Below are 70,250 nucleotides of genomic sequence, written 5' to 3' on the forward strand. Positions count from 1 at the left end.
CAAAATCTTATCAATCTTATCCAGAATCACCACTTGAAATTTAATAACCGACTTTTCAAAATGTTCTCAAAGATTTTGGAAGGTTTGGTATACCACACTGCAGAGCTTTGCGGTGAATTTGATGTGTCACTTCTTGAAAAACCTTAATGGAACTGGGCAACCAGGATCAGCCCCTTCCAGATTCACATGAGCTGCTGTTTGCAAGAATCATATCTTCAATATTATTCCTAAAAACCTGCTTGACTACTTTATCTGGCATTGACTTTAGCCAATGAGCTTGTAATTGCCTGTCTATTTTGTCAATCACCTTGAAATTGGAAGCCATGCTGTTTTATTTCCAATGTTCTGAAGCCTCCAATGCATCATTGCCTCTCTCATGATGAGCCTCACAAATCTTACCCTTTGTCCCTGTTACAACCTGAGGATAAGAAAATGATGTTTATTACAGACAAGCCTAAAGCACGGCACATATCAAGTAAAAACAGATGACAAGAGCTTTGTGAAGGTTGAAAAGGCTAGGTAAAGTTGAAACATCTGCATATTTTAGCACGCTTATCTGTCAACATGTTCAATCAGTGTGAAGCAGCAACCATCAAAAACTGAGTGGTGAATGATATGGACAAAGCAGATCTGCACAAACTGTACAGTTCTCACACCTTGAATACTGAGTTCAGTTCTCATCTCTAAGGCACAAATCTCTTGGAGGAAGGACAGAGAATTAAGGAGAATGGGATCAACTGGAAGACTGGAGTTACGAGGAAAAACTGGAGAAACTTGGGCTCTTTAATCTTGAAAGAAGCTGATTTTATAAAGGTGCAGGAAACAGTCACTAATACAGAAAAGATAAATCAGAACACCATTTGAGTAAACTTGAGACCCTAAAACAAGGGAACACAACTTCAAACCAGTGAAGCAAATTTAGTACTGATGTTAGTAGGTGTTTCCTCACACAAGGAAAAGATTTCTAAGTAGGAAAGTGAATGCAGTAACTGGAACCATTTAAAAAACAGCTGGATTCTATGAAGGGGTGACCATTTATAGGATCGTTCTGGATGAAGGAAGTAGGAATGGCCTCCTTTCATCTTTTGATTTTGAGTTGTACAGGTTGACAGAACTCTCTTCTTGACTGGAGAGAAAACTATCTGATGGCTGAGGGAGAGTTTATCCCTCTCTCGAACATACAGCAGACAGTTTTGGATGAGATTCCTCAGAAGATATTAAAAATATGAGAGCGAAAACCCAGGGGATCAAAGAGGAAGTTGTCAACTGGACAATGAATTGACTGAATGATAGGAAACAGAGAGTAGTTAGCATTGGTAAGAGTTCTAATTGAGCAGCTGTGACCGGTACAATTCCCAAGGGATCAGACCTCAGACCCCTGCTGTTCATAATATTTATTAATAATCTTGATGAGAGTTATTGTAAATAGCATTTCTGAGTTTGTGAATGTCACGTAATTGTGTGGTAAAGCATGATGTTCCGAAAAGAGGGATCTAGTTCAAAGAGATCTACAGATACTCGACAGATGTGTCCCTGGGTGATTTACATAAATTGGAAATATTTGAAGGCAAGGAATCTGTTTTAAAACATGACCAATTTGCTGAAATGAATGTAGCCTGTATTCTCTGAACAAATATTCCCTTATCAAAAAGAGACACCACTAAACAAGTGCTGAATGAGATTAGACCGCCATAAGTGTAAGAGGATGATGATTTTTGTATTCTGTTATTTTTGCGTATTTAAACTAAAAGTAAATGTGATTCAAAAATTGGATTCAGTTATTTTGTTATCTCTAAAGAAAGCTAATTATTTCTGTAAGCAAAAAGACCGTAGCCAGGTTGTCTGGGTCAAAGTCATGTAGCCTTTGAATTCACGCTAAATCAAATTATCGGTTCTTTGAAGGATAACCGGGTAGTTTACATTATCTCCAGCTAATGTTGATCAGATGAACCATTGTCATTTCAACTGCTGTAAGGTTTCAAAAGCAAACACACCATTAACCAGCAGGCTACAGTTCACATCTGACAACAGGTTTCTCTGCTCCACCCACCTCCTCCCGTTCAATGTCAGATAGGAGTAGTGCACCCAAAGGCCCAAAACCGTTAGGATTTCCTGACCTGAACCGTTTGTCTGTGATAGGGGCAGGCCCAGTGCAGAGCTGCTGATTAGGCCCCACCTTATCCTGCGTTCTACAGCAGGGAGAACTGAAGCTTGGGACAAAAGGCCGAAGCCAAGGCTTTGAACTGATCAAGGAAGGATGGAAGTTTCAAGAAGGAATATTTTCAGGCAGCGTGGACTATACTCCTGTAAATAAATGCCCTCAAAGTGTGGAGGTCAGCTGGAGTAAGGGGTGCACCACCATAGCAAGTAGAGGTCCTGGACCCTCTGGAAATGTGCATGATGCAACCTAACTTGAGAACCCAACTGTTTAAATTGCCAGTTAGTGTAGAGCAGCATTCCACTCAAAGCATTGCACTGGGTTGTGAAGTTAGTGTTTGTAAGGTTATAAAAAAAACTTATAAAATGCTAAGAGCAGAAAGCATTACATGGTCTGTTTAAAAAAGGTAGGTTTGTTCTGCTATTCTTAGAGAGTGAAACGAGATGAAGGTGTGCAGTACACAGAGAGCATCAACTGAAACATTGTATCGAAGGGCAAAAACAGCAGAGTTCCCTCGGTAACAGGCTTTAGGCATTTGAATCAGAACAAGTTTTTGTAGTTTAACTAATCAGTTTAAACTAGGCATTTGAATAGCAGCAGCCTATCAGATTTGAATTTGATGTTTTGATAACCTGTAAACCAATCCTATTGAGGAGGTATTGGTATGTCATCAAGGGCATAGAAGCCACAACTCCCAGCTCCAAGTTGCCAGAAGACTGCCTGCCGGCCATTGCCACACTTCACAGCTCTCAGAGAGTGAGACAGAGATAGACAGAGAGACAGACAGACAGCAACTTGCTGCCAGTGTACTAGCCACATTTATTTTTTTATTTTTTTATTTTAGAATCGCTACACTGCAGAAGGAGGCCATTTGGCCCATCGAGTCTGCACCGACCACAATCCCACCCAGGGCCTATCCCCATAGCCCCATGTATTTACCCTAGGACAATTTAGCATGGCCAATCAACCTAACCCGCACGTCCTAGGACTGTGGGAGGAAACTGGAGCACCTGGAGGAAACCCACGCAGACACGGGGAGAATGTGCAAACGCCATACAGACAGTAACCCGAGCCGGGAATCGAACCCAGGTCCCTGGCGCTATGAGATGGGAGTGCTAACCACTGTGCCACCGTGCCATCCAATTTATGTCTTAAAAGAGAGCCTCATCTCAATCGTAAAGGTAACAACAGAAAACAGAAGGAATCAGCAAAGAAGACAGAAAGATCCCGGAAACCTGACTGAAATTTGAGAGTAACTAAAAATTATATATTTTTTGTGAATAAGTGGGAATTGTATCGATCTAAGAAGCATTCCATTAGAATAGTATTTTATTCAGTTTGTTAATAGTTTAGTTAACCCGTTCACTGTTAGTTAGATAAATAAAGTGCTACTTGTTGCTTTACAGAGAGAGACTCAGGTAGTTATTTTGATTTAATCACTAATAGTTGTTGAAGTGCAGATAATCCCCCTTCTCACACACTTTTTACCAGATTATAAAGGGAAGTTCTTCTCTTTGAGTGATTGCATGTTAGTTCTCAGAATTAACATGCTAGTTTTAGCATGTTAAAGGTGCTATTTAAATGCAAATTAATGTTGTTAACAAAGTTAAACGGGAGGTGAAGATGAACTCAGAGATAGTTGGCTGGATTTCACGGAGGGGAGGGGGGTCGTGTGTGTGGACTGCTCACCCATCCAGAAGGAAAGTCAGTACAAAATGACCTTTAAAAAGCCTGCCCCCTATTGGCAACATGCTGCCCGTGGGGTAAACAGGACGAGGGTCAGATTCCCCACTACCCACTCCCCAGTGGGAGGAACCAATCTGATTGGCTGGCAACTCTAGCAATCCCAGCAGCACCAGAGGTCAGAAGTAGGCACTGTTGGAATTTTAATGAGTACCATGAAAAAAGATCATCGTGTCCGCACGGGCAGCACGGTGGCACAATGGTTAGCACTGCCATCTCACAGCGCCAGGGACCCGGGTTCAATTCCAGCCTCGGGTGTCTGTCTGTGTGGAGTTTGCATGTTCTCTCCGTGTCTGTGTGGGTTTCCTCCAGGTATTCCAGTTTCCTCCCACAGTCCAAAGATGTGCAGGTTATGTTGATTGGTCAAATTAAATTGCCTCTTAGTGTCAGGTGTATTAGCAGGGTAAATACATGGGGTTACAGGTATAGGGCCTAGGTGGGATGTTGTCAGTGCAGGTTCGATGAGCCAAATGGCCTCCTTCTATACTGTAGGGACTCTTTGACCACCCCCTCCCCAAAATCGCAACTGGTTACTGGCCCATGATTGGAAACGCACAATGATCTATATTGCAATCCCTCCCACCCCACACCCACACTCTACCTATCTGCTCTCCTTGGCTGTAGTCTTGTGCTGTTGGCCTCCCCATACTTCAGCGGTCACGGGCATTCGGCCTCTGATATTCGGGTAAGCGTTCTCCAAGGCGGCCTTCGCGACACACGACGGCGCAGAGTCGCTGAGCAGAAACTGATAGCCAAGTTCCGCACACACGAGGACGGCCTCAACCGGGATATTGGGTTCATGGCACACTATTTGTAACCCCCACAGAGTTTCACTGGCTGTCTTGTCTGGAGACAATACACATCTTTTTAGCCTGTCTTGATGCTCTCTCCACTCATGCTGTTTTGTTTCTTAAAGACTTGATTAGTTGTAAGTATTCGCATTCCAACCATTATTCATGTAAATTGAGTTTGTGTCTTTATAAGCTCTGTTTGTGAACAGAATTCCCACTCACCTGAAGAAGGGGCTTGCAGCTCCGAAAGCTTGTGTGGCTTTTGCTACCAAATAAACCTGTTGGACTTTAACCTGGGGTTGTTAAACCTCTTACTGGGCCTCCCCATGTGACAGACCTAGCCTCCCAATCTGTTAGAAACTGTAAGGCATTTGCGAGACCCATTCTTTTGGGTTTCCTGATCCAAAACCTGCGTCCCCACTGAATGGAAGCTGCCTCCGCGCTAAGATCCAGGCCACTACATCACTTCTGATGGAGCCATCTTCAACAGCATGTCATGTCAAATTATATTTTTTTATCTTTTGCCTTTTTTACCTTCCTTTTAAATCATTCTGTGACAAACAATTTGGCATATGATTCATTTTTGATGTCTCTAATGCACATTAATCCCTACTGAGAAAGTTACCAAAGCACCAAATGCTTCACATTAAGATTTGGCCATCAGGAAACAAGGCTTTACTCCATTTCTCTAACCCTCTTCCTTCCCTGTCCCCTCCTCCCAGTTCCTCGTTGATCACTGACAACCCATATGGAGAGATTGAGCCTGGAATAGAGGCGAATCACTCTCAGCTAGAGAAATATTTCTTCCTGGAAGTGAGTGGGTGAGGGTTTATTCAAATGGAAGTTGTTATGTTTCATCCATCAAATGAGCAAGTGACAGCCAAGATCATTCAATATTGGAGTAAATTAGTGTCCTATTTTTAGCTGGTCGTATTGATTTCCGCAGTCGAGTGTTAACAGGGAAAAAGAAGCATATCTCATTCTGGTTTCAAAAGGAAATCCACTCACCCGAAGAAATCTAAACCAGAATCTAGTGATATGGAGGCTTTTCTGAAGTTAAATACCGGCACCGCTAACCCTTTCAAAACAATTACACTGGTGTTGAATCCAATCTCCTACTCCACTCCATGGCATTTTCTTAGTGGTGTAAAATATTGTTGAAGTAATATAAAACTTGCTGCTTTCAATTCCCCAGTGGTACTGGGGGTCAATGAGAACATTAGGTGGGCAGCTGATTTGCCATGGCCCATTTTACATGGCTGACCAAGGCCAATTTAACTCCGTCCAGGCTGAGGATCCAGTCCCAGACCGGATGGGCCGCTGCATTATTAGAAGTGTCAGCCTTTCGGAAAGGACGTTAAAGTGCGGTGTATCTTCAGCTGGCTAAATCCCAGGACACAATTAAAAGAAAACCAGGAGTTGCCCTTGTCAACATCTCAAAACTGACTAAATAGTCAATAGAATCTACGATTCTATCTCACTTGTTTTCTGTGAGGTCTTGCTGTGCACAATTTAATTGTTGCTCTGCCTGTTGAAAAGCAATGATTGATTGAAGTTTTATATTTACGACCTGTATGGGTCCTTGCTTCACATGAATGACCGAAGGTAGAATGTTCCAGTCCCCACAGTGGGTGAGTGCACTTCATTTGGCAGGTGGCAAAAGAATCAGCTTCCCGACAGCGCAGTGAACAGTTGGAATTTTTTTTGCTCTGACTTTCAAGGCAGGTTAAAGGTAGGTGAAGCTTCCCAAAGAACAATGGCGGAAATTCCATTTGCATGCATTAGCACCTTATGCATGTTCATTAAAAGGTCAGCTCACCAGAATTAAGTTCAGCTCCAAATTAACATCTCTGCCAGTGAGAATTTAGAACATTCAGTTTTACAACTGTGTGTAAGTGGCATACACCTGGTGAATTCACCTCTTCCATGATTTTTGAGGTCCATATATGTTGCTTTCCCTGTCTTGGGGACCTTGGATTGCTTTACTCAAGCGCCGTTAGCAAGCACTTGCATCAAGACTGTATAAACGGAGCAGGCAAAGGTTGCAGAGGGGAATGGTGAGGGGAGGGTGGGATGGGGCCGGCAGAGGATGGAATGAAGGCTAGCCTGGGGAGGCAGGCTTACGGGAGAAGGAGGTCTTAGAGGGCGGGGTCAGTGGTGTCAATGGTGGGGTCCTGAGGGGAGGACTCAGAGTATGGGTGATAGGAGGGAACAGTCACAGTCAGGAGGGGGAGTGAGATGTGAGAGGGTGGACATGGGGAGGGTAATGGGTGTGGGCTCTGAGGAGAGAAAGTGGAGGCGGATAGTGACAGGGTCCAGGGTAACGGGGTGGGGAGGGAGTTTCAAGAGTGGCAAAGGGGAGAGGAGTGGTAATATTGGGTTGGTCTGCGGTGATGGGGAAAGTTGGTGGGTGACAGTGAGAGGGTAGAAGATAGTGGAGTGAGTTTAAAAGAAGATGGCACCATTTTTCCAAACTGACCTTGACCACACAGTGCAATCCCTCAATGTGAGAGGAGGGTCTGTTCGGGAGGGTGGAGCTCGGGTTCAGCACATGTGGCCGACTAAAGAGACACTAATATCTATGAGGCAACTGGATGTCAAAGATGCTCACTTGTCTTCTCCTCTTCATAGTTAAGCCCACATTGCAACAGGTTTGTTTCCAACACGATGGTTTTCATAGCATCAAGATCCCAATAAGGGATGGAGCTGCTGTTCATTCTGTGCCGTAGGTTGCAGTCAAAGGCCGGGGGGAGGGTGGAATGCCTCCAAGGGGCACGGCTGGTGAGGGCAGCCATCTCATGACTCCAAAGCTCCATCCTCCTGGGTAAATAGTTATGCCTAACAAGCGATCCTGTGGTTAGTCTTTCTATGCTGCTAAGCAATGGTTTCTCCATAGAGTTTCAAGGGTTATGGAGACAAGCTGAAAAGTGCCCGGGTGAGGTTTCTTGCACATGGTTCTCACCATCCTGGTCAAGGAGCAATGTCTCCATATGCATTCGTGCGTGAATGGGAGGAACACCCATCTCTGCTCCTCCAGGACATCCTTTACCAGGAAGGGGCAGGGTCAGGACGCCATGTCTAAATGGAGGCCAGATGAAGAGGCTGGCACTGGCCTGCTGGCTTTGAGATGGAGAGAAACCTGTAAATGACATGCTCACTAAATGTATCATTTCAATTTGTTCACACATTCACTGAGGCGTCAATGATGCAGGCTATAGGTAACCCTGCCTTCGTAATGGCTCTCATCCAGGTGAGAAGGGGGAGGATCTGTCGCAGGTTAGCTCAGGGCCTTGAGGAGCTAGGGCCTGAACAATGAGAGGCAGAGGAGCCTCTATAAGATCACCACCAGCATGGAACACAGCAAAGGTGAGAATTGGCCCCACCGTGGATGTTTACTGCCAGTGATGCGCTAATCTAGAGATGAGCGAAAAACAATTCCAGATGTGCCCCTGTATGTCCCGGGACATGGTTGCTTACGTCTGTAAGTTTCTTCAGTATGAACTGCAGCCGCTAGAATGCTGGAGGAGTAGTGTGGAGCTCCTGGCCTGCAATGAGTTAATGTGTGTCCGGGTGCCCTTTAAATATGGCGCTAGGACCTTCGATCCAATGAAGTAACAGTAGGGTAGGAGATTCACCGAGCTCCGCACTGCTGCATAATTAATGAGCTGAAAACTGAAGATCAAACATGTTCACTGCCCCACCACCCAGTGAGAAGTACATCGACTTTCCCACTCACCACCGGACTTCTCCAGAATGGAAAATCCTGCCCCTAATCTCTGTCGTATATGTCTTCCCCAAAGGATTGATCTTCCTGGCTCTAGAGAAGGCTATATATCAGCCTGGCACAGGTCACAGGTCATGGACAAGCTACCCTTATAGAAAGAGGACACAGTTTAAATGTCAGAGCGCTGTTAGAACACTGTTAGATCTAACTCAGAATGTTTGTGATGGTTACATTGAATTACAAAGAATATGCAGCACAGGAACAGGCCATTCGACCCAGCTGCTGTTTCTGCTCTTCATGAGCTTCCTCCTACCTGAATTCATCTCACCCTATCAGTATAAGGTTCATAAACCTCATGGGTGGGATCTTCTGCCCACGCTCGCCCCAAGACCGGAAAATACCACCCAAGGTCAACTGACCTTTGCATGGTCCATGTTCCAGATGCTTCAATTCCCGTGGTGGGCAGGACAGTAAAATTCCGCCCCATGTGTTTATCGAGCATCCCTTGATATCCATCTGTGCTTTTCATCTCAACTCCTCCTTGTGGTAAGATTCTCACATTCTTCCCACTCCGGGTAGAGACAATGCTCCTGAATTCCCAAATGGATTTTTTGGTAAGGCAAGGGATTTGATGTAGGGACTCTGCATCACTTTTTAAACAATCATTCGCTCGTGATTATTTAGTCTGCTATTAGTGCTGTTGGCAGAACATCACTACTGTATGCAGAATGGGGGTGTTCTTAAGGATTCCGCTGTACATGGGCATTCTGGAGGAACAGGCTCATTGCTGGGGGAGAGCAGCCTTAAGGATGAACGTCTTGCTGGGAATCTCAAAGGAGCAGTGTTTAAGGAAGCTGCAGTTTTGTAGGGGACTAACCTGCTGCAAGTGGACTCTAGGCCCCAATGCCAAGCCTCCTGCGCTCTTTCAGCACAAAGCCACTCAATAACATTTCCACTGAAGGGTTTTGATGACCAATGATGAAAAGTCAATCAGTGATACATAGCTGCATGCACCGGGTCATTGCTACCCTATTTGACAAGGCAAATAACTGCACCATTTTTCTAATAGATGCCAGTGAGCAGCAAGCTCTCATCTTTGGTTTTTATTGATGGTTTGCCCAGGCCGCAGGGTATAATTGAGAGCTCTGGCATGGCTCTGCAGGCTCCAATTGATAGAAAGACCCCTTACATAAGGAGTACAATTAAATCAGTGTGTGAACACCAGATTCCTTAGTGGATCACACAATGCTTTTATTCTTTACCAATCCAGCATTCCATCAATGTTTGAAGGGCGAAGATACAAAGGCTTACTATTCGGAAACCGTGACTACCCACTGTTAAGCCCTGTGGCTTACAGCTCCTTCGCATTCACCAATTACAGCAACAAAGCCATGATACAACAACTTTCCTGCTTCTACCACAGCCACCAGACAAAACACCATTGGACCATTGGGCTCAATTTTCAATCAGGACTTGGGAACCGGACATGGTAACTAGTTCCAGGTCCCAACACTGCATGGTGTGCATTAGGCACACCCATTAGCATTATCAAAGCTGCAGCCAATTAAAAGCCAGGAAGTGGGTTCATCCAATCAGGGCCAGTGGATGGGAAACCAATGGAGGGCCAATGGGAGGCCCTCCACCATTCAGTGATTGGCAACCCAATTGGCTGACCTGAACATGAAGAGAGACGGAGGGAGGAAGAAGGCCAGGTACATTTTTCTTGCTGTCTATAAAAGCCACATCTGCCAGGGCATGATCAAAGCGGGGTAATTTCTCCAGGGGACAGCAAAAGGCTGGCAGCCATTGTGGTTCTGGGAGGGACCCCCTCATGTGATCCAATTCCAATGCCTACACCCCACCCCCCCTCCCAATATGAACCTTTCTTCCCACTCTGAGCTCACCACATTGGCATGGGCATGGTCCAGGCTGCCATGGGCCACCTGCATTGTGGACTGAAAATCCCAATTGGCATGGGAATGGATTTTTAATAGGCCTGGGAATTATCAATGATTGCCCTCGATTGGCTTCCCACCAGGAAACAGCTAGCTGCCAATCCAACTCTCAGCTGCCTTCATTGGAAATGGCTTGAATCAAGATAATGGCAGCAAACTAGCACAGACACAGCGACACAAAATTGCATCCGTATCTACTTGCAGTCCAGACCCCACATTCATTTACAACTCTCAGTCCGTGTGTTAGCTGCAACTCAGTTAGTTGTAACTTTCTGAATCAAAAGATTGTGGGTTCAAGTTTCATTCCAGGTCTTGAGTCCAGAAACTTAGGTTGGCACCTACAGTGCCACCGTGAGGAAATGCTGCTTGAGGTGAGATATTAAAGCAAGGTCCTGCATGCCCTTCAGCTGAGTGTTTAAGTCCTCGGCACTATCTCAGAGAAGAGTAAGTGTGTTATCCTCAGTATCCTGGCCAATATTTATCCTCAATCAACATCATAAAAATAGATCATCTGGCCATCATCACACATCTGTTTGAGGAGTTGTGCACAAATTGGCTGCTGTGTTTCCTACATAACATTACAATTCCTTACATTACATTAGAATTTCCTACACCACAATATTACAATTCCTCCCAAAGCAACATTACAATTCCTTACATAACAACATTACAATTCCTTACATAACAACATTACAATTCCTTACATTACATTAGAATTTCCTACACCATAACATTACAATTCCTCCCAAAGCAACATTACAATTCCTTACATAACAACATTACAATTCCCTACACTGCAACATTATAATTTCCTACATAAAATTACAACCCCCTACACTACAACATTACAATTCCCCAAATAACAACATTATAATTCCCTACATTGCAACATTACAAATCCTTACACTGCAACTGGCTGCTATGTTTCCTGCATTACAACACTATAAAAGTGCCTCATTGGCTATAAAGCACTTTGGGATGTCCTGTGCTCATGAAATGTGCTATATAACTGCAAGTCTCTTTTTTCACTGAAGTAGTGGTTCCACAGGGAGAGTGCTGCAGTACAATCCTGCAAAAATCTTCATGATTACCTCGTGGTCTGGATAGCAACAAGGACATCCACCTGGAGGAGCTGGAACTGGAATTGTCAGAGGACATGCTTTGTCCAAATGGCAGAATAGGGACAGCAGAATAGCAGCTGTTGTGTTGGTATGAGGGACTGCGTAGCAGATGTCCTTGGGACTATCATTCACTCCAAGGATGTCCGGCTGCATTAATACCATACATCAGCACCTCACACATACAGGATGTGGATGCCTGAAGACTTGTCTACATGGTACAGAAGATGCTAGGCACATGACTCAATTACAGCAACTATCATCCTCAGACTGCTAAACCACAGAGACCTGGATCCAGTGTGTGTGCAGCTGCTGGAGAAGGCACTTATCCGCCAACAGCTGGCCACATCTTCCACCTCCTGCTCTTCCTGTTCCTGCTCTCTCGTGGTCAGTGACTCCACCTCAGTGCTCTCTTTGTAACCTCTGTCTATATCCCCCCAGAGTGGGTGTATGTGGGCTGCTGCATGCCAGGACTTGGAACTGATCTTCCTTTAAGAACATAAAGATCAACAAACATAAAGACAAACTCATTGTTTGATGAATGTAAAGTTGTGAACCTTGCCATCATTCATATCAATGTGGCAACATCCTGAAGGTGGACATTTGGAGGCACATTGAGCAGGACTGAGAAGAAAGCGATGAATCGATATGGAAAGATGCAGACATGCTGATCCACAGCACTATTTCCTGCTGCCTCTCTGATGATGCATTGCTGGAGCTCCATTCCCCTTTCCTCAATGGTCACAACTTCTTAACCGGAAGAGAAACTTTTGCAAGTTCCTCTCAAGCAGCTGTGGCCTGCTTTCAGTTAAATGCTGCCTTCTCTTGCAGGCTTACTGCAGCATCCTAACTCCCTCCAACTTTCTCGGTGCCATTTCCATTTCCATTCAGAAGCTCCTGTATAAAGGTGCTGCTCTTTACTGATCTTTCATGCATTATTTGTATGTAGATACTTATGTGAAATCAATGTAATTTGTGACTACTGAGCCAACCGACTGTACTTGAGATTATGCCATTTCCACATGATACTTTAACCACCTAATTTCACTGAGTGGTAGGAAATGCAAGGCAGATGCCATGTGGCTGGCAAGCATTTTAAATCTGTAAATTTTCCTGTCCCGCCCGCCACAGGAATCGTAGCGGCTGGTGGGAGGCAGACCATGCAAAGGTCCATTGACCTCGGGCAGGTTTTTCCAGTTTTGGGGCGGTTTTGGAAACTCTCGTCCTTGTTTCCTCCTTCCTAGTAAGAGCATTGAACTTCTTCAGCCTGGCCCCAAGTTCTTGGCACAATGCTGTTTTTGCTGTTGACTGTCTCCATTGCCTCTTGTCCGGGACCACGTGACCTTCCATCCATATGGAGAAATAGGCTATCACTCTTTTGTTCGACTTCCCGCCACAGCAGTTCAGTAACCATGGCATCAACACAAGGCATCCTTAACCCTGTTTCCAGGCATGCTTGTAAATTGTCTTTTTCAATTTTGTCCCAAAATAGTTTATACATTAGCTTCAGGGGAGGGTGGGGGCAGGGGGGGGGGGGGGGGTGGATATTGCTTCTCTGAAACATTCCAGGATATTTGGCTGCCAATTCATAGAATCATAAAATCCTACAGTGCAGAAAGAGGCCATTTGGCCCATCGAGACTGCACCAACCACAATCCCACACAGAGCCTATTCCCATAACTCCGCATATTTACCCTTCTAATCCCCCTGACACGAGGGTCAATTTAGCATGGTCAATCAACCTAACCCGTGCATCATTGGACTGTGGGAGGAAACCGGAGCACCCAGAGGAAACCAACCACTGTGCCACCGTGCCGCCCTCCTTGTAGACTCCTGCTCTGATCAGCCAGGTTCAAGTTAGCCAATTCCCTCCATAAGATCTCGAAAGGCTCCAGTCTGAAGAACTTTAGGTTTTTGAGGCCTACAGCCGTACTTTAGTTCCCTCTGCCTCCCACAAGGAAAAAACAGTTCAGACCAGTCTTCTTCTTTCCCCGTTTTACTGGGGTTCCATCTTAAAGTAACCGGGCGGCTCGGTGGCACTGTGGCTAGTACTGCTGCCTCACAGCACCAGGGACCCAGGTTCAATTCCTGGCTTGGATCACTGTCTGTGTGGAGTTTGCACATTCTCCCCGTGTCTGCGTGAGTTTCCTCCGGGTGCTCCGGTTTCCTCCCACAGTCCAAAGGCGTGCGGATTAGGTGGATTGGCCATGCTAACTTGCCCCTTAGTGTCCGGGGAACTAGCTACGGTAAATGTATAGGGTTATGGGGATAGCGCCTGGGTGGGATTGTGGTCACTGCAGACTCGATGGGTCGAATGGCCTTCTTCTGCACTGTAGGATTCGATGATTCTACGAAGACCATTTCAGACCAGTATTCTTATTTCCCCATTTTACTGGGTTTTTTCTTTCTGGGCATTACATTACTCTCAGTGAGAGGGCTCAGTACCTATCCTGTGCCCATCATTTTCAGAAATACTGTGACTACAAGAGCAGGGCAGAGGCTAGGAATCTTGAAGCGACTAACTCACCACCTGTCTGTCCACCATCTATCTACAAGTCACAAGTCAGGAGTGTGATGGAATACTCTCCTGTATTGCCTGGATGAGTGCAGCTCTATCAACACCCAAGAAGCTTGATGTCATCCAGGACAAAGGAGCCAGCTTGATTGGAACCCCTTCCACAAACATTCGCTCCCTTCACCATCAATGCACAGTGGCAGCAGTGTACAGCATTTACAAGGTGCACTGAAGGAACTCAGCAAGGCTCCTTAGACAACACCCTCCAAACCCATGATTACGACCATCGAGAATGACAATGGTGGCAGATATATGGGAACATCACCACCTGGATGTCCCCCTCCATCAGTCTCCATCCCAACTTGGAAATATATTGCCATTCCTTCACTGTTACTGGGCTAAAATCCTGGAACTCCCTCCCTAACAGCACATTGGGTGTACCTACACCACAGGGACTGCGGTGTTCAAGAAGGCAACTAGAGATAGGCAATGCAGACCGAATGGTCACACAATAACATGATGACAAGGCTACATGTAGTGGGAGCGTGGGAGTTATCCCGGGAGCATGGGAGTTATCCCGGGAGCGTGGGCAGAACACAAGTGCTGAATGTAGTTGTTGAACTCAGGAATAAACTACCTTTGCTGAAAGTACTTGTTGACTTAGAGAATCCACAACATTCTACAAGCAGTAAAAGCTGGTGCAACCAGTAACACCCATATCCCATTAAGAAATTTTAAAACATTTTTGATTTGATTTGATTAATTATTGTCACATGTATTCGTATACAGTGAAAGGCATTGTCTCTTGTGCACTATGCAGACAGAGCATTACGTACATAGAGAAGGAAAGGAGAGGGTGCAGAATGTAGTGTTACAGTCATAGCTAGGGGATAGAGAAAGATCAGCTTAATATAAGGTAGGTACATTCAAAAGTCTGATTGCAGCAGGGAAGAAGTTGTTCTTGAGTCGGTTGGTACGTGTCCTCAGACTTTTGTATCTTTTTCCCGATGGAAGGAGGTGGAAGAGCATATGTCCGGTGTGTGTGGGGTCCTTGATTATGCTGGCTGCTTTTCTGAGGCAGCAGGAAGTGTAGATGGAGTCAATGGATGGGAGCCTGGTTTGCGTGATGGATTGGGCTACATTCACAACACTTTGTAATTTGCTGCGGCCTTGGGCAGAGCAGGAGTCATACCAAGCTGTGATACACCCAGAAAGGATACTTTCTATGGCACATCTGTAAAAATTGGTGAGAGTCATAATGGACATGCTGAATTTCCTTAGCCTTCTGAGAAAGTAGAAGCATTGGTGGGTTTTCCTAACTATAGCGCCAGCATGGGGGGACCAGGACAGGTTGTTGGTGATCTGGACACCTAAAAACTTGAAGCTCTTGACCATTTCCAGTTATGTTAATGGCATACAAACATACAAACTTGTCCAAGTGTGAAGAGGAGTGATAACAGAGCTAACACTGGTCTAGTGCTCTGCCTTCACTTTTCACTGTTTGTTCCTATGGGACTCAGTTACTGGAATTTATGCATATCACCGCGATATTACATCCTGAATTGCATAGCATCACGTACACTATTCCATCAGAGTCTGTATCTTGCTTGAAGTCCTGAATCATAGAGTAATCATAATGCAATGCCCCCTCCTACACGTACATAATCTCATTGGATATAATTTAGGAAAGTGAACCAAAGTGGGCAATGTTAATCTGGAAATTGCCTCAGTTTACACAATGTCTGAAGGTCGTGTGCAGCAGAGTGAGGTGGAGTGACTTTGATATGTTCTGTAGAGCACTAATCCTCTAGATGCATTCTTCATGAGGTTGGGGATGGAAGATATGGTATGGTTTTCCATTAGCCTCCGCAGTGAGAAACACTCCACGTTCCCGCCCCGCCATGGGATTTTGTCCCATATGGGAGAATTCCATCCATTTTCTCCACTTCCTCCACCTCATAGGCAGCAAGCTCGAGGTCACTACAACTCACCATGTGAAACGTTCTTCCTCAAATCCTCTTGAAGCACAGGAACAGGAATAGGCCATTCAGCCCATCGAACCTGCTCTGCCAGGTAATTGGATCATGGCTGATCATCCACCTCAATGCCATTTTCCTGCACTATCCCCGTATCCACTGATGTCCTTGGTCTCCAAGAATCTCTCGATTCCTGTCTTGAATATGCTCAATGATTGAGTTTTCACAGCCCTTTGGACACCTCCGGCAAATCTCCCTTCGAATTTTTTTGCTGCATGGGGAACAAGTGCCACTTCCCCAACCTAACTTAGTAGCTAAATGCCCAAATTATTCTCGTAAGTCTCCACCACACCCTCTCATGGCCGTGCTAAATTCTCCCTCAGTGTACCCGAACAGATGCCGGAGTGTGGCGACGAGGGGGTTTTCACAGTAACTTCATTGCAGTGTGAATGTAAGCCTACTTGTGACTAATAAATAAACTTTATAACTTGACTTTTCAAAGTCTTTTCCATCCTTCGTTAGATGTGGTGAATTAGGTGCAATCCTCTCATTTTGGCCTAACCAGAGTTTTATAAAGGTTCAGCATAAATTTTGTATTCAAAGCCATTATTTTTGAAGCCCAAGACTCCACATGCTTTGCAAACTGCTCTCGCCATCTGTCCTGTCACCTTCAACATTCTGTACACAGAAAACTCCAGGTCCCTCTGTCCCTGTTTGACATTATTTTTTAATTGCTTACAAACACACAATGTTTAGAATTATGCTAATGATATAAAAAGGCATCAGAGCTTCATGCTGCAAGCAAAACTTCAATTTGAAAACACGTTTTTTTCCCACAGACCCTGCCACTTTAAAACGAGGAGGGGGGCGGAATCGGATGTAGGCCAGTCCCTTGTGGCATGGCTGTGTGTTCTGTGGTTCTCTGATAAGCCTGGTTGAAAAACTTCCAGCTGTGAGAGCCAGGCTGCTCTAATCTGCTCCTATCAGTCCAGCATGGAAACTTCATGTACAGACAGTGGCTGCATGATATCAAACTGTGGCTTTGGATCCCATGTTTGAACTTGTGATTCCGAATTGATGTAATGAACTTGCATGTTTGTGGGAGAGTAAACAGCTCCCTCAAGTGGCCATTCTTTGCCATCACACTGAGACAAGATGTGATTTCAAACATACCTTTGTACAGTTTAAACAAAAACGTCAGCAAAAAAAAACAAGATTTGGCAATTAGAACCAGGCCAGACCAGAAATTAATTATGACACATGTCTAGTATTTATTAACATCAGGAATTAATATAGTGCACACCGAAATGCGTTAGGGTTGATTGGCCATGCTAAATTGCCCCTTAGTTTCAGGGGAATGACAGGGTAAATACGTGAGGTTACAGGGATAGGGCCTGGGTGGGATTGTTGTTGGTGCAGACTTAATGGGCTGAATGGCCTCCTTCTGTACTGTAGGGATTCTATGATTCTATGTTGCAACGGGGTAGCTTGCTAAACTTTGACGCCTGGAACCTTCTTGCTGTGGTGACTGCTTTCTCCATCTATCTCACTCTCAAACTGACCCCATAGTTTCGTTGAACTAAATGTAGGAGAGGAACTGCATTCCTTTGTTAATTTGCCCAGCACTAAAAAACAGCTTGTAGCGTAGCAGAAAATAAAATAACACAGATGCTGACATTGAAAGTAAACATGTAAGCGGTGGAAACACTCTGAACGTCAGACAGCATATGTAGAGAGAAGATAAGACATGAATGCCATAGGTACATAAGATCCATTATCAGAACAGGAAGAAACTGTGGATGATTGCTGTTCAGAGGGTGTCCTTGCATAAGAAACACAGAAATTTTGTAAAACAAGAAATTAGGAAGTTAGATGGTATGTTGGCTTTTATTGTAAGGGGGTTGGAGTATAAGGGTAAGTAACTATTGCTGTACTTGTACAGGGCTTTGGTGAGACCACACCTGGAATACGCAGCATGTCCTTGCACTTATTGTTGTTAACTGGTTCCTGGAAAACGGGATGTCATGGGAAAACAAGTCCGTCTGAGGCTCACAAACCCCTCCCAAGATTGCTTGCATTCCACCTCACTCGAACTCTGAGACCCAGCTCTCACCGGCCTAATTTCCTAATTTCCACTTCCTAATTTCTTGTTTTATGAAATTTCTGTGTTTCTTATGCAAGGACACCCTCTGAACAGCAATCATCCACAGTTTCTTCCTGTTCTGATAATGGATCTTATGTACCTATGGCATTCATGTCTTATCTTCTCTCTACATATGCTGTCTGACGTTCAGAGTGTTTCCACCGCTTACATGTTTACTTTCAATGTCAGCATCTGTGTTATTTCATTTTCTTTGTCTGTATAGCGCGCAACAAACAACACTTTTCGCTGTATACTAATACATCTGACAATAATAAATCAAATCAAATATTCTTATGAACATCTTTTAAGAAAGAACATAGAAAGTGAAAGAGGGTGGAGGGGAGGAATACTTACACAAACCTTTGGTATGATACTACATAGTAGACACATGGCTAACATGAGAGCACATGGTGTCAAAGGCAAGAAGCAGAATGCATAGCTAAAGTCTACAGGACAGCAAATCAACAGTACAGATGAAAGGTAGTTACTCATATTAGCAAATGGTGGAAGTGGTGTTCCATAAGGATTGGTGCTTGGACCATGGTTGCTCACCAGTTGCGTAAATCATTTGGACTCAGGAATCGGAAGCCTAGTTTCAAAATTTGTGGATGATACCACATTTTGCAGGTGTAGTTAGTACAAAGGAGGGGTGTGATAAACTACAGCAAGACATCAATAAAATTGCAGAATGGCTACGTAATTGGAAAATTGACTTTAATATAGGTTAAGAGGTGATACATTTTGATAGAAAGAATAAGGAAGCAACATACTCCATGGAAAATAAGTGTTGAAATGGCATAGAGGAACAGAGGAATCTGGGGCACAGATATACATATCATTAAAAGTAGCAATGCAAAATGCCATACAAAGGCAAACAAAACATTAGCGTGGAATTCTACCGTCCCACCCGCCAAGGAATTGGTGCGGGCAAGGGGCAGGCGACGGAAATGCCCATTGACCTCGGGTGGGAATTTCCAGTCTCGCTCAAGCATCGCTTCTCCCCATCTCAGTCAGTACCCAACATTCTGCATCTTTTCCTGATGTCGACTCTGCTCTTATGCATTTGTATACAAACTGTTCATTTCAATATGTGGTAACACACACACACTCACACACAGAGTATCTTCAAGGGGACAACTTAAAATCAGCCTGTGTGGTATCTTTGAGTTGCTGTGTGTCCACGCATGCATGCAGTTCAGAGGAAACATTACTCCTCAGTATACAACAGGACCGGCTTCTCTTGGGAGTGTTGCTCTCAAGTTCCTCTGCCTGAAAATAAAACTGATTAAGTGGTTACTAATCATTAAATTGTGCACATTGGTGTTGCTCATGTAATCTCATCTGGCATTGTAGGATGGCAAGGCAGAGATTACTACTGTTTTATAGAGAGGATGATTGGAGGAACATTGAAGACAGAAAAACAAAGTCTATCTGATTTGCTTTCCATCTTCTTGGCAGTTGATAATGGAGTTGTGCTTTCAGCTGAGCTCCACTGCCATCGTCCCTCTCATGACTCAGTCACACTTCACTGCAACACTCAGTCAAAGTGCGGTTTGATATAGATCAGTGTGGCACTGTAAGGTGAAGGTTAAGTGTCCGTCATCCTATTTAAGGCAGCAGACATGTTGACATCCAGAGACTGCACAGCCTTGCCCAAATTATGCATGAACTCTTGGTGGCCACTCTATGCATTCAAGAATATCATCGCAATGCCCCACAACATCAATACACTCATGCTGTAAGTGGACACCTCCATTCTCTCTACGATCATGGTCAGTGCCCTTGGCAGGCCTGTCAGTACAAGGCATTTTCTCAGTTCCTGCTCAGTGAGCCTCCTATTAATGGCCCTTGGAATTTGGTATCCAGGTCCAGCTGAACAACACTCAGATAGGGCTGTGCCCTGCAATGTGTACTCCCAGTTCTATACTTGCCAGCGCCATTTGATGGTGCCCACTTGTGAATTGTGAATCACCAACTGAAATCTCAAATTGGAATCTGAGTACCTGAGTCGGTGCATGATATGTAGGGGTCCTGTGATAGTGACTCACAAAAGGAATCAACTCCTCTGATGGATCAGCATCCACTGACTGATGCTGCACATGTGAGGGCACTGGGCAGAGATAACACAAGGTAAACTATTGCAAGGCAAGTGGCCATGAGAAGTGATCTAAGTGGGCATGAGAACTTGACAATACAGAGTGAAGTTGTGATGCCAACATCAGGATTTCGGTGAATGCATAACTGTCATTGCCCTTCTCTAACAGCACTGTGGGTGTACCTACACCACATAGACTACAGCGGTTCAAGAAGGCAGCTCACCACACCTTCTCAAGGGCAATTAGGGATAGGCAGTAAGTCCTGCCTTTGCCACATCCCAAGAATGAAGGCTCGGATTCTCCCAAAAGATTTTAGGTTCCCAACGTGCGGGAAAATGGGAGTAAATCCCATTGGTTTTTAAGCATGATTTCCAGAATAAATCTCTGACATTTTGTGCATCACAGAGTGAATCCTGCCAGAAATCAGGGGGCGGGGCCTATTCCCACCTGAGAGTCCGACAGCATAGCGCTGAGTGGGCTACTGCACATGCGCCAATCTGTCAGTGTGGCTGCCCGGTGGGCAGTGCCCATGTTCCCCTTGAGCAGTGCCAGTTTGCCTCTTGTGCGAAGGGGCACCCTCTCTTTACCCCGACCTCCTGGGGGGCCTCCATGGCCTCTCTTCCCTCCAGCCACCAGGGTCGGCCACCTGTTCCCTATTAGTGGAGAGCGGGAATAAACCCCATTGGAGGGAACCACTCCCAGCGGGGGGGGGGGGGAGATGTTAGTGGGCCCGGAGACTTCAGTCCCGGGCCCGCTAATCAGATGCAAATGCCGATTTCTGTATTGAAATCAGCTCCACGCCAATTTCCAGCGGGGAGCTGATTACGCTGGAAATCTTAGTGCCGGAGACTCACAGAGGCCGTGATGCCAAGCGGGAAGCCTGCAAAACGGCCCCATCCAATGCCTCCCGGCCCACTGTGCTACTCGAGCAGCGCAGCGGTCTGGGAGAATCGTCCCCAAAAAGCTGATTATAGCATTTGCTACACTGAATTCATGAGCTTTGCATTGGAGGTGCAAGGAATAGCAACAATTTTCATGCACAGTTCTGCGTTGACATTAGCACAGCAGAATATCTTTGTTTTTTTGACATTGATGGGAATTAAAGTTTCTTATTACAGTAAATACCAGTCAGTCTTTCACGGCATTGCACCCAGGGACTCAAGTCTGAGTGTGGTGTTCAGGTGAAGCAGGTCAGTCGATAATGTGAATGAAATCCAGTTTGCATTTAGTCTTTATTTGTACTTAAAGTTTCAATAATTTTTACACATAATTTAAAAGCAAAATTGATTGTAAATTGAGATGCATAGGCGTAGGATTGGATCGTCCCCTCCCAATAGCATGGCGGGCATGGGCAAAAGATGTGTCGGGAGGGCAAAAATCAGATTCCTGACGTGGGGATATCAGTTCCGAATCTTCCACACCCAACTCTCATGGCGGCTCACCTTTCCCATTGGTGAAAGTCGGCAAACCATGATTTGATTTTGATTTGATTTATTATTGTTACATGTATTAGTATACACTGAAAAGTATTGTTCCTTGCGCGCTATACGGACAAAGCATTCCATACATAGAGAAGGAAAGGAGAGGGTGCAGAATGTAGTGTTACAGTCATAGGGTGCAGAGAAAGATAAACTTAATGCGGGTAGGTCCATACAAAAGTCTGACAGCAGCAGGGAAGAAGCTGTTTTTGAGTCGGTTAGTACGTGATCTCAGACCTTTGTATCTTTTCCTGACGGAAGAAGGTGGAAGAGAGTTTGTCCGGGATGTGTGGGGACCTTAATTATGCTGGCTGCTTTGCTGAGGCAGTGGGAAGGGTAGACATTGTCAATGGATGGGAGGCTGGTTGGAGTGATAGATTGGGCTTCATTCATGATCTTCTGTAGTTTCTTGTGGTCTTGGGCAGAGCAGGAGCCATACCAAGCTGTGATACAACCAGAACGAATGCTTTCTATGGTGCATCTGTAGAAGTTGGTGAGGGTCGTAGCTGACGTGCTAAATTTCCTTAGTCTCCTGAGAAAGTAGAGACGTTTGTGGGCTTTCTTAACTATAGTGTTTGCATGGAGGGACCAAGACAGATTGTTGGTGATCTGGACACCTAAAAATGTGAAGGTTTCGACCATTTCTACTTCATCCCCATTGATGTAGACAGGAGCCTTCCCTCCACTTTGCCTTCTGAAGTCGAAGACTATCTCCTTCGTTTTGTTCACATTGAGGGAGAGATTACTGTCGTTGCATGAGCTCACCATTCTGTACCTCGTGAATGCTCATTATCAAGGTGACAGACCAGAATCTTACACCCACGTCAAATCTATCACCCTGCCGGCGAGAATGTACACCGTCCTGTTTCCTGATCAAAAAACCATGGCGTGCACTTGATGAGGGGACCTCTCAGATTTACCTGTTAATGGATGCTGCCCTCCCCATTCTGAAGAATCACACTTCTCTCGGGTGCTAATGTTTGTTGGGGAGGTCATTAAAGGGACAAGAAAGGTTGCATGGATAAGGGAGTGGACAGGGTCAAGGTGGGCATGGGCACGGTGACATGTGTAGGCTCTATGGGGAAGGAAGGGGTTATAGTAATGGGGTCCAAGGTGATGCTGGGGGGAGGCTTCAGGGTTACAAGGGAAGATTGAATATGGCATTTTGGGGGAGAAGGGGGGTCTCGATTGGTTATGTGCGGAAAGTTTGTCGGTGACGGTGGGAGGGGGGTTAAAGATGGTGGAGTGGTTGTGAAATGTTACACATACTATGACAGCAGCAATACAACACCCTCGATGTCCAACTGCAAATCTTTTTAGGGGGGAGCGGGTCTTCTTGGGTGGGTGGGGCTGAAGGTCAGCCCAATTAGACAATTAAAGGGACATCCTCATCATAAAGGGAACTATGACTATTGTGGCTATTTGAAATCCTAACTGTATGGTAAAGCCCACACAGCAGCAGACCAAGAGTGTTCTCAAAACGATAATGTCCCAGCAAGGTGCTGTTCATTGCAAACTATCAATCCTCGACTGCAGTCAGATTGACGGGTGAATGGAGAGAGGGGGCATCATGGTGAATTGGCTACCAACTCGTAACCTCTATCCTCCGAGGGGAATGGTCATGCCTGGAAAGGGTTCACGTGGTCAGTTTTTATGTTATGACAAGGCAAAGGTCTCGAGATAGAGTCGCGAGGTGTGGAGGCAAGTAGAATAGTGCGAAAGGGAGGCTTCTCACACATGGCTCTCATCACCCTTGTCAGAGAGCAATGTGCCATGTGCAGACAAGATAAAGGAGGACGATCTTGATCCCACAGGATGTCCTTCACAGGAAAGTATGGAGTGCGCACATTAAAGCAATTAGAAGCAACAAGAAATCCAGGAAACTTCCAAACAGTGCACGTTAACATATGTGGCAAAACTACATACATTAATTGCACACACGTGCTGGCAGTGTGCATTCTGTGTTTTGAAGTTTGTACGTATGGGTACAGTCTGCACCTTGCTCAAAACACATGAATCAGCAATTGGACAACATTTGTTAAATAATCCTTCGTGTGCTAAGTCTTAGACTGAGCATCCAGATTTTCAGTCAGACTTGCAGTGTGGCACATTTGTGTGTACCAACAGCTACCTACATCGATACACAAGACCATGTCCCGTGCAAACAGAAAGTGCACACATTCCACCTCTTTCAGTTAAACAACATAAGTGACAGCCATTTACCGACTCATTCCACAGGGGATTGCTTTAACCAATCAGGGTCAAACTGCCTGGTTTAAATTTTAAACAATGCTTGGAGGTTAACTGTCAGTCAACTGGTACATTCTCCATGGCAACACCTCCACCAATCAGAGTCTCCTTGCTGATCAATCAGCACTTTTTTCTCACACAGTATAAATTGTCGTTTTCCGTTTACATCAGTATCCTTGCAAAGGGTCCTGAGGAGTGCAAGAGAAAAAGCTTCAGCAATACTCAAGTTCTGTACTACAAGACAACTATTCTTAATTTTTCTAATTCTACCACATTATTTGGGTGCAACCCAACTTTGGCAGCAGAAGTGGAGGCAACCTGCTCATCAATATGCCTGCTTATCTGGACAGACACATGAACAGATGGGGAATAGAGGGATACAGGCGGTTGGTCTAGATAGGACAACGTGATCGGTGTAGGCTTGGAGGGCCGAAGGGCCTGTTCCTGTGCTGTACTGTTCTTTGTTCTTTATTCTTTGTCAGTGATGATTTAGTCGGCAATCGTCTAGAAGTCCAAGGCCTGGAGGGCCCCTGCCTACCTTTGGTCTCGGGAGCAGTGCACCCTCTGTGGCCTGAGCAGCTGGAGCTGATGGCGTCACGGGCAGAGGAATTTGGGAACTCTGAAACACCCTTGGAGTGTCCTGCATTGATTTCCTAGGGTGTCGGCCTGATTCCCCTCCTCCCTTTGGGTGCCTAAGCGTCCCTCCCTGACCTCTGATGACAAGGGGCACTTGGAGGGAGGTCGAGGTCCCCTATCACCCTCTCAAACAGCCCCTGCAGAAATGCACTCATCTGTCACATCTCAGCAAATGTCCAAAACCCATCTCCTGATGATTTATATCACAGAATGTGGGAACGGTTTGAGCTGATAAAAAAAAAACTGACTCTAGGTAAAAGACATATTTGTTTATTTTTCCCTTCCAGGAATACAAAAGAAAATGGGTTAAAAAGGTAGCTGTGTACTGGTGTGCTGGTGTGTGAGTGTCACAGAAACAAGCAGACACAGCAGTCAGACACCTCTGAGACAAACTGGTGACAAACGTCTCTCTCTGTGCTGCTGGAAGAAAGCTCAGCAGAAACCACGAGCTAAAGGAAATCAGCAGCTTCTTCAGCTACCCTGCAGGACTCAGACTGCGATTTTCCCAAAAAATGACTCAGTGTCTGATGCACATCAATTTAGACACGAGGCTCGAAGCTCAGTAAATGAAGACTTTTATTTACTATTAATGAAGCTACCAGAACTTATGTACACTATCCCAGACTGAAGGGGTCCCGGCCAGAGCAGGGACTCTTATACCTCTCCCAGGAGGCGGAGCCCGACTGGGATGTGCCACAACACTACAGTACAAAGGTGTAACGACCCCACCCTAACCCCAACAGCAACAATAGCACAATCCAACAGTAACATATGTACATCCTTGTAGTCCTGGCCAGCCCCTGGCTCAGCACTATCCAGTGGGAACCAACGATGGTTCACCACAGTGTCATAACGGCGAGAAAACCAAAGCGATGCACATTTTCGGCGTGGACCAGACGGCAATCGTCCCACACTCAGTCATTTGTTAGCGGAGCGGTGAGTTACGTGCTGATACTGGAGGGAGGACGGGGGGCCCGTAACACGCTGGTGAGCCCGGCTGCAAAGCACTACTTTAAATATGCTAATCAGCCTCACACCCTTTCTGAGTGCAATCCAGTTTGAGCCCATAGAAAGGGACCAGGATGATTTTTAGGCCCGTGCGCTGTTTTCTGGGATCGACGCGATCTGCGCCAGGTGCGGCGAAGCCAGAAAATTACCCCCTCAGTGTCACCAAACTGTATAAACAGCCAAAGTCAGCTTGACCAGAATCACTAAACTTAACCACTGCAACATACCACCAGGTTCATTCACTGACAAGCCAAAGACTGATTCATATATTTTCTTTTCTTTTAACTGGACTCTTAACCTCTCACTTCTGATTAGTGTGCATATGTGTTTGTTGCATTTTTATTAGTTTTCTTGGGTTTTTAACAATTAATAAACTTCCTCTTTCTTTGACTGAAGAAAGCCTGGTTACATTGGCTGCTTCTAAAAAGTGAAAGGGTACACTTGCATTGGAGGTTGTCCAGCAAAAGTTCATTAAATTGGTCCTTGGGCTGAGGGAGTGGTCCCACGATGAGAGGCTGAGTGAGTTGGGCTTATGTTCTCTGGAGTTTAAAGAATGAGAGGCGATCTCATTGAAACCTACAAAATTCTGAAGGAGCTTGATAGAGTGGACGCTAAGAGATTGTTTCGATTGGTCGTGGAATCCAAAACTCTTGGGCACAGTCTCAAGATAAGAAGTCAATCACTTCAGACCGAGGTGCAAATAAATTGCTTCACTCAAAGGGTTGTGAATATCTGGAATTCACCTTTCATGGTAAATAACTCCTGTTACATTGGGGTTTATGCCAATTCTAACTTAGATGACAAAATTCATTTAATGAAATTTAATTTGTTAGTTACAGGATATGTTAGTTATGGGTTATATCTGTTAAGGAAGTCTTTGTAGTTTTCTGCATGTTAACAGCAAGTCTTTATTGACTTTTATAGCACTATACATACATACTGTAAAGGGCAAGGAGCTATCTCCATGTCTAGATCTTAACACATCTTTGGCCAACACCCTGACCCTAGCTCCCGGTATTGTGCATTCTTACATCAGTGTGTGAGTGGCACTGTACTCAGTCCTACATCAACCTTATATATACCAGGCTCTTATACTGCACCTCCCCCAAGTCTTTATCCTATGGATATAGTTATATTAGTTTACTTCAAGTCTTACATTTTTATAAGTCTTATGCATTTACCTTAATGCTATTCAAATGTTATTGCTATTACTATATTAGCATTAACAGCATTCTCACTACCCCATATCCCCCCTTCAAGTCATTGAATTTACAGGTGTAGGTGATCTGGAGGCCTTCCAACAGGTGGAAGACATCTCGTTCGCTGTTCTGATAGAAGACTGGGAAGGCTCTGTTGGTTCTGGTTCTTGTAGTTAGTTTGGATGATAGACTGACATTGGGGTTTACTCTCATTCTTTTCTTCCATTGCCTAATGTAGACTCATGCCTGGTCAGTTTGGCTGTTGCATTGGTCAGTGGTTGTGATTACTTTCAATCATTTCTTGCGGGTTGAACAATTATGGTATTCATCCCCTTTACGCTGCCTGTTTTTCTTCTTTCTGTGCAGGCCATCTCAAAACCCTCCATGGAAGAGGAACAGCATTCCAGTGGCCAGAAGGTTTAGTGGTATGCCCACGCCTGTGTTTTATTGTCATGGCGAGGGGCTGCTACCAGGTTCCACAATCCCTTGTAATTGTGGCCTGTTAGCTGGAAGTTGCAATACGTTCTCAGTGGTTGATGTGTCAATTAGTTGTACCACTTTCATAATTAAAGGTCAGGGGTTCGCAGACCTTTTTATTCTTTCGTGGGATGTTGGTGTCACTGTCTGCAATTATTGCCCATCCCTAATTGTCCTTGGGTAGGTGATGGTGAGCTGTCTTCTTGAGCCACTGCAGTCCATGTAGGATAGTTCATAGAAATCATAGAATGTCTACAGTGCAGAAGAGGCCATTTGGCCCATCGAGTCTGCACCGACTCTCTATCAGAGTATCCTACATAGGCCCTCCCCTACTCCATATCTCTGTGACCCTACACATTTACCATGACAAATCCACCTAACCTACACATCTTAAGTTTAAATTTATTTATTGTGTCATGAGTAGACCTACATTAACACTGCTCTGAAGTTACTGTGTAAATCCCCTAGTTGCCACACTCCAGCGCCTGTTCGTGTACACTGAGGAAGAACTTAACATGCCCAATGCACCTAACCAGCACGTATTTTGGACTGTGGGAGGAAACTAGAGCACTTGGAGGAAACTCATGCAGACACGGGGAGAAGGTGCAGACTCCGCACAAACAGTGACAGGAGCCAGGAATCGAACCTGGGCCCCTGGGGCTATGAGGCAGCAATGCTAACCACTGTGCCACCGTTCCGAGGCACTAAGGGGCAATTTAGCATGACCAATCCACCTAATCTACATATCTTTGGACACTAATGGGCAATTGAGCACGGCCAATCACCTAACCTGCACATCTTTGGCGTGTGGGAAGAAACTGAACACCCAGAGAAAACCCACGCAGACACAGGGAGAATGTGCAAACTCCACACAGACAGTCACCCAAGGTTGGAATTGGACCCAGGTCCCGGAGCTGTAAGGCAGCAGTTGCACGCACCCACAGTTCTGTTAGGGAGGGAGTTCGAGGGTTGTCCAGCGACAATGAAGGAAGAGTGATATATTTCCAAATCAGGATGGTGGGTGGCTTGGAGGGAAACTTCCAGGTGATGGTGTTCCCATGAGTCTGCTGCTCTTTTCCTTCTAGATGGTCGTAGTTGTGGGTTTCAAAGGTGTTATCTAAGGAGTCTTTTTGAGTTTCTGCAGTGCACCTTGTAAATAGTACACATGGCTGCTACTGTGCATCAGTGGTGAAGGGAGTGAATGTTTGTGGATGGGATGCCAATCAAATGGGCTGCTTTGTCCAGGATGGTGTTAAGCTTCTTGAGTATTGTTGGAGCTGCACTTATCCAGGCAACTGGAAAGTTTTACATTACACTCCTGACTTGTGCATTGTAGATTGACAGGCTTTGGACAGTCAGGAGGTGAGTTACTCACCACAGGATTCCTAGCCTCTGACCTGCTATTGTGGCCACAGCATTTGTAAGGCTAGTGCAGTTCAGTTTCTGGCCAATGATAACAGCCAGGATGTTGCTAATAGGGAACTCAGTAATGGTCATGCCATTGAATGTCAAGGGATCATGGTTCGATTCTCTCTTGTAAGAGATGGTCATTGCCTGGAACTTATGTGCTGTGAACTTTACTTGTCAGTCCAAACCTAAATATTTTCCAGCGCTTGCTGCATTCAAACATGACCTGCTTCAGTATCAGAGGAGGATGAAGGGTGCTGAATATTGTGCAGTCATCAGTGACATTTCGACTTCTGACCTTATGATGGAGGGCAGGTCGTTGATGAAGCAGCTGAAGATGGCTGAGCCGTGGACACTGCTGATCATTCTCTGGTGATGCTTACAGCAGAGCTGCAATGGTAATTTTGTTGGTGATAGGTTAGTCCGACCACTGGGGGCTTTCCGGAACCCGCGACGATACAGGACAAACCTGCTCCGCAAAGAGAGGAGAGATCAAAGGTGATATCAATCTCAATAGTCTTTAGTATTTGAGTATCCAGGACTGCGCTGTTCTGGCTGATTCCCTCCACCATCTGAGGAGATTCAGGTGACCTTGGGAGAGAGAAAGGCTGGTTATAGATGACATACATCAGCTCAAAAATTTATTTGCTGCCATAACTCAGTGGCTGCAGGATCATGTTGATGACTGAGAGTGAGACTCCCCCTGTAAAGTGGAGCATCCATTGTTTGAAGACAGATTTCTTTGACCCAGGGCTCATTGACTGACAAGATTATTACATTGGCACCTGAATCTAATTTAAAATGTAGGTGATGACCATTTACCAGGATGTCAGCATTCCAAAATGAAGAGCCACAATCTTCGACTTCACCCACGAAGCACGGCTCTGTGTCTTCTGGGCTTTCAGTCTTTGCAGTGTTGGGTTTTGACTTTCACAGTTTAGCAAAGTGTCCCTGTCTGGTGCAATGGAAGTGTTGGACTGTACTCGTTGGATGCTGATCTGTTTTGTGAGGGCACTGGCAAAGTCACACTGTTGGGCCATTCAGGAATTGCTTTCCTTGATTTAGATTGTTCCTGCATCTTTATGACCTGATAAGGTTGACTGAGGGTTGGTTTGTGTCCTGTGTTGTATTCTTTCCCCTCAAGATTGTCCCGTGTTGCCCGCGTAGCTCAGACAGTCTAATGATCTGGAATGCCTTGTCTAGAGTAAGATCATCTTTAGCTTGTAGGAGGTCAGAGAATGCATCATCTGCAGCACTGACCATGATTCTGTCTCGGATGAGCTCAGACTTTAAGGCCGGAATTTTACCAGCTCACAAGCTCACAGAACGCCATTTTCCATTGACCGTGGGAGGGATCTTATGAGCCTTGGACGGGCGAGATGGTAAAATTCTGGTATAAATCTCCATATTCCTATCCCTCTGCCAGCCTGTGAAGGTCATTTATGAAAGATTTGACAGGTTCCCCAGACAGTTGGACTCTCTTACTGAATTTAGTTTTTTCCAATATTTTGTTGGATCTCAAGTTTAAATAAACATCAAAGTGTGTAAAACCTCCTCAAATTTCGCAGATACTCATTAATATCCTGTTGTGTAATGATATCATCTGCAATTAACCCCATTGAGTAAATAAGTGTGTTTACTTGTTCTTCTGATTTTTTATTTAAACCGGAAGCGATGCTGTATCTTAAAAATCTTCCAAAGCCTCCAATTTTGTGATAGGTGATGCACCATCAATCAAGCAAAGACTAGTTTGTATGCAAGAACAAATAGGCTTTTATTAGCAAAAGACTCGGAGCACACCCATGCCGATGAACTGGTCCAGACTGAGGCAGGGGGGTGGGGAGCAGTCGCCTTTATACCTGGACCAGAGGGGGGAGGAGTCCCGAGCAGGGCTTGCAGGGACGTGTGCAGGCATGTCACACACACAGGCAATAAGCTAACAGTGGTTTACCACAATAGGTCTGCCACTTGGGTGAGTCCCAGTCAAGTTCAAGGTGTGAAATTGTGATTCACGTTGAAAATTTTTTAAGTGTGGGTACAGTTTTAAAGCTTACAGGCATCACTGTTCACTGCAGAACAATGGATTCCCCTCACTTTCCAGTGTTATTGTGCTTCACAAAATGGCAGTGGCCTGCTTCTGGAAGAAGAATGTTTAACAATGGCAGTGTCGATTGACTGGCTGCCAACTTGATTTATTCAGCAATATAGCATCGCAAATAGTGAGGCATTTAAAATAACTGCAGTTTTGCTGCTTAAGGATGGTCACGAGATTTCAAAGAGTTAAGTTCATTATTAGTTTTTATTTTCAACTTGGAGGCCATCTGTTGAGGCTCGGAGTCAGGGATTAGAATTAGCGACGGGTTTTTGTTCAAATTGCGCTTCTGATGAGAGGGGAGGGGGAAAGTTTAAAAGAGATGTAAGGGGCAAGATTTTCACATAGAGGGTGGTGAATGCCTGGAACGCGCTGCCAGAGGAGGTTTCGGGAGCAGATTCTATAACAACGTTCAAGAGGCGTTGGATAGATACATGAATCTAGAGGGATATGGACCACATAGGGGCAAGAAAATATTAGATTAGAGAGGCATCTGTGTTGGCACAGGCTTGGTGGGCTTAAAGGCCTGTTCCTTGCTGCACTGTTCTTTGTTCCTTGTTCTTTGATTTAGTTGGTCGAAGGAACTTGTCAGGATTGGCTGCTGCCTGCAAATTAAAAAGATTCCCGGGTGAGAGACAGTAACAGACTGAATAATGTCAATGGATGAGACACAGCTAGAGGTTCACTATATAACAAGTGAGAGACAACTTGAGACTACACGCTTGCTTGTCTGTGCATCAGTTAAATCAAACTGTTTATCAAGCTGGTGGGACTCAACCTCTCTGTATAAAGGCTGTCAGCGGGATTTTACAGCCTACTCGCCCCAAGGCTGGAAAATCCCGCCCGAGGCCAATAGACCTTTGCACGGTCTGCTCCCCGCCCACTACAATTCCTGTGATGGGTAAGACGGGAAAATTCCACCCTGTGTTTTTTTAAATTTTCATATCTGTTGTCAGGATGGGAGTAACACTGACATTTATTTCCCGTTCCTCGGGTCAGTGCACTTGAGAAAACATTGATTGGAGTCATGTGTAACTCAGACAAGCAGATTCATTTTCATGTTGTGTGATACATTTTGTGTGTGATACTCTTCCCCGTAATACTCTTAATTCATTTCCTCAGATGGATTCCATGTTGCCACCACTATTGACCTACATTTACTCACCAATACATAATCTAGTGTCTCTGCAGAAGGATGGGTTCTGCAGAAGGATCATTTAGAGCTCAAACGTTAGCTCTCCACAGATGCTGCCAGAGCTGCTGAGTTTATCCAGCATTTTTTGTTTTTATAATCTAGTGTTATTTGAACAGACCGATTCCCTTGAGTACTGCATCGCATGGTTGTACAGACATTACTCACCCACCTGCACAATAGCTCAGTGTTATACATATAGGTCTATACCTACCAGTAATATAACTGTTTTATTCTGTGTATTTGCACAGACCTATACCCACCGGCACTGTACAACCCATTGTTATACAGACTAAGCCACCAGTAATCTACCCCAGTATTATGCTGTGACAGATCTGCATCCAGCAAAAATGGGTAAAGAGCATTGCCAGATTTCCTGGAGGTAAGTGAGTGAAATGAGCAGCCAACTCAGACTAACTGACATGCCTGCTGACTGCTGTAGAATTATATATAGGGATGTTCAAGTATAGTCAATGTGGACTGCATCCATTTATGCATTGAAGCTTGGGAACCTGAAAGGCTAAATCCTGATCCCATAAATTCCTAAATAACCCAAGTTACAGATATGAACAGACCGCCTCCCATTTGCCTCACAACTTGAGATAAGAGGAAGGGAGTTTACTGTTTGAAAGCATTGGCTAGAACTAGTCCTTCAGGATATCTGTTACAACACCAGAACGAATTGGCAATTTAGGACAATGGGTCCTAGATTATGTCTGGTGTTCCCAATTAACTATTGCTGATTTTGATATTTCTGATGTGACCTTTATGTCATAGTTTCTTATGAAAGGATTATCTGCTCTTTATAATGAAACTGGAGTTGATTGTATATTTTGATGGCAACATTTATAATACTCCAAGTGTCATTAAGTTGACTTAGTCTGTCATTTAGCATACTGTACTTCTTTAGCACAATTCAAGAGACATAACCATATTCCAGAACAAAAATGTATTTATAAGATGCCTTTAATATAGAAAATATCACAAGGTATTTGATGTAGAAGAGAGAAGAAAAAGGTATATCTAAATGAAGGGCGGCACGGTAGCACAGTGGTTAGCACTGCTGCTTCACAGCTCCAGGGTCCCGGGTTCGATTCCCGGCTCGGGTCACTGTCTGTGTGGAGTTTGCACATTCTCCTCGTGTCTGCGTGGGTTTCCTCCGGGTGCTCCGGTTTCCTCCCACAGTCCAAAGATGTGCGGGTTAGGTTGATTGGCCAGGTTAAAAATTGCCCCTTAGAGTCCTGGGGTGCGTAGGTTAGCGGGATTAGCGGGTAAATATTGTGGGGGTAGGGGTAGGGCCTGGGTGGGATTGTGGTCGGTGCAGACTCGATGGGCCGAATGGCCTCCTTCTGCACTGTAGGGTTTCTATGAAGTGAAGAAAAAGTGGTGAGACACTGAGCAAGAGTTAAGAGGAGTGAATAATCAAAATGATGGGCATTGGGATGATTTTTAAAGGTGCAGAGAGAAGGTTGATTTGGAGTTCCAGAGAATAGGGACAAAACAGCTGAAGGTTCTGCCATGATTAGCATATGCATTAAAGACAGAATTGGAGGACCGAGGGATGTAGGACAAGATAGAAAGCTGGAGGAGATTGAGGAGGTGGGATAGAATGAGGTTATGGAAAGAAGAGGACAAATATTTTAAACTTAATGTGTGTGGTAGACCGAGTCTTAGCCTGGGGGAAGAAAATAACAGATGCAACTGAGTCAAAGCTTTTCTACCACCCAGGAGCAGAGCAGTTATATGAAGGATGCTTCTGGTGTTTTATGTTGGTTAGCACTAATTTGATATTCCCAGTACAGAGAATGAATGAGTGACCAGCTCCTGATCTCCCCAGATGTATGTGTGTGTGGAGGTTATAGTCAGTAGAAGATGAGAAGTGAAATGTATTTGGCTGCCAAAAAATGACAAATGCATTTAAATTTTAAATTGGTGGAACAGAATTTTATTTTCCAGTGGGACACTTTAACATATGTAACATTTTAAAACCAAATGAGTCTCATTGCAAATGGATGAGGGTGAACAGGCTAGCTGTATGCTCCATTGGCTGGTTACCATGGCTCTGCCAGGTGGAAGTTCCCCTAGTTACCATGGTTGCACCAAGTAAAAGTTCCCTCTGGTTGCCATGGTTCTGCCAGGTGAAAGTTTCCTCTGGTTACTATGGTTACACTAGGTGAAAGTTCTGTCTGGTTACCATGGTTCCACCAGATGAATGGTCCCCCTTGTTGCATGGTTACACCAGGTGAAAGTTCCCCCGGTTGTCATGGTTACACCAGGTGAAAGTTCTCCTGGTTGCCATCTCTGGTAACCATGGTTACACCAGGTGACAGTTCCCCCAGTTACCATGGTTACGCCAGGTGAAAGTTCCTCTGGTTACCACAGTTACAGTAAGAAGTCTCACAACACCAGATTAAAGTCCAACAGGTTTATTTGGTAGCACAAGCCACTAGCTTTCGGAGCGCTGCCCCTTCGTCAGATGAGTGGGAGTTCTGTTCACAAACAGGGCATATACAGACACAAACTCAATTTACAAAATAATGGTTGGAATGCGAGTCTTTACAGGTAATCAAGTCTTAAAGGTACAGACAATGTGAGTGGAGAGAGCGTTAAGCACAGTTAAAGAGGTGTGTATTGTCTCCAGACAGGACAGTTAGCTCCGAAAGCTCGTGCTGCCAAATAAACCTGTTGGACTTTAACCTGGTGTTGTGAGACTTCTATCTGTGTTTACCCCAGTCCAACGCCGGCATCTCCACATCATTACCACAGTTACGCCAGTGGATTTTCTCTGGTTGCCATGGTTAAACCAGATGAAAGTTCTTTGGGTTGCCATGGTTACACCAGGTGACAGTCCCCTCTGGTTACCATGGTTACACCAGGTGAAAGTTCCCCTGGTTGCCATGGTTACACCAGGTGAAAGTTCCCCCTGGTTGCCATGGTTACACCAGGTGAAAGTTCCCCTGGTTGCCATGGTTACACCAGGTGACAGTTCCCTCTGGTTACCATGGTTACACCAGGTGAAAGTTCCCCTTGGTTGCCATGGTTACACCAGGTGAAAGTTCCCCTGGTTGCCATGGTTACACCAGGTGAAAGTTCCCTCTGGTTGCCGGGTGAAGGTTGGGCTGTCAGTTGGAAGCGGCGGAGGATCAGCCGGAGTGCGGGGTAAGTGTGGCTCCCGGCTCCTTCCCCCGGGTGAGTGTGAGGAGGGAGGGTGTGGGGATCGGGCTGGGGTCTGTCAGCACACTCCACAACAACTCGGTCTCTTCAACAACCCTAATGCGGGTAGTTTTTAATCGCGATGCCTTTTCTAAAGTAGGAAGGAAATCACTTTTATCGAGAGAGGCGCAACTAGTAAGGAGGTTAATCATAAAAACAAATGAGACTTCTGGGCGTCGGTATTAATGCTGTTCCCGGTGTGGACACTTCTCCAATTCCCAGTCCACCTGACACCGCGGAAACACAGCGGGGTTTTCCTGGGATGTGTCCACCTTTCAGAGAGGCAGATTTACTGAAACTGGGCAAGTTACTAATCTGGAAAGTACAAGGCCAGGGAGGGAGCTGGGAGTAAAAGTTAATGTTGGATGGAAACAAGCCAGGATTGAAGCAAAATCAAATGGAGGCAGTTCAATAATAAGATATGATTAGGGCCATAATTTGAGGTTAAAGGTGGCTATCCAAGTGTTGCTGTCCTGGTTACACAATTTCAGCCTTTCCCTGGCACCTTGCTGTCTGCTAACTCATGAAGATGTTCTTAAGGGCGTGAAATGTTGTATTTGTGCCGTGAGCTAAACTCGTTACCGAGAGTGAAGCCTTGTCTATTTCAGTGTCAGTACTTTTTTAACAATGATAAAGTGTTAATTACTGCTGACAACTGAAAATTAGCCATTACAAATATGGAGCCTCGTTTATTCGGGTTTCACTGTTGACTTTAAAAGCATCAAATTTAAAATCTACCTTTCATTTCTATTTTTTCTCCCCTTTTAATCCTAAATTCGGTTCCCTCGCTTTTTCTTTCTATTCCTGGTTTGACATTGAATTCACTACTGTAACTTACACTTCCTTCTCAGTCCCTGAACTGTTAATTTCACAATCTGATTGGTAAAGGAGATATACAGTTGTTTGCCCTGTTCACTCCGATTCCAGATGCCCTGTTTTCTCTCATTACACTGTTATCTCTTTGCCTAACAGTACTTGGACAAGTGTAGCTAATGGCAGGTGTCATTTGGGGTCAGTATGGTGGCACAGTGGTCAGCACTGCTGCCTCATAGCACCAGGGACCCAGGTTCAATCCGACCTTGGATGACTATCTGTGTGGAATTTGCACGTTCTCCCTATGTCCCTGGTAAATAGGGTGGTGAGAAAGACATATGGCACACTCGCTTTTATCAATCGGGGTACGGATTACAAAGACAGAGATGATGGAGTTGTATCGAACTTGGTGAGGCCACAGCTGGAATACTATGTGCAGTTGTGGTCGCCACATTATAGGAAGGACGTGAATGTATTGGAGGGGGAGCAGAGGAGATTCACCAGGATGCTGCCTGGGATAGAACATTTAAGTTATGAAGAGAGGTTGGATAGGCTTGGGTTGTTTTCTCTGGAGCAGAGAAGACTGAGAAGCGACCTAATTGAGGTGTTCAAGATTATGAGGGACATAGACAGGATGGATAGGAAGCAGCTCTTCCCCTTAGTTGAAGGGTCGGTTACGAGGGGACACAAGTTAAAAGTGAAGGGTGGGAGGTTTAGAGGGGATTTGAGGAAAAGCTTTTTTACTCAGAAGGTGGTGATGGTCTGGAAGGGTGGTGGAGGTGGGATGCCTCACATCCTTTAAAAAATACCTGGATGAGTACTTGGCACACCATAACATTCAAGGCTATGGGCCAAGTGCTGGCACGTGGGATTAGGTGAGCAGGTCAGGGCATTTCACGCGTTGGTGCAGACTTGATGGGCCGAAGGGCCTCTTCTGCACTGTAGCAATCTGTGATTCTGTGTGTCTGCGTGGATTTCCTCCAGGTGCTCCGATTTCCTCCCAGACTCCAAAGATATGCAGGTGTCGTTGATTGGCCATGCTAAATTGTCCCTTAGTCTCAGGACTAGCAGAGTAAATACACAGGGTTACGGAGATAAAGCCTGTGTGGAATTGTGATCAGAACATAGGAATTAGGAGCAGAAGTAAGCAAGTTCAGACTTCAAGCTTCTCCACCATGCAATTAGATCGTGGCTGATCTCTCCCTGGTCTCAGATCCACCTCCCCACTGGTCCCCATATCCCTCTTTACCTTTTGTTTTCATTAGAAATATATCTATCTCCCTCTTGAAACCATTTAGCGATTCAGACTCCACTGCACTATGGGGCAGCAAGATCCTCAAATTGATCACCCTCTGCGAGGACTAGTTCCACCTCATGTCAGTTTTAAATCTTCCGCCAATACCTGTGACTTCTTGTTCTAGATTGCCTCATAAGAGGAAAGATTTGGTCTACATCTACTTTATCAATCCCTTTTAAAATTTTATCTACCTCGGTCAGATCCCCTCTCATCCTTCTAAACTCCGGTGAGTACAAGCCCAAACTCTTTAATCTCTCCTCAGACGTCAACCCTTTCATCCCTGGAATCAATCTGGTGAATCTCCTCTGATCTGCCTCCAATGCCACTACATCCTTCCTCACATAAGGAGACCAAAACTGGACACAATACTCCAGATGTAGTCTCACCAACACCCCATACAATTGCAACAATACTTCTCTACTTTTATACTCCAGTCCTTTTGCAATAAATGCCAACATCCCATTTGCCTTTTTTATTATGTGCTGCACCTGTGGCATGGTGGCACAATGGTTAGCACTGTTGCCTCACACCGCCAGGGACCCAGGTTTGATTCCTGGCTTGGGTCACTGTCTGTGTGGAGTTTGCACGTTCTCCCCTTGTCTGCGTGGATTTCCTCCGGCTGCTCAGGTTTCCTCCCACAGTCTGAAAGATGTGCTGGTTAGGTGCATTGACCCAAACAGGCACCCAAGTATGGCAATTAGGGGAATTTCACAGTAACTTTATTGCAATGTTAATGTAAGCCTTACTTATGACTAATAAACTTTAACTTTGCATATTGACTTTCTGCGGCTCATGAACATTGACACCCAGATCCCTTTGCCCAGAAGCATTTTGAATCTGCTTTCCATTTAAGTAAAATGGATAACGTATATCACACTTATCCACATTAAACTCCATCTGCCAAATTTTGGCCCATTCTCCTAGCCTATCTATATCCATCTGTAGAATCTTTATATCCTCTTCACTGCCTGCTTTCCCACCCGTTTTAGTATCATCTACAAATTTTGCTATGTTGCACTCTCCCTGCTTGCAGATCATTTATATAGATTGTAAACAGTTGAGGTCCAAGGTATAACCCGTGCGGCACCCCACTAGTTACATTTTGCCAGCCAGAGAAGGACCCATTTATCCCGACCCTTTGCTTTCTGTCAGTCAGTGCAGACTCAATGGGCCAAATGACGACCTTCTGTGCTGTAGGGGCTACAAAAAATTGTGCCCCATTATTTCAGCAGGTGGTTTGAAAATCATTCTTTGCTTTCAATTTATCTCAATAAAGACAGTTACTGATTTCTAAATCTCAAACAATGGTTATTTAGTCACAACTATCAGGGCAGTTTGCAACAAAATGAACCCAACTTGAAATGGATTTTAGAATCCAAACACAGAAGGAAAAACAGAAAACACGTGTCAAAGAATACTCATATTCAATAAGAGGCTTGTATGCAGAGCATGAACTCCCACTCTCAGCTTCATAAACTGGACTGGTAATTCTAATTCTTGATTTTTTTTGGAGCAGATATGTGAGGGGATAATTATGCAAACATCTATTGATGAATTGATTTGTTTCATTTTTACAAGATACTATGCAGCTGCGATTAATTTCATACCTTGGGGTCTGTGGACTGACTCTGGTGTTTGCTCAAGGCATTGCTGATGATTCACAATTTCAAGAAGATGCAGAGTCTTTTCATCCAAACAAGGTGAGAGTTTTTGTTATACAGTATATACTATATTAACAGCTTAAATGTTCCAATGCCACAAGGGTAACCCCCTGTCAAGCAATAGCTCATGAATTTTGTAAAGCACCTTCCAAGTGAATTTGAAAGTAACAACCTGGCATGACAGCAGCTGGCATTGGGTCCTTCACACCAGTTCAAATAGTAATTACTATCAATCACTGATAGATTTCAAAATCAGGAGAATGAATTCTGCCTGAATTTTCGCCTAAGTCTTAAAACACTGTCAGCTAACTTGGCATCGATCTTGGATTGAACAGGTGACCACCTTGATCTTTATGAATCAATTGCAAACCAGGTATAGTAGATTACCCCTGAGCCAATTGGAAATCTATTCATATTTCTTTTAATTGTTGCATTGATACAATATTAGATCTATTCCTTTGTGCTTGGTACAACACTATTCGTTTCCAGGAGGCATGTAGGACTGGTCAAGAGGCTTGTCTCTGCTCTTTTCTCACTGTAAGAAGGTTCCCAACAATGAGCTAAGTATGTGTTCATTATGAGATAATGCCAAATTGTGGCCCAACTATGGAATCACCCACAAACAACAACTTTTCTAAAATACATAGCTGCATGTCAGTGCTATGCCGTGTGTGCTGCACTTTAATTGTACTTTCTTTTCAGGTTGCTTATGAGCCGCCAAAGCCTGTTGGTGATGTCTACTTTGTGGAGACCTTTGACACAGATGGTCTTGAAGGGTAAGTGTTTGACCTCACTGTCTGTATTGTGTGAGTCAGTGTGACTCTGTGCTTTAGTGTGGAATCTCACTGGTTGATTGATTCAATTGAATTGAAAGAAATGTTATGAAACTGTGTTCTGTAACTAAAAGGTTTATTTATTAGTCGCCTGTAGGGCTTACATTAATACTGCAATGAAGTTACTGTGAAATTCCCCTAGTCGCCACATTCCAGCACCTGTGCAGGTCAATGCACCTGACCAGCATGTCTTTCAGACTGTGGGAGGAAACCGGAGCACCCAAAGGAAACACACGCAGACATGGGGAGAACGTGCAAACTCCACACAGACAGTGACCCAAGCCGGGAATAGAACCCAGGTCCCTGGCACTGTGAGGCAGCAGTGCTGACCACTGTGCCGTCCTATTACGGTATTACAGTATCAAAGAGTTGATCACTCAGATGAATAGGCTAGATACAGTTCAAGCTGCTTGTCTGATTTTAAGCAGGGCTCAGTGTAAATGCCAGTTGATAACTGGATTTTCCAGTTGTTGGTGGAGGTAGTAAGTTTGGGTTTCCAAATCCCTTCTCTCCAAATTCGGCAAGCAAGGTTATACACCCATCATGGAATCTTCACAGTTTTCTGTCTATTAAGTTAAATTGACTGAATAGTGGCAGCTGCAATATAAGAAAGCAATCCTCCTCAAATTCGCCTTTGTGCTCTACCATGGTAATCTTTTACCCCAAGCATAAGAGGAAGATTTGCCCTTGCATGACTAGTGCTTAACACCATTAGGAACAAAGGCTGAGTTATTTCTTTGAGTTGACACCTCTTTTGCTAATGACCCTGTGGGTTGCAGAGACCAAATTCAAAGGCCATCTACACTTCGTAGGCCAGGCCTGGTCACCGGAGTCTACTTGTCTGCTTGGGCAAGAAGGCCTGCAAGCTTCCTTTCAAATTATTAATGGTTGGATCATTAACAATCTCAGGAACCAGACCAAGGAATATATATCCTTTGTCAAAGTCAAATTGGAGAAGTGGGAGTCATGTAACATGACCAGCCCCTAGCTTGGAGGACCAGTTATACTGAGTTGTTGGACTGCAAGGCATTTTGCCATCTTCCATCTACCAAGCAGCAGCTCAGAAAAGGTGTTCTGTCCACGTTTGAATGCCTGCCCCATTGACACTGTTTCTATTGAAACTTCTGAATGTCTCTACCAGAATCTTCAATATCTCTGCATGCCGGTCTCATCACGGAAGTCACCACTACTGGAAAAGTGAATTACCCAGCATCAGTTTCCTGCTTGTCTACCTCTGTTAAAGAATACAACATAGGGCTTTGATTCTGGATTCACAGGAAAAAATAATTAATTATTCTGTGGCCCATAAATTTTTCTTTCTCTATCTTTTGTTTATTGTATGAATGTACCAGGAGCTATGTTCAAATTCCCCCTCCTGTTGTTTGAGTGTGTGCGAATAAACTAACCCTTTAAATTCATCCTATCTCAAGTTTGCTGTGGGGTTATTAATAGAAATTTGATCACACTAAAACTAAGGGGTTGGGAAATATGCCACAAAAGGGGGATCGATTGAAGACACTTTTCTGTTTATGGATAGGTGGGGAGAGGAAAAAACAAGACTGTTTAAATTAAACTCCTTATTTGTTTGAAGATTTGAGTAAAGGGTGATGGGGGTATTTGCCAGATTGGAGTTGTCCTGCTTTTGTGGACAGGGCATAACTGCGCAATTGTCCACATTGTTGGGTAGATGTCAATATTGTAGCTGTATTGGAACAGCATGGCTAGGGGCACAGCTGCTTCTGCACACAAGTCTTCAACACTACAACAGGAATTTTTCAGTGCCCATATTTTTGCAGTATCCAGTGCCCTCAGTTATTTCTTGCTTTCCTATGGAGTCAGTCAAACTGACTGAAGTCTGTTCTGCTGGAGACTTCAGGAGCAAGCCAAGGTGGATCATCAACTTGACATTCCTCACTGAAGAAGGTTGCAAATGCCTCAGCTTTATCTTTTGCACTGAATTGCTAGGCTCCCCCATCATGGATGATGAGGATGTTTATGGAACTTCCTCAAGTTTAATTGTCCACTACCATTCAGGACTGGATGTGACAGGACTGCAGAGCTTTGATTTGATCCGCTGCTTATGGAATCACTTTGCTCTGTCTATAGCAAATTACTTTTGCTGGTTAGCATGCATCCAGTCTTGTGTTGAAGCTTCACCAGTTGACACTTTGTTTTAGGTATGCCTGGTGCTGTTTCGGGGGTTGGTCCTTGACTTGATAATGATAGAGTGAGGGATATGCTGACTAGTGGTAACTGAATAACGCCTCTGGCTGCTTCTCTAACCTAGTGTTGTTGTGATACTCCTACCTGCTAGTCTGGCTGACATCAGCTAACTCAGTGCAACCAAGCATCAAACCTTGAACTTTTGGACTGTGTGGCTCAGAGTATTACAGGCAATGGAGCTATTGAGAAAATCATATAATTAACAATATTTTAACATTCAGAAAACACTTGCTTCCTAAGTATTTTATTGATCCATCAATGTTTATTTACTAACAGTTAAAGTCCTATGAGAGAGATTTTCTTCACAATTTCCCTCTCAATCAAAGTTAGCCTTTAATGAATAATGTGAAAAGTGGGGTTATCTGTGGATGAATCATTACAAGATTGAACTGTCATGGCAAGGTGGTTTGTAAACTGCATACAATGGCAGGACAGATGTTTATACAATGTAAATTTCCAAATGACAAGGTTCTAAACTGCACCCTGAGTTGGGGAGTCGGTTGTGATTGGAAGCTATGTCTTATAAAAATGGGGAGAGGATACTAGCCAACCATGCAACACTGCTGCAGATTTCACAGAGGCAGGTTAAAGAGCAATAAGCAAAGTTAGGGAAAGTGGAACATGCACTGTGTTTGTCTCACAGCAGCTGAAAGACTTTTACATTCCTTCCTTCAGGTGGATAAAGTCTGAAGCAAGACAGGATGACACTAATGACACCAGATATGATGGTAAGTTATATCTTTTCTCTATAGAATACAAATGGAATTGTTACTGAGTATTAATTTTTTAAAATTTATTTTACATGATGTGGGCATTGCTGGATAGGGCACCATTTATTGCCCATCTCTAACTGAGAGTCAACCACATTAGTGTGAATCTGGAATCACAAGTCGGCCAAACCAAGTAGGGTGAACCAGATGGATTTTTATGACAATTGGCAATGATTTCTTGGTCATCATTAGATTTTTAATTCCAGGTTTTCATTGAATTCAAATTTTATCATCTGCCATGGTGAGATTTGAACCCAAGTCCCTGTCTCTTGACCTGGGTCTCTGGATTACTAGTCTGGTGACAATAGCACTACATCACTGCCTCCCCTGTCAATTAGTGCTTTACCTCTGGGTCTTTGGATCATGTGGAAGCATGGCTACATTTTAAAATGAAAACTTTACAACATCTTCATTTGATGATTCGCCACTGCACACAAGCTCTGAGTGCTTGATGCTATGTACATTTAATATGCATACATAGATACAGGCAACTGCTTATCCTGTAAAATAAATGTGTACTCAAAAGCCACTAACCAAGCTAATTCTTTTAGCCTAACAACTTGTCTTTCTACATTGATGTGGAGATGCCGGCGTTGGACTGGGGTGGGCACAATAAAAAGTCTCACAACACCAGGTTAAAGTCCAACAGGTTTATTTCGAATCACAAGCTTTCAGAGCGCTGCTCCTTCCTCAGGTGAATGATGAAGGAGCAGCACTCCAAAAGCTTCTGATTCGAAAAAACCTGTTGGACTTTAGCCTGGTGTTGTGAGACTTTTTCTTGTGCCCACCCCAGTCCACTGTTGCTACATTGAGTGAGGACAAAATATTTTCAGTGATTAAAGTTGATTCATTTTAAATTCTGTTACCTGTTTGTTGTTGCTTTTCCACAATATGTCATAAGTTGATCACCAATTCCACTTTTTATTGTTGAGAGTCAAACATTAGGGTGTAATCTAATCCTTCTTGGGAGAACTTTCCCCAAATTTTCTCCATCTCTCCTAAACGTTTTAACTTGTACTGGAGTATAGTTTCAGAGGCACCAACATGTTACTGCATGTAATTACCATTTTCTATGTATGATCTTAAACAATGATTCATTCATATGAGTTCAGCCCGGAGGCATTTCATTGGCTCTTTGTCTACTGATGCTTCTCCTGAGTTATCTTCTAGGTGGTTTGTGTCAGTGATGGTTTATTGCCTTTTACTCCTAAGGGCAGGGCGAGGAGCAAGTTCTCAAGTCTACCTTAGCCGGAACAGGAGTAAACTTGCACTGTTGGCATTATTCTGAACACACATTAGCTATCTCACCACCTGAATTAGATTGGACCCCTGAGCAATGGTTATAGGAATGAGATTTGACCATGGACGGTTGTACCAATTATCCAGTCTTCACTCACGTAGATCATACTGAGTTATGGTTGACCAACAGGTGGAGCAATGGCCAGTTACTCACAATCAAAGCAGAAGTGAAATAGGCCTACATCTAAAACAGACAGACACATTGGGCACTATGTATGTCCCTTTTAAAATGTGCTGGCTGCACTGGCTGGGGTGGACTACTGACTCAATAATGAGACTGATGCTTCCATATTAATATCAGGTGATGTAAATTATGTTGACCCAATATCCACTACACACGCCTCCATTACATACATGGCCAGCAATGGAAATCATGGGTAATTTGTAATGTATACAGGACACTATTATATGGCTCAGTGTGAGTATGACACCACTGGTGCAGTTTGTATATCTATACTGTATGGTATAGTATTTTTGTAATATTGTAATGCATGGTAGTGTGATATACCGAATGGTTCTGTTTATAACATTGGGTGCTCCTGGTTGTGCTAATTGGTTACTGAATTCCAGGAATATGGGCTGTCGAAGAATCGTTTAATCAGAAAATGCCAGAAAACAAAGGACTTGTGTTGAAGTCCCAAGCCAAACACCATGCCATTGCTACATCCTTTAGGAGACCCTTCCATTTCAAAAGCTTGCCTCTCATTGTGCAGTGAGTATCATGTTTTCATTCAAAGCCTCTGTTGTAACACATAACATCACAAGAATACAGAGGACCACTATTCTCAGGTATTTTTGAGAAGTTCCACTGTGTGGACACTAATCCAGTTCCTCATCCAAGCTTGCATTCTTAATACCCAAGTTCAAATAGTAAAGCTTAGCATTTGGAATATCCATTAAACATTAAAGTTTCTTTTTTCCAAAGCTTAGTTTACACCATAAAAACCCTTAGGAACAGTTAGCACTTGAAGGTTCAGAATAGAAACCTGCATAAACAAAGCAATCCTATTAGAATGAACCAGCCACCAACCAGCAAAATTTTAATATTTGTGTTGGGCTTCTTCTGAAGGACCCATTGCAAATACACAGCTGAAATGAAATGCTGTTTCATTGCATCAGCTGCAATATAGAGCTTTTTCCTAATTTTCATCATGTCTGCAGATTTAACCAGCTTTGTGTCCAGTTGTTGCATGAGGTCTTAACATGTTCATTGCATTAGACATGGAGCAGGTCTCAGGTTAGATGTGGTTTACACATGGCCCCCACATCTGAAGTAACACCAGGGAACTACATTATTATCCCTTCATAGTGAAGTAAGTGCTGCCCATTTGCAAAGATGCAACAATATGCAGAATCTTCCAGAATATCCAGAATCTGAAATGTCACCAATTTCAGCAGATATTTTAAGATTCAGCTTCTGGTCGCAGAAAACATTTATAAAATGGTTGAACCTCCTATATAAATCATGGGTCATTTTTTTATTTGTGAGTTAAAGAAATGTGCGTCAGCCATCTGTTCAATCATTTCTGGAGACAACGGGTGGGATTTTCTGACCACACTCATCCCAAAACAGGAAAATCCCGTCCAAGGTCAACAGACCTTTGCATGTTCTGCACCCCACCCACTACAATTCCCGTGGCAGGCAGGAAGGGAAAATTTTCCCCAATGAGTGTTTGCTTCTATCTTGGGCAATGTCCATGCATAAGCACTTTCCGACAGGGATGTTGATAGTTGTCAGGAGCTTGAGCTGTGTCACATTTCCCCTTCCTTAGCCTCCAGCACCAAGGTCAGCTGACTTGCACCGTTTTGTTGAGACGGTGGGTGATATGACGATGCATTTGTTTGCATTTGGGTATGCCGGGCATAATTTCAAAGTTTGCACTTGACCCAAAACTCGCAAATGTAGTGAACTGTGAGGAGGATGGTAACAAACGTAGACTGTGGAACGGACAGACACAGGGCAGGTGAAGTTTGAGAAGAAGGAGGAGAGGCAATATAAAGTAAATGGTACTATTTTAAAAGGGGTACAGAAGCAGATAGATCGGGAGATCTCTGAAGTTTAAAGTTTATTTATTAGTGTCACAAGTAGATTTACATTAACACTACAATGAAGTTAGTGTGAAAATCCCCTAGTAGCCACATTCCGACGCCTGTTTGGGTACACTGAGGGAGAATTGAGCATGGCCAATGCACCTAACCAGCACATCTTTGGACTGTGGGAGGAAACCGGAGCACCCGGAGGAAACCCATGCAGGCACGGGGAGAACGTGCAGACTCCACACAGACAGTGACCCAAGCCAGGAATCGAACCTGGGTCCCTGGTGCTGCGAGGTAGCAGTACTAACCACTGTGCCACCGTGCCGCCCTTTAGCAGAAGTTGAGATGGGTTTTAAAAGGACACATGGAATCCTTGGCTTCATAAATAGAGGCATATCACACAAAAACAAGGAAGTTGTGCTAAGCTTGTATATTGGTTATGCCCCAGTTGGAGTATTGTGTCTAACTCTGGACGCCACACTCTGGGTAGGATGCCAAGGGTGTTCAGAGGAGATTTATTAGAGTGGTACAGGAGACTAGAGAAATTGGAGAGTTCTTCAAGCAGGGAAGGTTAAGTGAATACATCATAGGGGTGTTCTAAATCTTAAAGAATTTTGACAGTAAGTAAGAGAAACTGTTTCTAATAGAAGAGTTGGTAACCAGAAGACACAGGTTTAAGGTAATTGGCAAAAGAACCATAGGCACAATCAGGGAAAAATAAGTATGAAGCAAATTGTTATAAGCTGAAATGCACTGCATGAAAGGGCGAAAGAATCAGGTTCGATAGTAACTTCAAAAGAGAATTAAACAAATACTTGAAATGGTAAAACAATTTGTTGGATTTTTGGAAAACAGTGGGAAAGTGGGGTGGGACTTTTTGGATAGTTCTTTCAAAGTGCCAATGCTGATATAATGAGCCAAATAGCCTCCTGTACTATATCATTCTATAGACTCTATACCATTAAATGTGCAGGTTAGGTTGATTGGCCGTGCTAAAAATTGCCCTTAGTGTCCTGAAATACGTAGGTTAGAGGGATTAGTGGGTAAATATGTAGGGATATGGGGGTAGGGCCTAGGTGGGATTGTGGTCGGTGTAGACTCGATGGGCCGAATGGCCTCTTTCTGTACTGTAGGGTTTCTATGTTTCTATGTTTCATTACAGTTATTGGTAATGTTTAGCTTTGCAGCCATGTATCCTCATACTGCAAACAACATTAGAAATTTGTTATAAGGGAATAACTGACTGGAAGCTGGACACTTCATCACAAGGTGAAGGAAAAAAACCACAGGGAGCTTCATTATTGGCCTTTCTCTTGTAACTCCTAGCAAGAAGCTAAAGAGATGCATAGGCAGAGCCCTCAGATCTACTTCCCTTGTCAGTGAATGTTGTTTAATGGGTGGAGACCAAAGAACAGGAAAAGGAAGAAAAATATTAAATAACAAAAGAACAGACAGAGGTATCACTGTAGTTAGATGTTCTCGCTCTCTCCTGCAGGTACGAGGTACATTTCCAGAATGAAATAGAGTGTGGGGGTGCATATCTGAAGCTGCTCTCTGAAGATGATCAGCTCGACCTGGTAAGTTGTCCTGTTGAGAAGTTTAAGATTGACACCCTTTATGTGCACTGTAATAGGAGACACATCATTGCTGAAATCAGCTTAGTATAGAGAAAGAACAACTTCCAGGGCAGTAAATAGATCATTATTTATTTGCTGCTTCTCTCTAGCTATGATATTTGCTCGATGGATTTATTTGCTACATAGAAGTATCACATAAATGCAAATTGTTGTACCGCTACTAGTCGGTAGTACACAAGTGGAAGTAGTTTTAACTTCCCAGAAACCCTCATGTATTGGTGAAATACATGAAGAACTACATTCACCAAGGCTTTGAATGGTTTTGCTGTTTCATACAATGAAGCAATCTCACAGCTTGCTGACCACTTACCTGTTCAAACCAAAGGAGGTCATCACACTCAATCGTTACTAATTCCCAGGCCAAGTTAGTCAACGATTATTGCTGACCCTGGACTTTGTTGGTTGGTAATTCATCAGTCTTCGGTTGTTATTTGATGGTTAGCATCAGTTCCAGAATGTATTGATCCCACAACCAACAGATCAGATCAAAGTTCCGCAGTCCTGCCACATTCAGTCGTGAATAGTGCTGGATAAATAAACAGATAATGAGAGGAGAAGGCTCCAAAAGCATTCCCATCCTCAGTGATGGGGTAGACCAGCACATGACCACAAAAGACTAGACAGAAACATTTGCCAGAAATCTTCAGCCAGAGGAGCTGAATTCATGATCCATCTTGGTCTCCTCTTAGGGTTCCCAACAACACTGGTGCCCATCTTCAACCAATTCAATTCACTCCATGTGATATCACAAAACAGATAAGCACACTAGATATGCAAAGGCTGTGGACCCTGACAACATCCCAGCTATAATGCTGAGGCCATGTGCTCCAAAACTAACCCCACCTAGACCCAAGCTGTTCCAGTACAGCTACAGCACTGGCATCTACCCAACAAAGTGAAAAATTGTACAGGTCTGTCACGTTTACAAAAGCCTGAACAAATTTAATCCAGCCAATTATTGCCGCATCAGTCTCCTCGCAAACATCATCAAAGTGATGGAAAGTGTCTTATTGGTTCTATCAAGTGGCAATAGCCTGCACAGCAATACCAAATCTCTGGTTTGCCAGGATCACTCAGCTACATAATTAATCACAGCCTTGGTTCAAACATGGGCAAAAGAGCTGAATTCCAGAGTTGAGTTGAGAGTGACTGCCCTTCACATCAAAGCGGCATTTAATCAAGTGTGGCATCAAAGATCCCTAGTAAAATTCAAGCCAATGGGAATTGGGGAATCCACTGGTTGGAGTCATACCTATTGTAAAGGAAACTGATGATGGGCATTGGAGACCAATTATCTCAGCCCCAGGACATCACTGCAGGAGTTTCTCTGGAAAGTGCCATTGGCCTAACAATCATCAACTGCTTCATCAATAACTTTCCTGTCCATCATAAGGTCAGAAATGGAAAGTTTGTTGATAATTGTACATTATTCAGTTCGATTCATAATTCCCCAGATATTGAAACCATTCTTTTAAAGTTTATTTATTAGTGTCACAAGCAGGCTTACATTAACACTGCAATGAAGATTCTGCAGTGAAAATCCCCTAGTCACCACACTCAGACTCCCGTTCGGGTGCACTGAGGGAGAATTTAGCATGGCCAATGCACCTAGCTAGCATGTCTTTCAGACTGTGGGAGGAAACCAGAGCATCTGGAGGAAACCCACGCAGACACGGGGAGAAAGTGCAGACACCGCACAGACAATGACCCAAGCTAGGAATTGAACCTGGGTCCCTGGCGCTGTGAGGCAGCAGTGCTAACCACTGTGCCACCAATTCGTGCTTGTGAGCAGTAAAGCCTGAACAACATTCAGGCTTGAGCTGATTAGTGGCAGGTAACATTCATACCATGTAAGTGTCAGGCAATGACCATCTCCGACAAGAGAGAATCTAGCCATCTTACTTGACGTTGAACAAATACCCTACAGTGAATATCAATTGATCAGAAGCTTAATGGATGAGCCACATAAATCTTGTAACTACAAATGCATGTCAGAGGTTGGTTATCCTTAGGTGAGTCACTCACCTCCTGACTCCCTGCTTGCCTGAAAGAGTGCATCTTCATCAATACTCAAGAAACTCAACATCATCCAGGACAATAATTATTTGGCACCTCATCCACCATCATCTTCAACATTCACTCCTTTCACTGCCAGGATGTCATGACAGCATTTTGTACCATCTACAAGATGCGCTGCAGAAACTCAACAAGGTTTCTTGCACTTGTTGCAGATTCGTGGGAACACTACCATTTGTCATCCTAACAAGTAATGTTTCACCATTCCTTTATCTTCACTGGGTCACAGTCATGGAATTCTTAACTTGACAGTACTATGGGTGAATCTACACATGATGTGGAGATGCTGGCGTTGTACTGGGGTAAACACAGTAAGAAGTCTCACAACACCAGGTTAAAGTCCAACAGGTTTATTTGGTAGCAAAAGCCACTAGCTTTCGGAGCGCTGCTCCTTCGTCAGGTGAGTGGGAGTTCTGTTCACAAACAGGGCATATAAAGACACAAACTCAATTTACAAAATAATGGTTGGAATGCGAGTCTTTACAGGTAATCAAGTCTTAAAGGTACAGACAATGTGAGTGGAGAGAGCGTTAAGCACAGATTAAAGAGATGTGTATTGTCTCCAGACAGGACAGTTAGTGAGATTTTGCAAGCCCAGGCAAGTCATGGGGGTTACAGATAGTGTGGACATGAACCCAAGATCCCGGTTGAGGCCGTCCTCATGTGTGCGGAACTTGGCTATCGGTAGCCAACTAACCTACTCACCTGACGAAGGAGCAGCAAGCACTCCGAAAGCTAGTGGCTTTTGCTACCAAATAAACCTGTTGGACTTTAACCTGGTCTTGTGAGACTTCTTACTGAATCTACACAGGCAGCCACAGTTCAAGGAGGCTGCTCACCATCACTTTCTTGAGACAATTAGAGATGGATATTAAAAGCTAGCTTTACTAGTGGTACCTAGAACTAATGAAAAAAGGTAATTGCTTCCAATCCCACACTATAGCAACAGATGATTACCATTGATCCCAGTCTATATCAGTGGATGATAATTAATATTGACCTCTGACTCTGTTCTGTGTTCATTGTTATCCTAGACTATGTCGATCATTGATTACCATTGATATTCTGTCAACATGTTCACGAAGCCAATCGATAGTGAGACAGGAACACAGTTAAGATCGTTTGAGTGGGTTCTGCACAGTGGCAAACTGCACATAATCTGGATGATTTGAATGACCCTTTTCTTATGATTGATTCCTTGGGTCCTTCATTAATTCTAACACTGTTTTACAGAGACAATTCTTTGACAAAACTCCTTACACAATCATGTTTGGACCAGACAAGTGCGGGCAGGACTATAAATTGCACTTCATCTTCAGACATAGGAATCCAGTGACGGGTGCATACGAGGAGAAGCATGCCAGGAAACCAGATGTGGACCTTCAGAGTTACTTCATCGACAAGATACCTCACCTGTATACACTGAGTAACATGATTCTCTTAATCATTCTATTGCATTCAGAAATAGGTCCATGAGAAGGATTGCAATCATTAAGAAAATACCCTCAATGGATTAGGATTAGAATGAAATTTGCAAGCTTCATATGTGAGATAGCAATCATTCTGAGTCCTTATTAACGATGAAATAATTCATCAAACAATGCAGAACAGGCAAACCTACTGATCTGAACACAACTGAATATAGCAACTAAACAGTCCAGCAACTTGCCATCAGATAACTATTATTGAAAATAATAGTTAAACTGTAGAGCAATATATAAGGTGTGTTCAATATAATCTGCAGAGCCAACCTATAGCAAATTCAGATCACAGTACAGGTACCAAAACCAATGCCATTGATCGCTGATGAGTGGGTTCATGATTGCACCTTAATGTCATCAGAATATTGTAATATATTGACATTATTATACTGGCATATTATAATGTATAATTGTTATACTAAAATTAGTTCTCACTTTGACTTATTCTCTTTTATTTCTCTCCCTACATCGAATAACAATTCAAAAATGACTCGTTTAGTTGTGAGACCTGATAACAGTTTTGAGTTGCTAATAGATGAGACCTCTGTGAGCAAAGGAAGCCTCCTACAAGACATGCTTCCTCCTGTTAATCCTCCCAAAGAGATTGATGATCCCAACCATCAAAAACCTGAAGACTGGGATGACAGACTTCAAATAGCTGATCCAGAGTCAGTGAAGCCTCATGACTGGTGAGGATTAAGCAAGCTCGGGTTCAGTGGAAATATTTGTACAAATATACAGTAGTCTCTGTGTACACCAAAACGAGAAATGATTGTGAATCCAAAAAAACTCCCGCAATACTAGAGACCATAACTGGACATCTATCTGCCAACCGATCACTTGTATTGAGACAGACCTCTCCCAGACAATACAGATCATCAGGAAATAGAATTCCCTCCCATCAATTGTAGAGAACACTATTGAATTGATGGCACTTTCCCTTACTCTTGAAACCATTGTAAATAGAGAAAAAACATCCCATTGCGTGAGACCACTAGGAAATTCAAACAGAGACATCTTTCTCCCAACACTGGAGACCAAATGGAATATAGAAGCAAAAGAGGGCATCAATTGAATACAGCAACATTCTCTCCCTGATAATAGAGTCCAACTCAGAGACTCTTCTTCACCAACATTTGAGGTCACAAGTGAATAGACACAAGACCACCAGTGAAATACAGAAACATCCTACACTGACATGGAAGCTCACTAGTGAATTCAGCAACAACAGAACAACACCAGGCCATCTGTGAATAAGGAAACATCCTTAACCAACACTAGAGACCATTAGTGAATATAGAAACATCCCTCCATTGATCCAATTTTCAATCGACACCTGTTGGCTGTTTCTGCTAGTAGAGTCTTACAGTCAAGGAGTTCTCTAATCTCAGCCACCATGATAGCAGAGGCACTGTAATTGGTCTTGGTGCTGTTAACAGACATGTGGTAAATTCAGACAGGCTCCTGCTGAGAATCCAGAATCTCCTTTTTCAGTCCAGACAAAATGGGGCTCAGCTGTGATCCTCCTCTAGCCCCTTATCTTGCCAAATTAAAGGTGGGTGTTAACTGTGGAAAGAAAGCTGGAGGGGGGGATGGGTGAGAGAGGAAAAAGTGCACAGCTGGCAGCTATTTATAGACACTGTTTCAGGACATGCCTCTCCAAATAATTTTGAATCCCTCACCTAGGTCCAAGGGTATGTGTTAAGTCTGGAGTAGATACTATCTGTTGTATTTTATTTGCAAGCCTGTATGCTTATTGAATAACTTATAAGATATGACAGAGAATCATATATGCAACAGCAAAGACTTATCACCATGTTCTGTATGACAGGGATGAGGATGCTCCTCGTTATATCCCAGATTCCACGGTTATGAAACCAGATAACTGGCTGGATGAGGAGCAGGAATATATTCCAGATCCTGAAGCAAAAAAGCCTCCAGACTGGTGAGTACTGAATTACTTTGACTGACTCGAGATTCTAGACAGCTTCACAAGCTACTTAATGATTTTATCTGAGTGCAGACAGATCAGTGTACATTTCTGCCCTTTATCGCATGCCTAATGTTTGGCACAACCTCATTGATATTCTTTCATATACCCCAACCTTCACTGTAACATTTTCTGATAAACCCCACTATTCACTGTCAAATTCTTTGATCTGTTCCACACCTCTCATCATGATACTCTTTATCATCTATGCCAGAGAACTTATTGTAGCATTCTCTGACATGGCTTTCATCCCTCACCATGAGAGAGAGAGCTTTAGTCTACAGCTAACCCAAGCGTGCCTGATCAGGGAGACCTTGATGATAAAACAATCCAAACAAAGACTTTGCTCACTTTGACGAACAGACAAAATTTGCCAGGAATATAAGTTTAAAATTCTAGTTGATTCAAATCAATATGATGCACATAAAGTTCATGAATACCGCAATTCCCTTCATTTTCTTTAACATTTTGGTATTGTTTTAATATCAATATGATGTTATTGTCTTTTGAAGGGATATAGATATGGACGGTGAATGGGAAGAACCGAAAATCCCAAACCCTCTGTGTAAGACCGCAGGCTGTGGAACATGGAAACCCCCCATGATACCTAACCCTGCTTACAAAGGCAAATGGAAAGCGCCAATGATCGACAATCCCAAATACAAGGTAAATTATGGGGTTGCACTGCAGGTTTTTGTGTGAAACAAATCTCTCAAATATTGTAGTTTTTCTTATATTACTGACCATAGCTAAAAGATTTGGCCATTCTTTGGAATTCTTGTTATCGATTCTTGGTAAATGCTGAGTCATGCAGACCAAAAATATCTTAAGTAGCTACTTAGTGATCACCCTTGATCACCCTCTGAGAGATGTCCCACTCTTTCCTATCTTTCTCTTTTGCATGCCTGGGCGGCACGGTGGCACAGTGGTTAGCACTGCTGCCTCACAGCGCCAGGGACCCAGGTTCAATTCCAGCCTCGGGTCACTGTCTGTGTGGAGTTTGCACATTCTCCAAGTGTCTGCGTGGGTTTTCTCCGGGTGCTCCAGTTTCCTCCCACGGTCCGAAAGACGTGCTAGTTGGGTGCCCTGATCCGAACAGGCGTTGGAGTGTGGCGACTAGGGGAATTTCACAGTAACTTCATTGCGGTGTTAATGTAAACCTTACTTGTGACCAATAAATAAACTTTAGTGCCTGCTAAGTTAGCTGGTCTCACCTGGGGGTGGCTATTGGGTGTTACATATAGTCTTGGTGCCGCTGGACTTGGGAAGTTAAAAACCTATCAGGATTATTACCCAGATCCCACTGAAAAATACATGTGTGAGCCACAGGTTTGCCCAGGTTTATAGTGAAAAGGCCGGGAGACATTCACCAGGGCGCGCACATAAGGAGTGGCCATTTGGGTAAGAAACTGAAGAACATCCAGTCCTTCAGAGTCAAACTGTAGCAATGCTCAGGGATGTCTTCACAGGTGGAGGTGAAAATTTGAAAGATAGAATTAATCATTATTTGTTTAGAGAGAGGTGAATTCTGCTCACGGCAAATTTTAACCATAAAACCTTGAGTGGAGTTGGACAAAAATGGGGTAAAATAGCAGAAATCAGCCTTGTTAAATCTTAAATAATGCCCAGTTAAAGCTGGGCTGTAATAATCAGATTAGTTACAATAACTTCAGTACCAGATGCATCCCATCCTATGTTTCTGACATAACCCTGATTCATAAAGCCACCTACATTCGTCTAAACTATCTGACAGACCTATGACAAATACGGAAAGTGAATGCCTGTTTATGGCATGCCTGTAACTTGGTGATTGTGATTACATGTGATAGAAAAGCTTACCATCTCTGTAAACATCCCATTTTGTAACAGATTCCTTGTGTAACATGCTTTTCTTTGCAACATACTTATTTCTATAACAATGCATTTCATTAACATTCTGCTCCTCACACTCCATTCTGAAACTCACCTCTTCATTACATAGACCTCTGGAAATAAATTTTCTTCTAACATCCTTTAAAACACATTCTATTTATTAATCGTAGCTCACTCACTATAGCACATGCTTTTCTCGCTGTCTGTGTGGAACATAATCCCGAAATCTAAGTTATCAAACTTGATTAGTGTTTTGTTTTCAATTTTGTTCCAAAAGGGAGTTTGGAAACCGCGAAAGATTCCGAACCCAAACTATTTTGTGGATATACAGCCATTCCAAATGACTCCAATCACTGCGGTTGGGCTTGAGCTATGGTCACTGACACCTGACATAATGTTTGACAATTTTATTATATCCTCTGATGAGAGAGTTGTCGAGCAGTGGGTGAAAGACACATGGGCACGAACAAAGGCAATCTATGATGCAGACAGAGTAAGTACATTTGGTGACTTGTGTTTCATTGCCAGACACAATCATTCTCCATACTCCTGCCGGATTACAGCAGAAAATGACAGACTGGCTGACTGCATGGTGAAGCCTACCATTGCCTAAATGCCCTGAGTCCCACAGCTTCTCCCACGGGTGTCTCCTGTAATGGTAGGGGGCTGCTTTCAGTTACCTCTCTCCCCGCTGCTTTACCCAGCGGAAGGTGCAGATAGGCTTCAGGAAGCAGAGGTAAAGGTTCTGTGCTTCTAAAGGGACCGGGTGTGGGAGTGGCCTCCCCAACAGAACCAGAATTTAACCATTACCTTTCTGACTTTGTAAGATCTTCCCTGCCTTGGGTTTCCACAGTGGCATCAGTGGGTACCCACTCTCCATCAGAGATGAACCCCAGGAAAATGGGTCGGGATGGATTTGGCAGCCTGGGGGAGAGGGGGAAGTCTTTCCCAATAAAAATCCTGTAAGGGGAGAATTTCTTCCAATCCAATTCTTCCAATTTCTTCCAATCACAACTAGCTGAATGTCTGTTCGCTTGTGACTTGGTGTAGGCCTGAGGGATGCCAACCCCCCAGGATTAGCTTGGAGTCTCTGGGAGTTGAAAATTTATCTTCAGAACACTGCTGTGTGCAATCATAGGGTAAATTCATTTTTAAAAAGTTAAAAAAAATCTTTTGACATATCTCTTTACCAAAATACTGAAAATGGGAATAAAGGCTGTATGGCTGACAGCCAAGCATTAACCAATTGGAGAAATGAGTCTTTTTGCTTTAAAATTAGTACATGGAGGCAGTGCGTCACAGAGTTGGATGTGTGGCCAAAACATGGCTGAAGCATAGAGGCAGATCACATGGTGAAATCTCCAGGAAAACATTTAATCACAGTTGGCAACCCTGGGTGTAGCTGGTGGCACCGTGGCTGTCAGAGTGTGCATTGCTGTGCCTGATGTAAGTTTGGCAGTCTGTGTGTGTGTATGACTGAGATGGTGAGTGTTTCTTTAATCAGTAACTGAGGTAATTGCTGCTTTTCCCTGTTGTCCACAGCCTGGTTTGATCCTGCAGTTGTTTCTGGCGGCAAACAAGCGCCCATGGCTCTGGGGAGTCTATGTCTTCACTGTTGCTCTGCCAGTTATCCTATTCATTAGCTTCTATTGGCCAAACAAGGTATGTCGAACAATTCTGCGTATTTCCTGTATAGAATTGGCACAAAAGTGAAATGCCTAAACTAAAATTATCCCACTGTCTAAATTGCACATCTGTTTCTTTCCATGTGACATTGTTCTGTAACGCTCTTCTATACTCCTGTATTGTGATGTTTATTCTGGACCTCACTTGCCTGTTGTGTGTTGTAATGTATCACCTGCCCCTTGCTATACTATACTCTGCTGTGCTACATTTTATTCTGCCCTGTATTGTACTGTCCTGTGCTGTGGTTTGTTTTCCCAGCGATTTGGGCCCCCTGATGATTATTATTATAAGAAGACAGATGATGTGCAGATCAGTGATGAAGAAAAACTAATCACAGAAGCAGAGCTTCAGAAGTCCGGTAAACTAAATAACAATAATAAAAAAAGTGAAGGCATACTGTTCACGCTGCTCAACCTTAAGAGTTTCCCTGTGTCACAGGTCAATTTTGGCTATCTTCACCTGACATGAACAGGGACTGGGGGTGCAGCCTTACTGGCACTTTAACACTGGTGATGCAGGGGTTCTATTTCAAAAGGAGCCCACTGCTGGGTTTCCAAAGCATCAACTTGATTCAGGCAATTGAGTTCTTTTAATATGCTAATTTGAGGCCTAAAATGTAAGTTGGAACCAGATTGCCACTTTAGATTGGAACTATCTGTCAGCTTTCATGGGCGATGGAACATTAAAAGCTTGGCAAAGGTAAATGTTGAATAATTTCTGCGGATCTTGAAGGGCAGGATTTAGTGCTGCTCTGAGTTCCACCAATATTAGCCATTCCTGACGCCCACCTTCCATCATCAGACCTTAGGCTAGGAAGGGTAAAATCAGACAGGTTTTACCATCCAGTCACCAGACTGCCAACACATTGCCTATGCAACCAAATCCACTGCAATGTGTCAAAGTGCTCCCAGGACCTTTGGAACCATGGGAGTTGCCCTGTCACAGAACAGAGGCAAATTAGGAGAAAAAATATAAAAAATTGGCAGTTATGAATTATTGGAGATTCCACCTGAAAAATTAATGGGGAGACTATTATTGAAATTAACTAGTTAGGGATTCCAGATGTTGAGGAATGGCTTGCTTTTTACAATAAGATGTTGACATAAAGTCTATTCGAAGAATCATGCTGCCCCAAACACCACCACTCGGAGGTGCTCAAAAGCGGGAAACTGACTGGTTTCCACAATCCCTTCCATCATCAAGAAGAACCTGATCCCACTAGGACTTCCTACCAGCCAGTGCAGTTGATATTGGAACACGTTGTGAGGGAATCTGACCAAAACAAATAATTTTGTTTGAAAACAGACTGTTCAGTGTACATTCTAAGCAGTATGCAGCTGTCCGCAATGAGTGTGAAAGAGCTATTCAGACTGGGAATTGTCTGATTCACAGTCTTGCTGAGGATCGGGGATATATCTAACAGTCAGGCTCAATAAAAATTATCCTTATCCTTGTTGATAATGAATATCCATTGAAAATGTTTGGAATTAATGCCTCCGCAGGAAAAGGCGCACAGTTGACTGAAAAGATAAATTGCTTTTTTTTTAATTGATTGCTGGTTTCCAGACAGTCCATTTGAAAAAACTGAATAGGTGACAGCTCTAGTTCAGATTTTGTTTGTTAATTAATAATTATGATGCACACTTTCAGATCAACATAATCAACAAGGTTATGAAGATAAAAACAAAGAGATGGCAGAAGGAGGTGCACTGGAAAAAAAGAACGCAAAGTTGGAGACCCTTGCACAGGTTGGACATTTCTGGCATTTATTTAGCATCTTAAAGGAACCACAATTTTACTTTGTTGAAACGTTTTGAAGGAATCAGTATTTTCCAGCACCAAATAATTTTTTTCAATTCTGGGGTAACACTGGCTTGGCCTGGTTAGCCACCACCAGAACAGCCAAAGGAAATTTTAATTTCTTGCACGAGTTTAAAATATTGGGTTAGAGGGAGAATGGGAGAGTAATCCATTAACTACACTTTCTTTTTGGGAATATAATATTGATCTGCACTGTCCACAAACCCTGGCAATGCTAGACACAGTAATCCTAGCATCCAGTGTTACAATAGCACAAGTGATTGGAATTTCTGCTGCATAACCCACTTGCACATCATTACCATCTGCCTGCCCATATTTCTGCAGATATATTCAAGAGCCAGCATTAACTTCACAACTTACTGTCCGGTTTTCTCCCCTTGCCTATAATGGAAATGCCAGGCAATTAGTGTAAGCCCAGAGGACAACTGGCCTTCTAGATTCTTGCCCTACTGGGGTCCAGATCTTTGCAATTGAAATAAGCCAGTTGCATTTATATTAGTGCCTTTCATAACCTCAGGACATCCCAGAACTTCACTTGAAGTTACTTACATTTGGAAATATATTACCCTTTCTTCAAAATCTTGGAACTCCCTCTCTAATGACGCTGTTCACATACCTATACTACACACAGACTTCAGCAGTTCAAGAAGGTGGCTCACCACTTCCTTCTCAAGGACAATTGGGTATGGGCAATAAATGCCAGCAACATCCACATCCCATGAATGAAAAAACTTTAAATATAGTCATTGGTATAATGTAGAAAATAATTTATGAACAGCACATTCCCACAAACAGATATGTGGTAATTAGCAGATAATCTGTTCTACTGACATTGGTTAGATAAATATTGACCAGGATATGGGAGAACTCCCTTGCTCTTCTTCGAACAGTGACATGGAATCTTTTACTCCCATTCAAGAGTCTCAGTTTAACATCTAATTTGAAAATGTCACATCCAAAAGTGCAGCGTTCCCTCAGGACCAATGTTCGCTCTAAGCTGAGCAGCTGTGCAGAAACCCAGAGGTTTCTCAGCATGCTGAGCACAAATCAGCCCCTTTAAGTAATCACACAATACAATTTAAAGGGCTATGCACAAAAAAATAGATTGTTGCCAAGTTCTGTGCCGAAGTGTCAGCTGAGGTTTTATGCTCTGGAGTGAGACTTGAACCCTCAATCTTTTGATGCAGATGTGAGAATGCTATCACTGAGCCACTGTTATCATCTAATTGACAGCTATTTAAAAGAAACAGAATCAGGAGTTATGTTTGAGCCAATTCTAATTAATATACAGAATCATGAACAAGCTGCATTTATAATAATTCCTTTTTGCAAAAGCTTTAAGCCCCAAGAACTGAGGTTGATTGTGGGACTTGGCCACAAATAATGACCATATTATCTCATCAGTTCCCTAAAATAGAACAACCTGATTTGTGACCTTCACAGTAGTTTCATATTCTTAGAAGTGAGCAGACAATGCATTGTTTTCAACATTGAGTAGTATTTCTAATAGAAGGGAAATCCAAATAATTCACTAAAGTGGAAGCGGGTGTGTATTCATGTTTATGAAGTAAATGCAGCAAAGATGCTTACAGAATAAATTGTGGTTGCAGGCACAAGGAGGTGGTGAACCAGATCCAGGTCAGGTTACCACAGAGGCTCTGCGATATCGCAAGGCAAACCCAAAGTAATGACCAACTGGACTTGTGCTCTTCAAAAAGATGAACTTTTACACAAAGCAGTCAATTGTCAGCCTCACCGGAGTTTAACAGAAAATCTTTGGACATAACAGTTAAGAACACAGGCATGCAACATTGGAAGAAGATGCTCATCTTTAATTTGCAGCAATATTTTAAGTGTGTTTTAAAATTCGTATTTGTAAGTTTTCGATAAATAGTGGAAAGAGACAATCTTTTCTTCCACGTTATTATAACTTATGATAAAATAAAACATTTTTCTTGTATTCACTGAAATGAGAAATGCAGTTGCTTTTATTTGGATGTAATAAAATCAGTAACAGCTAGCCTCAGGTCAGATTATGACCCAAGTTATGTGTTGCTTCCTGAACATAATGATACTAAATATTCTTCAATGCAGTAACCCAGACTACATCTGTCAGTGGATTCATCTGCTCCTTATGGTAAAATGCTGCCTTGTTTATTTTCATTTTCAAGAATTCTAACTTGTACTAGTTCAGTTCCATAACCATCTCATATTTGCTCTACTAAAATTGTCGCCCTGCAAGTATGCAATCTTTCTTGAAAAGCCAACTACATGTTTTATAAAAAAATTAAATATTTGTGGTTGGTATGTTGCTCAAGAAAAAACAAACTTCATATTGGACTATTACTGCTTTACCAGAATTTGCCTGTCACAGTCTGGACTGAAACACTGGGTATGAATATTGGAACAAATTATGATTTTTCTTGAAATACATAAAAGGTGCAGTATCTGAAATTGCTAGAAATGAATTCTTACCACTATGATGTGGTAACTACCATGGAGAATCCTAAAGGTTCTGATTTATTAATTTGTAATAACACCCTCTATGATCTGTATGTCATTTTCAGCTCAATTAGCCACCTTCTAATGCCACTCTACCACAATTTATAGAATTACTATTTCTTACATTCGTTCATGGGATGTAGGCATTGCTGATCAGGCCAGTATTTATTGCCCGTTCCTAATTGCCCTTGAGAAGGTGATGGCGAGCTGTCTTCTTGATCCACTACAGTCCATGTGGTGTAGGTACACCCACAGTGCTGTTGGGGAGGGAGTTTCAGGAATTTGACCCAGTGACAGTGAAGAAATAGTAATATATTTCCAAGATGGGATGGTGTGTGGCTTGGAGGGGAACTTGAAGTGGAGGTGCTCCCATGTATCTGCTGCTTTGACCTTTTAGATGGTGTGGTTGTGGGTTTGGAAGATGCTGTATGAGGAACCTAGGTGAATTTCTACCGTGTATTTTGTAGATGGTACACATTGCTGCTACTGTGTGACAGTGAATATTTGTGGGTCGGGTGCAAATCAAAAGTAATTGGAGGAAAGGAAAGCTCTTGGCTTGCATCCAACACATTGTTCAGCATTTTAGAGAGGAGGCTAACTTCATAGTGGGTGTATATTTCTGGTAAAGCCCTCTACAAGGACTTTTTTTAAGCAGGTGGTGAGAGGTTAGGATTAAGCCTAGTATGCAGGACTAAAGTTGAAAATTTGAAATATAAAGGTGCTAGCGTGCACAGTCTTCCGCAAGTTCTTCTACAACGATGAAAGGTCACAAGGAAATTCAGAAACTAGAACATCAGCTTCTGGAAAGCGTTTCCTTAAGGTCAGATGCAAGAATATGTGCTTGTATTTTCTGGATTTAGTAGCACTACTATTCTGCAGCATAGACCCAACAACTGCTAATGACACTCCACACAAATTTGTGTGACCATATTCACTAGGCTATGGTGTCTATCTGTGGTGTACTTAGGAGAATGTGGCAACACATTCGCACATCTTATGTTTAATCTTATGGTGCTCACCAGACCTGCTTTTGTGGAGACCCTAGCACCTCCAAACTATCTAGTGAGGGCTCAGACCAGTATTTGTCACATTTGATGAGATGGCTTCAAGCTGACAATTCTGGTGATGAAAGCATAAAAATGAGTTAGTGACCTATGGCTAACTCAAGAATCCAATATCTCAGCTAGCGAGGGTTCTGTTGATGCTTGATCAGCCCTACTTATTAATAGGACTGATAGATTTGTCACTGGGCATTTATTAGGATTCTTTCATCTCAACTATGCAGGAGAGATGGTTTAGAACAAAGAAAAGTACAGCACAGGAACAGGCCCTTTGGCCCTCCAAGTCTGCACCGACCATGCTGCCCGACTTAACTAAAACCCCCTACCCTTCCGGAGACCATATCCCTCTATTCCCATCCTATTCATGTATTTGTCAAGACGCCCCTTAAAAGTCACTACCATATCCGCTTCCACTACCTCCCCCGGCAACGAGTTCCAGGCATCCACTACTCTGTGTAAAAAATCTGCCTCGTACATCTCCTTTAAACCTTGCTCCTCGCACCTTAATCCTGTGCCCCCTAGTAATTGACTCTTCCACCCTAGGAAAAAGCTTCTGACTATCCACTCTGTCCATGCCTCTCATAATCTTGTAGACTTCTATCAGGTCGCCCCTCAACCTTCATCATTCCATGAGTTTAGGGTGCATTTTAATTCCAGTGACACGATGCAAACACAAACCAGGCTGACCACTTTTGATTTCAAATGGATAAAGTTTCCTTTGCAATATCAGGCAGATGGATATTCTACAAATGACCTGTTTGCCACCCATTATCAACATCCGGGAGTTATCATTGTCCAGAAACTGAACTGGACTAGCCACATAAATACTGTGGCTACCAGAGCAGGTTAAAGCTAGGAATCCTGCAATGAGAAACTCAGCTCTTGAATCCCCAAAGCCTGTCCACTACCTAAAAGGTCCAAGTCAGGAGTGTGACAGAATATTCTCCACTTGTCTGGATGAGTGCAGTTCCAACAACACTGAGGAAGCTTGATACCATCCAGGACATAGCAGCCCTCTTGATTGCTAGCCCTTCCACAAACAGTCAATCCGTCCACCATTGATGAACAGTGGCAGCCATGGGTACCATTTACAAGATGCATTGCAGGAACTCAACAAAGTTCCTTTAGATAGCATCTTCCAAACCCACAACTTCTACCATCTAGATGGACAAGCAGATACCTAGGAACACTAACACCTGAAGGTTCCTCTCCAAGTCACTCACCATCATGACTTGGAAATATATCTCTGTTCCTTCACTGTTGTTGGCTGTAAGTCCTGGAATTCCCTCCCTACCAGCACTGTGGGTGTATCTACCCTGCAGGAACTGCAGTGGTTCAAGAAGGCAGCTTATCACCACCTTCTCAAGGAACACTAGGGATGGTCAGTAAATGCTGGTCTAACCAGGGATGCCACTTTCCGTAAACGAATTTTTTTAAAGTTGCAGAGTGCCATGCTTATCCTATATAGTGCTCTATAGTCAGACTGCCAACATCGGACTGAATTTTACCCTCCAAATATGGGCTATTCTAGTGCCAAGGAAGCATAATATCCAACATGATGACATCAGGTCGCGAACCCAGCAATACAACAGTGGGCAGCCATGCTCTGAAATCAGAGCAATGGCTCCTGAAATCAGGAGCCATTGCACTGTTTTGAAATGAGCAATTAATGATCGTTTAAGCATATTAGCAATCAAACCAACTGCAATTATACATCCCTGTTGCTGTAATACGTTGCCTGCACACGAAACACTCCAGGTGGGAACATTGTTTCATCTTTTTTTCTGATCGTGGAAAGAATGAACATAAAGACTGGAAATGGGTTTATATCTGAATTTAGCAGGTGAGGCTGCTGACAAACGTTTCACTAACTAACCTTTGAAGTGCATGAATCCCTGGACAATATCAGAGGTATTGATGATTATAATGTCTTCAAAGTGATGGACATTGTAACATCACGGCAGCATTGTTACTTGAGTCCAAAATGGGAATAGTGTATTCTCATGGAATTACCCCTCCAGAGACAAGGTGAGGAAGAGAGGGAGGAGGCAAGCTGAATAGGGGCAGGAGCCACAGCAAGTGGATGAAGGAGGCCAACTTGCAGGGGAGCAAGGGGCTACAGAGGGCAAGCTGCAATAGGCAGAGGGTTGCAGGCAGAGGCTATGCCTGCCAATCCTGTATAAAGGGTTCGCAAATGATTGAGTTAGTGCCTGCGGAAACTTTGCTTTTCAGGAGCCATGGTGACATCTCTGCTTGACATGCTTGCCCCAGAGATTGCCTAGGGAGAGCATCCGATGCCTGTGGCATTGAAAGCCATGTTGGTGCTAAACTTCATTGCATCACTGTCATTTCAGGCTGCTTCTGGAGACCTGAGTGGCATAACACAGCCTGCAGCACATCACAGCATTCCTGAGATGGACCTGGAGATGGATGTCACTCCAGCCTCCTTATTCCTCTCTTGTCCTGTCCCTGAGCCCCTGGCCATCTGTAGAGAAAAACAGAAAGTTAGAAGTCTGATGCTCCATTTCTCCTTAAATACATCAGACTCATCAGGGTTATGCTTCAATTACATTCCATGACTTTGACTTCACTGCCAAAGATCCTGAAAGTTTCCCATCAGTAACGAGTCCAAAATAAATAAACAATTTTCACTCACCTCTGGCAATGTTTCCAAATACTTGTATTCAGCAAAACAAATCTTCTTACTCTCTGCCAATGATGATGCCTGGTGCAGCTGATATAGTCCTGTGCCAGGGGTCCATTTAAATGAATGGCGGTGACCTCCTTCCTGGTCAAAGCCAACCAACTCTGTGCCTGGTCGTCCCAGCCTCAATAGCCCATAGGGCAAGCCTTTCCATGAATGTTATCGGCCGGTAACCCACCTGGTGATGACTAATTGACCAATTCTTATACTTTCAGACATAAAGGTTGAGGGGGGAGTCGGCAATCCGCACACACACTTTTAGGTGGGACTCTCGCTCATCGCAATAGAACATTAACCAACCCGCTGCACACTCTGTGTTACAGATCAGTGGAGTTGGGAGGGAGGGGGGTCAGGGCTGGACATGGGGAGGGAGCGGTCAGGCTGGACATGGGGAGGAGGGATCACGGGTGGACATGGGGAAGGGGGGGATCATGGAGGCTGGAGATCAGAGCGGGGGAGGGGGTTGGGAAGCCAGCAATTGGGAGGGGGGGGCGGAGCCTGGGAAGTAATCAGAAGGCCGGTGATCAGGAGGTTGGCGATGGGGGGTGCCAGTGTGCATGCGGCGATCTCGCCACTAACAGATCAGCGTAAGTGCTGTGGCCCGCTCAGCAGGCTGATGCCAGCCTCTCTGGCGGGTTCAAGCTCTGCCATTACGTTACGGACTGTCGCGTTACGGACTCTGCGTTGCACAAGAGTCCCGGAGATACATTCCACTCAGCTCACCCAAAAAACAGGTGGGAAAAACTCCCGTATTCAGCCCATTGGGCACTTAGTTTTGTTTTGGGAGTATTGCCCCACCATCTATTGTGATGTGTGGCACTACCACCATGCTGAATGAGACCGATTCAAACCAAATCTAGCAGTTCAAAACTGTGCATTCAGGAGACACTGGTCTATGTGCAGCCTGTAATATCTTAGCTTGGCTTATCCCCCACTCTAACGTTACCTACAAGCTAGGGGATCAATCCTGGTTCAATGAAGAGTGCAGGAGGCTATTCCAGGAGCAGCACCAGACATTCCTAAAACTGAGGTGCTGACTTGGTGAAGTTACAAGACTCTGTGCATGTTAATCAGCAGAAGCATTACACGATAGACAAAGATAAGCAGTCCCACAACCAACTGATCATGTCAAAACTCTGCAGTCCTGCCACCTCCAACTGTGAATGGTGGTGGACAATCAAACAACTAATTGGAGGAAGAAACTCCACAAAAATTCCCTATCCTCAATTAGTGGGGAGCCCAGCACCCATCAGTGCAAAAGAGAAGGCTGAAGCATTGCAACAATCTTCAGCCAGAAGCAGTTAATCCATTTCAGCCTCCTCTTCAGGTCCCCAGCATCACAGATGTCAGTCTTCAGCCAATTTAATTTACTCCACATGATTTCAAGAAACAGCTGAAGGCAGTAGATAATGCAAAGGATAAGGGCCTTGACAATATCCCGGCAATAGTACTGACTTGTGCTGCAGAACTTGTCACCCCTAACCAAGCTGTTTCAGTACAGCTACAATGCTGGCATCTTCCCGGCAATGTGGAAAATTGCCCAGATATGTCCTGTACACAAGAAACAAGACAAATCTAACCTGACCAATTACCACCCCATCAGTCTACTCTCGATCATCAGTAAAGTGATGGAAGGGGTCATCAACAGTGCTATCAAGCAGCACCTGCTCAGCAATAACCTGCTCAGTGACGCCCAGTTTGGGTTTCGCCAGGGTCACTCAGCTCCTGACATCATTACAGCCTTGGTTCAAACCTGGACAAAAGAGCTGAATTCCAGAGCTGAGGTAAGTGACTGCCCTTGACATCAAGGCAGCATGTGACTGAATATGGCATTAAGGAGCCCGAGCAAAACTAAAGTCAATGGGAATTGGGGGAAACACTCCGTTGATTGGAGTCATACCTGGCACAAAGGAAAATGGTTGTGGTGATTGGACATCAATCATATCAGTTCCAGGACATCACTGCAGGAGTTCCTCAGTATAATTTTTTTATTATTCATTCATGGGACATGGGCGCACTGGCTGGCCAGCATTTATTGCCCATCCCTAGTTGCCTGAGGACAGTTGAGAGTCAACCACATTGCTGTGGTTCTGGAGTCACATGTAGGCCAGACCGGGTAAGGATGGCAGATTTCCTTCCCTAAAGGGCTTCAGTGAACCAGATGGGGTTTTCCGACAATCGACAATGGTTTCATGGTCATCAGTAGATTGTTAGTTCCAGATACTTTTTTTATTGAATTCAAATTCCGCCATCTGCCATGGTGGGATTCGAATCCGGGTCCCCAGAACATTAGTTGAGTTTCTGGATTAATAGTCTAGCGATAATTGCCTCCCCACATCCTAGACTAAACCATCTTCAGCTGCTACATCAATGATCTTCCTTCCATCATAAGGTCAGAAGTGGGAATGTTCGCTGATGATTGCATAACGCTCAGCATTATTCACCACTCCTCAATACTGAAGCAGTCCATGTCCAAATGTAGCAAAACCTGGACAATGTCCAGGCTTGTACTGACAAGTTGCAACTATACCGTTGGGATGGTCTCCACCTGGACCGAGCTGGGATCAGTGTTCTGGCGAAGAGAGTAAATGGGGTGGTCAATAGGACTTTAAACTAGAGATTGGGGGGGGGAAGGGAAAGTCAGGGAACCAAGAGGTGAAGGAATCAGTGGGAAGCGTAGCTGCTTAGGATTACAAAAAATCACGAAAAGACAGCACTCAGGAGAGGATACGATAGTCCCCATCTCACAAAATATGACACAGTGTCTGGAAAGGCTCAGTAAACCAAGGTCCACCACACTACGAAAACAAAAAGGGACGGTCAATAGGGAATTAAAGGTGCTATATTTAAATGCCCGCAGTGTCCGGAACAAGGTAGATGAGCTTGTGGCCCAGATTGTGACTGGCAGGTATGATGTGGTAGGCATCACAGAGACGTGGTTGCAGGGGGTTCAAGACTGGCAGTTAAACATCCAGGGATTCACAACCTATCGAAAAGACAGAGAGGTGGGTAGAGGGGGCGGGGTTGCCTTGTTAATTAGAAATGAAATTAAATCAATAGCACTAAACGACATAGGGTCAGACGATGTGGAGTCTGTGTGGGTAGAGTTGAGGAACCACAAAGGCAAAAAAACCATAATGGGAGTTATGTACAGGCCTCCTGACAGTGGTCAGGACCAGGGGCACAAAATGCACCACGAAATAGAAAGGGCATGTCAGAAAGGCAAGGTCACAGTGATCATGGGGGATTTCAATATGCAGGTGGACTGGGTAAATAATGTTGCCAGTGGACCCAAAGAAAGGGAATTCATTGAATGTTTACAGGATGGCCTTTTGGAACAGCTTGTGATGGAGCCCACGAGGGAACAGGCTATTCTGGACTTAGTGTTATGTAATGAGCCAGACGTGATAAAAGATCTTAAAGTAAGGGAACACTTAGGAAGCAGTGATCATAATATGGTAGAATTCAGTCTGCAATTTGAAAGAAGGAAGGCAGAATTAGATGTGAAGGTTCTACAGTTAAATAAAGGTAATTACAGGCGCATGAGGGAGGAACTGACAAAAATCGACTGGAAGCAGAGCCTAGTGGGAAAGACAGTAGAACAGCAATGGCAGGAGTTTCTGGGAGTAATTGAGGACACAGTGCAGAGGTTCATCCCAAACAAAAGAAAGGTTATCAGAGGGGGGATTAGGCAGCCATGGCTGACAAAGGAAGTCAGGGAATGCATCAAGGCAAAAGAGAGAGCCTATAATGTGGCAAAGAGTAGTGGGAAGTCAGAAGATTGGGAAGGCTATAAAAACAAACAGAGGATAACAAAGAGAGAAATAAGGAAGGAGAGGATCAAATATGAAGGTAGGCTAGCCAGTAACATTAGGAATGATAGTAAAAGTTTCTTTAAATACATTAAAAACAAACGGGAGGCAAAAGTAGACATTGGGCCGCTCCAAAATGACGCTGGTAATCTAGTGATGGGAGACAAGGAAATAGCTGAGGAACTTAATAAGTACTTTGCGTCAGTCTTCACAGTAGAAGACATGAGTAATATCCCAACAATTCAGGAAAGTCAGGGGGCAGAGTTGAATATGGTTGCCATCACAAAGGAGAAAGTGCTAGAGAAACTAAAAGGTCTGAAAATTGATAAATCTCCGGGCCCAGATGGGCTACATCCTAGAGTTCTAAAGGAGATAGCTGAAGAAATAGTGGAGGCGTTAGTTATGATCTTTCAAAAGTCACTGGAGTCAGGGAAAGTCCCAGAGGATTGGAAAATCGCTGTTGTAACCCCACTGTTCAAGAAGGGAACAAGAAAAAAGATGGAAAATTATAGGCCAATTAGCCTAACCTCAGTTGTTGGCAAAATTCTAGAATCCATCGTTAAGGATGAGATTTCTAAATTCTTGGAAGTGCAGGGTCGGATTAGGACAAGTCAGCATGGATTTAGTCAGGGGAGGTCGTGCCTGACAAACCTGTTAGAGTTCTTTGAAGAGATAACAAATAGGTTAGACCAAGGAGAGCCAATGGATGTTATCTATCTTGACTTCCAAAAGGCCTTTGACAAGGTGCCTCACGGGAGACTGCTGAGTAAAATAAGGGCCCATGGTATTCGAGGCAAGGTACTAACATGGATTGACGATTGGCTGTCAGACAGAAGGCAGAGAGTTGGGATAAAAGGTTCTTTCTCAGAATGGCAACCGGTGACAAGTGGTGTCCCGCAGGGTTCAGTGTTGGGGCCACAGCTGTTCTCTTTATATATTAACGATCTAGATGACGGGACTGGGAGCATTCTGGCCAAGTTTGCCGAGGATACAAAGATAGGTGGAGGGGCAGGTAGTATTGAGGAGGTGGGGAGGCTGCAGAAAGATTTAGACAGTTTAGGAGAGTGGTCCAAGAAGTGGCTAATGAAATTCAACGTGGGCAAGTGCGAGGTCGTACACTTTGGAAAAAAGAATAGAGGCATGGACTATTTTCTAAACGGTGACAAAATTCATAATGCTAAAGTGCAAAGGGACTTGGGAGTCCTAGTCCAGGATTCTCTAAAGGTAAACTTGCAGGTTGAGTCTGTAATTAAGAAAGCAAATGTAATGTTGTCATTTATCTCAAGAGGCATGGAATACAAAAGCAGGGATGTACTTCTGAGGCTTTATAAAGCACTGGTTAGGCCCCATTTGGAGTACTGTGAGCAATTTTGGGCCCCACACCTCAGGAAGGACATACTGGCACTGGAGCGGGTCCAGCGGAGATTCACACGGATGATCCCAGGAATGGTAGGCCTGACATACGATGAACGTCTGAGGATCGTGGGATTATATTCATTGGAGT

At 43.8% G+C, this 70,250-nt stretch overlaps 1 protein-coding gene across 2 annotated transcripts; it reads left to right on the forward strand.

Annotated features, from left to right (window-relative positions):
- Nucleotides 1–35,033: 35,033 nt before the first annotated feature.
- LOC144492380 (calmegin) lies at nt 35,034–60,734 on the forward strand. 2 transcript variants are annotated; one of them, XM_078210382.1, is made up of 15 exons: nt 35,034–35,117; nt 38,860–38,981; nt 39,645–39,718; nt 42,674–42,726; nt 44,638–44,779; nt 47,600–47,681; nt 51,051–51,243; nt 51,798–51,987; nt 53,130–53,243; nt 53,801–53,954; nt 55,438–55,653; nt 56,703–56,822; nt 57,105–57,204; nt 58,497–58,594; nt 60,278–60,734. In XM_078210382.1, the coding sequence occupies exons 2-15, from the start codon at nt 38,865–38,867 to the stop codon at nt 60,353–60,355; spliced, it is 1,731 nt and encodes a 576-aa protein (XP_078066508.1). In that variant the 5' UTR covers nt 35,034–35,117; nt 38,860–38,864; the 3' UTR covers nt 60,356–60,734. The 2 variants fall into 2 exon arrangements, with proteins under 2 accessions (XP_078066508.1, XP_078066509.1); XM_078210383.1 differs by having other exon boundaries at nt 35,115–35,147.
- The last annotated feature ends 9,516 nt before the right edge of the window (nt 60,735–70,250 follow it).

The sequence above is a fragment of the Mustelus asterias genome, chromosome 4 (assembly GCF_964213995.1).
Source record: "Mustelus asterias chromosome 4, sMusAst1.hap1.1, whole genome shotgun sequence".
In the NCBI taxonomy this organism is placed as follows: domain Eukaryota; kingdom Metazoa; phylum Chordata; class Chondrichthyes; order Carcharhiniformes; family Triakidae; genus Mustelus; species Mustelus asterias.

What these genes read in the sequence shown, in the direction of transcription:
- LOC144492380 (XM_078210382.1), top strand. Translation starts at nt 38,865, where the DNA reads ATGCAGCTGCGATTAATTTCATACCTTGGGGTCTGTGGACTGACTCTG. An exon ending in AGCTTGCCTCTCATTGTGCA is followed by an intron (nt 44,780 to 47,599) that starts GTGAGTATCATG and finishes TCTCTCCTGCAG; the next exon opens with GTACGAGGTACATTTCCAGA. An exon ending in GCTTCTATTGGCCAAACAAG is followed by an intron (nt 56,823 to 57,104) that starts GTATGTCGAACA and finishes TTGTTTTCCCAG; the next exon opens with CGATTTGGGCCCCCTGATGA.